Genomic DNA, 66,150 nt, shown 5'->3' with positions numbered 1-66,150 from the left:
ACCTTTGGTAGCCCCATAGTTTAAGTGTCTTTAAAAAGTACATAGTGAGCAGTGGTCGTTACATACAAACGTTCACCTAAATTGTCCCAGTCAATGGATGAATTTAATGTGTCAATCAATGGCCACAGCCACACTGTTTTGAATTTCATTCTAAGTACAGAGCCAGGTCATATGTATCAAAGAAACACCAAAAAGGCATATAGACAAAGCACATTAGCAAAACGGAAAGATATGAATACGATACTTATCATAGAATAATAACACAATGACGGGATATACAAGTACCGAACCACGTCCTATGGAAATCAATAAACACAGACTATATGATAAAAGAAATATTCATAAAGACAATTAAAAGAATAGTTTAACATGTTATTAAGATGATAAACAACGTCAGTAAGCAGAATTTATACTTAAAGACCATCGTGTATTACTTGTGAAGGGATATTTATCAACAAGGTCTTGGTACCTTCCGATGAACATTATTTAGAAAAAATGACGACACGTTCTTTGACATACACCTGGATCATCAACGTTCTGCTCAGACAATGGTGACGGTTTACAAAGTCTGGGTAAGAGCTACAAGCTCTTGAATAGGTTGGAATTCATAATTTACAAAACCTTGCAGCTTTAAATGTATTCATTTCGTCTATACACCATTACTCACTGCATGCGGATTAACAAGAACGCTGTTTTACATTTCCGGAGGTTTCCGTCTTTTTACAAACGTAAAAATAAAATTATTTATAAGGATATGATATTGATGACTTTGTAGCGTTTTACAATGTATCTGCAGTTTTCTATCAAACATTAAAAGAACATCTAAATCTAAACCAAAACGAGGAAAATGAAATAGAAAGTCCATTTAGTCCATTTCATGGATTTTTTCTGTTATTATTTTTTTTAGATAAAGGAATTTATCTCCAACATACATAGATCTAATTCCTTTTCTTGTGTAAGACGTTACTTTTGATCATTTTGTTAGTTGCTTCAGTTTTTCAACGTTTTTATCTAGTTTTGGGATTCTAAAATATTTTTGCTTCGGGTGTCACTAAACATGTAAAGAGACATTTGTTGTCGAAATACGTATCTAGTGCATGCAATAAAACTGGTACCATTTATGGTATTGTTGATTCTTTACTAATGAGACACACAATACCTAGTTTAGTTTAAACATATTTATTTAAACTGGATTGGGAAACAAGTTTGGCAATTAACTTATATTAATCCCTTTCCACTTTGCGGATGCGAGTGCTGCCTTGTAGCGGCATTAGCCTTCTCTTTTTCAAAATCTACATGGTAGTCTTAAATCTGCAACTCTTAACACAGGTCAGCCATGTATCGTCCACTTCCGACGGACTATCATCGTTTCCTCAAGACCATACTCGCAAATGGTGTCAAGACTGATTCGAAATTCAGTCAGAAAAACACAATACCTAGAATTGTATGCTGTCTGAGGCCATAAACGAAAAAAAAAATACCAATGCATATTGCAAGAAAATTAAACAGACAAGTAAAACGTACGTTGAAAAAGGAGCTTAAGGTTGTGCAAGATTTGAAATGTTTCCAACATTGACAATTTAGAATATCATTTTATCTTTTAAAATTTATCATATATCAGTTATTCAAACAAATGAGGATAAAATTGAGTTCAAATGTGTCAGAACAGCTCAAGATATTTTAATTATAAAATATTAAGTAGCCGAATCACCGATATGGATAGAATTATCAGAAACGCCACCAATATGGCGACATAGCAGTGTTATTGTCTGTCTACGAGTAGTGAAACTTTCGATGTGGTCATCATTTGTACGCCTATAAGCAAGCAAATTGCAAAGAAAATAGTACTCTTAGCAAAACAACCGTATCATATTAAATGAAATGTGAATTACTATCAAAACATTCCTGATCATTTTTCAAGAAGTTTGATTCATTGGCCGGTGTTTGTTGAGATGAAGACATAATGTCAAGTTTCCGTCGTCACGTCAAGCTGTTAGTCTTACACACGTCGTTCCTATAATGGCTTTGGCAGGTTTTTTTTTTTTTCTTTCTCTGACATAGGACCAATACATATATCGGTGTAAAAGTCCCAGCTCTGGTATTCAATACGTTAAATTTTTCATTTTAAATTTGCATGTATATTGTTATAAATTTGTTGTATATAATATATTAGTTTTCCAATTTTTGAATTCAATTATAGTCTGTATTTACATTTATTTTATTTTTTTCATTAAACTGTGCTATACTAAGATTTAGGTGTGTTTCTTGGTGTTGTTCTGGGAGTGTAGACATGTTTTTATTTTCAATATAAAATTGTATTATATAAATATAGCCTTTGTATGAGGTCGATACAAGGATATATTGACCTGAAAGAAGTATATTGACTGAGGACGAAGTCCGAGGTCGATATACTTCTTTGGGTCGATATATCCTGTATTGACCTCATACAAAGCCGCTATATTTGTTATATTATTAATTTCCGACCATGTATGTATCAAAATCGTCATTTAGGTTTGTCGGAACTTTATAGATATTACATGGTCTCCTTGACAATAACAACATATTAGTTGTTATTTCATTTACTTTTGTTTTTGGACATCTTACGTATTTGAAGATTTTTTTTTCGTCAAATAATCGATCACAGATATCATTTGTTTCAAAACGTTAACAATATCCTGAAATTCATTACATGACGTCACAAAGTATATCGGTTTTTAGATATTCTAAAAATAACCGTGCAATATGTTTTTTGCCGATCCATATGCTTTTTGCTATCCGCCGTTTTCTCTCTACCTTCGAAAATATAGTTTAACATGTGACTATCCCTAAACGAATCAAATAATTTGTTAAAATATACGAATTAATAATATTAGTAAATAATTACTTGCAAAAAATAGTATGATAAGGCGAAATAAGTATTTTTTCCGATTTTTGTTTGAGCTTAACATATATATCCCAGCTTACCTTTATATATATAGAGACATACCAATCTAATCAAACAGTTTATTCGATTCTGTCACAATTATCGCTTTAGCGAAAATTTCTGTCAAATTAAGCATGAAATGTGTGGAAAATCGTAACAGTGAATCAAAATTGTTCAGAGAACCTAACACACTTAATGTGATATCTTAGTACTTATATGTACATATATAATATATCAAACAGTTTCCAAAATTTACATTTTCGCTTGAAGATAATAGAAACTTTCCCACGATATATATAAACATGTTCAATATGTTATTTGTTAAAATGTATGTTAATTAATTCCTCATAAATTAGAGACAAAAGTACCTTACTGATGTTCAAATTTCATAAATTTACACAAAGCACGGTTAAAAATGGAATCTCGTAAACTCCAAATGGAGCCGAGCATGCGCGTCTACATGGTAACCATCTGCTTCAATGCATGCATTGTTCTATGGTTTGATGTTACACTATTGTTTCTGGTAAGGGTGAATGTTGGTTCCTATTAAAAACGTTTAAACCCGCTGCGTTGTGCACCTGTCCTAAGTCAGAAATCTGATGTACAGTAGTTGTCGTTTTCTGATGTGGTTCATAAGTGTTTCTCGTTTCTCTTTTATTTTATATCTAGATTAGACCGTTGCTTTTGCTGCTTGAATAATTTTACACTCGTCATTTTGGGGGCTTTTTATAGCTTGCAGTTCTGTATGAGCCAAGGCTCCATGTTGAAGACCAGAATTTGACCTATAAATGGTGACTTGAATGGAGAGTTGTCTCATTGGCACTCATACAACATCTTCTTATAGCTATCACCAATAACACTCGGTCAGAATGTTACAAGAGCGAATAAGACAATTAGAAAATTTGCAGTGAAAAAAAAGATAATTTGTTATACGTTTATGTATACGTTTATGTAATTACAAAGAAACACTTTACAATACAGCTTTAAACCGATCATTGAGTCAAAATGATTCATGTACACGCATTTTGGTAGAAGTCCTCAATCAGGAGTTCCCCTAAATGACAACTCCTGTGTATTATCAGGGTTTCCAAACTGGCAAAAAGGATAATATTTGTTTCATATTCTGACATCGGACTTGGACTTCTCTTAAAGTGAGTGTTACTGTGCGTATTGTTGTATGTTTGTTTTTTTCTACATTGGCTAGAGGTATAGGGTAAGGGTTGAGATCTCAAAAAACATGTTTAACCCCGCCGCAATTTTGCGCCTGTCCTAAGTCAGGAGCCTCTGGCCTTTTTTTGTCTTGTATGATTTTTTATTTTCGTTTCTTGTGTATAATTCGGAGTTTAGTATGACGTCCATTATTGCTGAACTAGTATACATATTTGTTAAGGGGCCAGCTGAAGGACGCCTCCGGGTGCGGGAGTTTCTCGCTGCATTAAAGCCCCATTGGTGGCCGTCGGCTGTTGTCTGCTCTATGTTCGGGTTGTTGTCTCTTTGACACATTTTCCATATCCATTCTCAATTTTATAAATAAAAAAAATGAAAATTAATTCAATTTAAAGCCAGCATACTTTTCGTTTTATCTAGCAAACGGATATGAATCTGTGAATACATTTTGCATTAAAAAAGCAAACATAGTCGTGTGAGCCTTATAGTCATATAATTCAAATTTGATTGAAAAGAAACAGATATCTTTGCATATCCCGATCCATGCATGCACGGGCAAAAATCTATCTTTTCATAAATACGACACAATGTTAGGTCAGGATTATTTGTGTCAATAATGTTGTTGTTGAAAACCGGAAGTTTAAGTGAAGTGGTACTATATTACCATGAATTGTCACAGAAATCCAAATGTATATTTTCAATAAACGGAATGGAATTTCATCCTATATTTCCTGAAACTGATAGACTATGAAAGTAATGGGGCAATCATATTACAGTTTAGGAATGATTCATTGATTCATGGTTTACAAAAGCACATGACAATATTGGCGGGAAAATAATAAGAGTTCTAGAAAATGAAAAATAACATTGCTAGGGAAGAAATGAAATAACAGATTAATTAATTGATTTCGAACAGTGTTTTACTTTAAAGTCATGTTGAATGTCAATTTATCAAATCTAAAATGATTCATGAATTCGACCCAATCCTTACAATTGATTTCATAAAAGAGAGTGTTGCAGGTACTTATCAGTCTTATTCTCAGTTATTTGTCATCTCATTCTTGTATAATTTTTAAGTCGACTTCTCCAATAGGTAATACGCAGAATACACGGTGAAAGTGCAATGCAGTGATTCTGTGAGAAGTAAAGTAGTGTCGTTTTTCTCTTTTAAAAAAATTGTTTACTTATTCATAACAGCCAGTTCAAAGAAACTAAGGTTCAACGCAATCTGGTAGTGTAAATTATATGACATATTCTATTCTGTTCTTGACCCGTTTTGTGGCTCTAAGCGGTTCTCCGTATTAAAACATCCCTGACTTTCAAATGCCCTATTTGGGAGGCGTTCCTAATGAAGGCACACCAGGAAAATCTCTTCGAATGGACGATATTTATACAATATTGTTTTTTTTTTTTCATTTTCTAGCACTGCGTTGATTTTGCAGCGGTTTGATTGTTAGACCTTATGGATATTATCAGCTTAACAGTCTGTGCCTCAGTATTGACATGATTTATAAACCTATCGATAAAATAGACGTAAGATACCAACAATAGCGACATTCAAACTCAAAAGGAAACGGGCATTGCCATTGTAAAAAAAATAAAACCGACCAAAAGTCAAGTAACAAAACTAACTATAGTAAACTATAGCCTGAGTAACACGAATTCCACCAATAGCTTGGGATGATCTCAGGTGACCGTGCACCGAAAGGGTAAGCAGATCCTGCTCCACATTGGATATCCGTCGTGCTACTCCTGTAAAATATGTTGATACGTTATATCAAAAGAAATTAGACATCACGTAATGCCTGATTGGTATCTGACCCAGAGACACTACCAAAGTCGTTGGTCATGTACACTTTCTAACCCTGAAACTTCACCGAAAGTAAAAAAAATAAATTGAAACTACTTTTTAATTTGTTATTCTCATTTAATGGTTGCCTCAAAAAATGATTACAAAAATAAGCAAAAATATTTCATTTTTTTCAATGAATTATAGAAAGCGCCACTATAATGACGACATTCTTAGCCACGTGATTTGCAACATCCGCTTTGGTCATCATTTACATGCCCAGGCAAGCTAATCGCAAACAAAATAGTTTTCTTAGCAAAGCAACCGTAGCATTTCAAATTAAATGTAAATTATAATCTAAACATTCCTGATCATTTTCAAGAATTTGGATTCATTAGCCGGTGTTTGTTGAGATGAAGACATAATGTCAAGTTTCCGTCGTCACGTCAAGCTGTTAGTCTTGCACACGACGTTTCTATAATAGTTTTGGCAGGTATATTTTTCGAATGCGACATTCTTTACTATGTAGTTAGTTCGTTCATTAACAGTATTTAAGAGTTGCTTAAATATTCCTTAATAGTCCCCATCATCAAAACTTTGTGCAATTCTTGATATTGTTTTGGAGGAATGTTTTTTTTCTTCTTTAAACTGCCAAATAGACCGTAGCTCCAAAAAGAAGGATGAAATAGAACTAGACTCACTAAATTTTGTTTTTACCATGCAGGCTTATTATTGTGTACACCAGACGCGCGTTTCGTCTACAAAAGACGCGGTGCTCTTTCTTCTCTTTTTATCAAAAGTATATTAGTAAAGTTTTGAATTCTTGTTAGTTTTATAACGTATTCGGAAATTATAAATTTGTGTCTGGAACATAATGCATACTGATTTGTTTACCAACATTGTTAAATCAAAGGTGAACGTTACTCTTCCAGTCCAGAAAATTATGATCAAAAGAAAGAAAATTTTACTAATAACCAAAATAACCAAGATCAATTTATCATGCGTGAAGAAGGCTTTCTTATTATATTAAATTATAGCTTACAAGTATCCGACTTAATCACTAAACTATTTAGTATCGGTTTCCATTGACACCTCTTACAACAAAGGGGGCGTGGTTGGGATACGTTAGGAGCACATGATTGTCATGAGGTTAATGATGATAGCTTATTAGATCAGGCAGTTCTAATAGTACCAGAACACTAATGACTAGTTATCTTCTAGAATCAAAAAGATGGACCACAGTTATTGATATTACTAATTAAACTTTACACATTTATCAAAGGACGGAGAGACGAAATGGCATGGTCAGTGCGATGACCAATGGTCATTAATTGTAACATTTTAATAAATTGTTTTCTTTGTAAATTGGTATGACAAGCCTCTGGAGTCAGAGATTTACAATAACTTCTTTCTGTCGTCAGACAGTAAATATTTGGATTTCTTCCCTTAAGTCGTCCTTTCCATTATATATAAACAAACTGATGAATATTGGTAATTTTCATAGACGTAAGCGATACAGTATTTAAAAGATTTGTCACAATTGTCTTTTCTGAAATAAACAACCTATCTGTCTGTAGAGGATGGACAGATGGTATCATCTTTCGTTTTGACTCGTCTGGTGGTTCACAAGGATATACTCGTTTGTTTCATCTTGATTTTTCTGTCGCCTGGTTCATTAGTTGTACTATTTATTATCCCGCTAGCGAGGCGTTGTTCGTGTCATGACGTCGATACTATATTTCTGTGTACCTGTGTCACAGGAAGTGTTGCAAAGTGCATTAGATTGAGCGTTAGCATCCAAGTAAAAACTGTAATATCTATTCATTTGGTTTCAGTAATGTCGTATATTAAAATCTGGTATCACTTGTAAAAATGGAATAGTCAAAATGTTTTATAAACTTTAAAAATTGTAAAGTATGAATAAAAGAGAGAGTGGTACACTTAATCTCTGGTTATTCATAACGATATACTAGTGCTCTGCTATATAAAATAGTGACTTTTGTTGCTATTGCATACTTTTATGTTGTTGATTTTTTAATTCTGTTGTGATTTTGTGTTTTATTTTAAAAAAATCTTTTGGTCTTATTTCAATGCACTTAGGTAATATTATCTTTGTTATATATGTGTGCTTACAAAGTTGTGTTATTTACCTATTTATTTAGATTGTTTCTTGTTTGCTTTACGTCTATGGGCAAACATGTTATGTGCGTTCGGAGTAAAAACAAATTATCTATAGATTAACTGTAGGTTCTGCATTGCCGGTCGTTCAGAATAGAGGTTGGAGAAAAATGACAAAACCTTTCGGAATTTGTGTCCCTCGGTGCTCTATGACTTGAAATTTGTACGCTATTTGTCCCTTTTTTTAAATTTTATTTCACCGTCACTGTTGAGTTCTATGTAGACGTCTTGCGTACAAAAGTATAATCCTGGTTTCTTAGATGAGTTGTTCTAACAGGAGCAAACCTTGTCCTTAGCAACAGGCCTTCTCGTGGTCTTTAAAGAGTACTTCAACACTCAGAGAGCGTGACACTCTCCTTTGCAAGCTATCTGAATTATCGTCCTCATTTCGACAGAATGTGGCTGCGTATTTGTTCATCCTGCACAGACAGGCACATATATAGCTCTCATGATAGTAGCTTTTTTACTGGAAAAATCCAAGTGTCTGTATTCGAGTCAGTCCTTGAAATATATATATTTTTAAGAAAACGTGACATACAAACTCTAAATTTAAAAACAAAAGAAAACAAATCACATCATATCATTGATATATCAATTCAAGGAGAAACAGACAACTGCTGCACTAGCGTAACTGCTACAAAACAAAATGTTTGCAATAATTTATGATTTTCCCTAAAGATAAAAGTATCGTTATAAGGATGTATTATTCTAGCGTTCTTTAACTTTACATTCAATACTTCGATTTCGAAACTTTTTCTACATAAAAAAATGCCTTTTCAAAGTCAACATTCATTTCCTCCTCAAATTCACATGTAAATTCACATGTAAGCGATATTTCGTTCATGCATAAAATTCAAAATTAAAATAAGAAGATTTGGTATGATTGCCGATTAAACAAGTTCAAACAATTATCCACCAATGTTTTTCGAAAGCAAGCACATCAATAACTATGATTTGTTGCTAAAACTCATTCTTTAAAAAAAAAAACGAATTCAAGAAATTCAATTTCAGTAACAAACTTTATATAGTAATGTCATTTGTCAATTGCAGACGTCATGCGTACAAATCCTCGCAACAGTCGCAGGAATTACAATTTGTTTCTGTTCCATTCTTTAATGGTTGTCAGCTGAATTAGTCGAAGTGTGTATTACCCTATCATATGAAAAAGTGTTAGATTCGACACTTCCTAGAGCTTCTGGGCATGTCATCTTGTACAAATCTATACCATCGGGTTCATTTTCCGATATATTAATATTGTGCAATGATTCACTAATACCAATATGCTAATGTTCTGAATCTTTGAAATACATTTCGACCCGAATATATAAAAATCAACTATTTCTAGGAGAAATTTAGAAGAACTTGGAAGTATTCGAATTAGAAGAAAAAAGTATTTTTTCTGAAACGAATTTTACGTCTTCCAAATAATTTATGTTTGGATACATTTAACAGAATTCGAAGCATATCGCTCATTTTATTCCTATATTTGAGTTTTTTTCTTGTGTTATACTTATACATCCAATGTATCATATGAACGTATTAACTAATACTTACCAAATTAAAAAGACTTTCAGCACGCGACCCGGGTTTTGAAAAGTTAGGCAATTTCTAATATAAATCATTGAATTTTCAACTTTTTCCGTTTTTGCAGCCAATTAAAGAATTGTTGGTTCGGTTTCTGTCTTAGTCTTTATCTGCATTTATAACATTCGCCGAGAGAATATAATTCTAATGACATTTTAATAATTATATATACTCAGAGGTTGATTTTGGAATGCGTACCATCATAGTGTCTGCTGCCTTAAATTTTTTAGCTGTAAATTTATTCTATCTTTAAAGAAAAATGCATTTCTTTACATTAAATTATTTTCGACAGGAAAGCAACATTTTTCTGATTGTTGTTAGCGTTTTGCAGCAATTAGAATGTTTCCCAAAGCAAATGTTTATGTAGTTCCGTAAACTGACTGGTTACGGTTCGTTGCTTCCTCTAATAGCACCGTCACAGTGTGTGGAATTGCTGAAGGTTATTAATTTCGCGTGCCACTTTCCTTTATTTTTTTAGTAATTACATAGAAGAATTTTTGAAGAAAGAGTTCTAATGTTGTACGTTCTATAAAAAAAAATGCAATCTGCTATGAATGATAATGAAATATATGACAAAAGATATACAGATAATTATGTATGCGTCTTAAAATCTGCATTAAGCATCTGCTTTGTATACTTTGATTGTACAAATCACTCATTTTCACTTTTAATTCTGTTGTTGCAAAGAAAGAGCTTGTTTTATGTTTTCCAAAATAATGACAATCATTCTGACAGAGTTTAAAACATATAATATGTGCAACAAAAAATGGGACTGACTAAAATCTATCAATGAAAGAAATAAAGGCCCATAGTCTGCATTATCAAGATAGTAAAAAGCAAACTAACCATGACGGAAAAAACATATAAATTACATTGTCATCATTTGCAGACCCGGAAGGGTTTTCAGGGTTTGGAAAATTTGGTCTGGCCCCTCCTCTTTTTTTTTTTCTTTTTCTTTTTTGATTATTAGAGATCAAACAAACCAAGACCTAAAGACTGTTATCTGCTGCTGCTCTGCTTAGTATGCAGCAAAGGACACATAATTGTCTTTTTTTTATTTGGGGATTATTGAAGTTGTTAATTTAGAGATATGGTCCTAACTTAGAAGAACAAAATAAAAAAAGTGACAATGACTTTAAAACGCGTGATCTCTAACATCATTGAAATTACATAAGTGTTCATGATATTATACTGAAATAACCATTGCAATGCATTCGGATAGTTGTATGTCAAACTTGTACAAAAAATGTTATGACGATCCACTTACTTAATCTTTGGTAACGGCATTTTTTGTTTTGGTGTATTGAAAGCAATCGTTATAACATAAAACGTCCCATCGTGTTACAATGGAAGTATCAAGTTTATGGAAAATAATATTATTGCTAAATTATTTAAGGGTTAAAATTATCATATGTACTTGAAATATAGATGTATGTAATTGTTGGGATTTAAAATAGTCGAAATTGAGGGAATAGAAAGAGTATGTAATTAAAATTGTGTACCTGTATCTAATTAAGAATACATTGTATCTGAAATATTATGGTTAAACTAATCCATAAATTTATTACTTTTGAATTGTATTTTTTATATATGCCTTCAACTCCTAGGGGAATACATGTACATTACATTACTAAATAAATTATTAAAATCAAGATCAACTATTTTTTATATTTAATATTTGACTTCTTGCATTTTAATAACTTCATTTAAAATATTTCAAGCAATCGTTCATTAAAAATGCACATGAAAGTAAAATATTTTGTCTATTTTAGATAAACATTCAATATTGTCACGCCTCTAGCGTCCATAATATGATAACGTCTATTGGACCATCGTTCAAATTGATAGCTACGACAGTGTTTTCAAGCTCCGCCCACAAGATGTAAAAGGAAGGTGATATTATTGAGATAATTTGCTGTCATGTGAAGTGTAAAATGGGATGTTAGTTAATAGCATGCAAATTAGGGAAATTGTTAAAAAATAATTATGTTTTACCGCGAGTTGGAAACTCCAGAAATGAACGGAGTATTGTTTAAACAAAGAGGAAACCGAAGGGATATACATGACTATTCAAATCAAGAAGACCTAAATAAGACAACAAACTTTTCAATTTCTGAAATTTTACGACCTGAATTTGGTCAAAGAAGGGCAGAACAAACAAGTTATCGAGAACCGTGCCAAGTAAAACAAGAAACATTTTCTGGATTAAATCATTATGTTAACACTCCGACACCATATCGCTCTTCGTTTTACAATATTGATGACATATTCCGAAGATACAAAACATTTATGTGCTCAGCATCCAAACATGACATCAATGAAACATCCGGGTCTTTAGAGAAATCGATTGCAAACGATATAAAACCCTTTGAAGAGATCAAAACAAAATCGGATCCGGACGCTCTGGAAACATCGGATTCCGGAAACAGTGATGGTGTGGGCAATTCTGTCTGGCCAGCATGGGTTTATTGTACTAGGTATTCAGACCGACCATCAGCTGGTAAGAAGACGCAATTAATGTTCTATCTCTCTCTGTTTTTTTCTCTATCTATCTCCGAGACTATCTCTCTCTCCGATGCTCTCTCTCTCTCTCTCTCCAATGCCCTCCCTTTCTCTCCGAGGCTTTCCCCGACGCTCTATCTTTGCCTCTTTCTTTCGTTACAAGACATTATGTTATGATTACTGCATGGATATATGTTTCAATATATTCAAATTTCGGGGGGGGGGGGGGGGGGGGGTTACAGTTATTGTCACGCTATTAAATTGCGTTCAACTTAGAAATTCATCTTCAAAAAATAATCAAGCTTATGTTTTTAGGATTTTCAATTTATAATTATCATAGTCAGGAACCAATCAACCATAGCTATCTGTGGCACAATTTTCTATTTAAAACCAGAAAGTCAGTGCCAAGTATAGTAGATTTATCTTTTAACATCTCGCGGCATAACTCGTCATGTTTTCCAAAATACGAATACAAGTATATGACTTTGAATTGTTTGATATTAAGTCTTTTATAGGTAAATAAATCAGGAGAATATATCAAACAAAATACATAAATATCCAAGAAGTGAAGCTTTGTAATGTCAAATAATAACACTTGGCTCTGGGTATCCTTCGGTACTTATTGTATACCTTTAAAAAAATATCATATTGAATCAACGTTTTCAACACTACTATTAACCCCGAATACCACTTTTTGATATTTATTTGTAAAATTATTAAGAATCTCTCAGGTCTCTCTTTGAGATTGAAATTCCACTAAATTTCGTTAACTCTGAATGTGACAATGCAAATGCTTATCTTCTTTCTTGAACAAGACACGTTTGTGTATATGTAAAGTAAAAAGAAAAACTAGTTGTCTTTCATATAGCAATTAATAATTTAATTATTGTTTATTGGAATTGCAAACGGTAGAAGAACAACAAATACAAGAAACTGTATTTTGGAAGTCCATGTTGTCTGAGGTCGTAGTAAAAATCAATGAACCGTAACCATGTTCGTGATTATAGTTGATTGATTATCAAGTTTTGACAGATTAGACCAAATCTTGTCTGTTAGATATTAGTTCCTTACTTAATGGGGTTCTAATTGGAGAAATTTTGTTTGACGAATTGGCTTACTGTGATATCAGAGGCATTTGATAAGCACATTTATCACGTAAGCAATTACAGAAGCCTTCTTGTCCTATAATAAATTGTGCACTTGTTAAGATAAAGTGTTGACTAGTTAATTACTTGAAATTTATTATGTAGATACTAGGAGAAAGTGTTGATTAGTTAATTGTCGTACTGAAATACACTGCAGCAATAAAATTAGACACAGGTGTTTGACTGCGAGAGTAGAGTGACGTTACAGTATATTTTAATTGAAAATGACCGACAAAAAAAAACCGGATCAGTTCATATTGAAGAATATACTTATATTTGTTTTTGGGACGTCACACATATACCAAACTTAATTTTGTCAACATTATGTATCATGCCTTATATTATATTGTGTGATTTCACGCAGGATTTCCATTTTACAGGTCCAAGAACAAAAAAGGTACGACACAGAACCATCAAACCGCCATCAGACGAAAAGAGACCTCGAACGGCGTTTACAAATGAGCAACTACATAGACTGAAAAAAGAGTTCAACGAATGTCGATATTTAACAGAAAAACGCAGGCGAACTTTAGCTGAAGATCTCAGTTTATCAGAATCGCAAATCAAAATATGGTTTCAGAACAAAAGAGCAAAGGTTAAAAAGACATCTGAGGCCAAGAATACTCTCGCTTTGAATCTAATAGCCGAAGGACTTTATGATCATTCAACAATACCCACCACAAAGTCAAATCCTACCGATAGTGATTAAATCTTTGAATTATGTTACAATTTATTTATATTTATTAAAAATGAAAGTCAAGAGTGAGTTTAAATGGCTTTGTGAACTAGTTTAATATACTCTTATAAACGCAAAATCCATACATATGCAAATCTATTTTTCTTGGGTTACAATTGTTTTTCAAATAGTAGCAGAAAGTAAAATCACAAAAATACTAAACTCCAAGGAAAATTCAAAAAGGAAAGTCCCCATTAAATCGCAAAATCAAAAGTTCAAACGGATAACAACTGCCATATTCCTGACTTGGTACAGGCATTTTCTTATGTAGAAAATGGTGGATTGAACCCGAAATTTTCCATAACGAATCTAGCAATTGAATCTCAACTGATAACCTTAAAAGCTAAAAAAAAAAAAAAAAGCTTGATTCATGAAAAAAAGCTTGATTCATGCAACATTTGCCTATATGTATCCAATAGCTGCAACTAAAGAATTTGTATATCATGGGTAAATGTTAGTGGTAAAATTGCTATTTCAAAAAATAAATTAAATGCATGAATGCATGGTTTATGAAGTGATGGTTGGTGTTTAGCTTTTATTTGGATTGTGTTGCTGTCTTATTTTATTCATATATTTTACGAGATATGTTTCTTCTGTTTTCTGGCACCCTCCTCTGGGTCTATGCGTTTGTTCGTTTAGTTTTTAATGTTTGCCTGTGGCAAGTATTTCATGCATATTCTACATTGTATTGGTTTATGACAGATGTATGCTGTTTCGTGCAATGAAATGGTGAATGAATTCATTTTTTTGCGAAATTGCGTAATTTGTCTAAAAATCTACAGAAAACCACATACAGTACCTGATCTGTCGCCACTCCTAAAAGTTCTATAACTCGAAGCGGCGCCTTTTACAATTACCGGTGTGAACATTTTGAAAGGTGGTCGTATCTTTACTTGTATCCCATTAATGATATGGCTTTTACATAATAATTTGCGGCATCATTTTCATTTTCAAACCTTGTAAAAATATTGTCTACGTAAAGATCATTCTTCATCAATGCTGATACACTCATATGCGGCTTAGCTTAGCGAAAGGTAGTGCGACGTAATCAGTCAAACAAACTTTATTAGATTAACTCTCTAAGGAACGATCGTTTCCATTGGTCAATTCAAACCTTCGACCTCACACCTTCGAAAATAGAACACACATAGTATAACGTTGAATGGACTGATTAATATTCACGATATGTTATCTGGTCAAGGTCGTTTAAAGCTTCCATCGACATATTCTCATACATGATTCCAATCACAATTCTAGCTTTTATAAATGTGCATGTGAAATTCATTGGTTTTATAGTTTTCTGCAATTGGTAGTAAAGTTTAAACTTTAAAATCTTAACAGTTTTCACATCTAAATATTCAATTTAAATGTCTCCTCTAGATCAAGGGACGACATCAAAAGTTCAATGTAGGATAAAAAAAAAACTCAATTCACATATTTTTTCATTTATTCCTCCCCCCCTTGCTTATCCTGGATTTTCTTTTACTCAATGGACTCGATGAATTAACGTTGTACTTGAAAAATGAAACCGTACTTTTCTACAAACACTTCATATTCTTTTCCAAGTTTTATGTATTCAGGGGTGTGGAAATGCTATGCCCGACTCGTCCGACTCGTACATTTGAACAACCGGACAAGTAATTATTTTTGTCTTGGTTGCCCGTGGACAAGTAAAAAAATATACAAGACAAAGTTCAAATCCAACAAAAACATAAAATTAATTTCAAAACGTATAAAGATGTTTAATTTATGTAAAAGAAACCAATGTTCAGCAAGTAAAAACATCAATGTTCATGACGATAAATATGATACCGGAAATAGATCGATTACCATAATAAAAAAAAAGTATGCGAACCCGAGTCGCGTAACATTGCATTGGCTTTGTCCATTGACCCGGGATCGTCGATTAGGTTTTATCCATCATTTACCGGAAGTGTCAATTCTTAAAATTTTGTATCGAGATTCAGATTGATAAATACTTAATAAAAAGGTGAGCAAGCAAGACAAAAAGTGTCATGAGTCGAGTAGAAAACCTTAGATGCAAATGGAGGACACAGTATTTAAAAAAAAAACGGAAGCGAGAATTTCAGACATCGTGGATATCAGATTGCCCCTGGCTATCTATGGAAATTCGAAAAATAAATTAAGTTTTTGTCTTATTTATAGATAAAGTCTTATTTATAGATGAAAGGTCAACATTATTTGTTGTCAAAGTGGAAAATAAAAGGGACGCTTTAATTGTCCATCAAGACAATAATAAATAATCAAGAAAAAAACAAGTGTGTCAGTTGAGAGAAACACCACAAAATCAACAGTTTAACTATTATTTAGTTTACATTTCTTCAATCACTGTCCTCAAATTTAGTATATGTACCTACTGGCTACAATTTTTATTCAAAAACTGCTGCAAAATTGTCCTTTACCATGTTTACATGTCATTTCATTGGTTGGTTTGCTGTTAGGTTTCTGTCCCATTGATGTCAACCCATTTCCTACTTTCCTAATTTTTTACACATATAAACAAAAAGATTTCATTTGTTTGTGATGCACAACAGTGCTAAGTAAGAGTCATATATTAGCTAACAAGAAATACTTCAATTTTTATTGGGATCATCAGGGCAAGTAATTTTTTTTCCGGACAAGTAAAATTTTAGGTTTCACTTGCCCGGGGACAAGTGCTCACAACAAATATTTCCACACCCCTGCTGTATTCGACATAGGATAGCGATTTTTTTCTGATTCCGTTTACTTGAAGAAAAAAAAAATCCCGAAATTGTAAGTAAATTCATAACATGTAACCAACCATGCTTTGTTAAGAAAAAACGGAGATGGCCAATCATTGCACAGGGGATGATTAAATGTAGTTTATAAACTCAGACGATATACTTCATTAGGTTTTGCTATTCTCGGTTGAAAAACGAACGTAAATTATATTGTAAATATTTATAGACCGTTGGTTTTCCCGTTTAGATGGTTTTACACTAGTAATTTTGGGGACCTTTATAGCTTGTTGTTCAGTGGCTCCGTGTTGAAGGCCGTACATTGACCTATCATGGTTTACTTTTATAAATTGTTATTTGGATGGGGAGTTGTCTCATTGGCATTCACACCACATCCTCCTATATCTATGTAAATAGACACAAACAGTTTTTAAAAAAGTGTTTATTCATTAAATAATTCAAATGTATCGATAGAAAGGTGAGTTTCTTCTTGTGCATGCATTTAGTCATCCTTAATTTCTTGATATTTTGTTTATCAGTTTATCATACACGTTTCGTTTTGTATTTTATTTTAAATACGAATACATACCACATATACTTTAGCGGAAAGTTCAACAATGTTATGCAGCTCTATTCTTACAGTATAAAATTGAAAGATAAATGTTCATCCATTTAAAATCGAAAACAGTACATTTATATTTAAAAAAAGAAGATGTGGTATGATTGCCAATGAGACAACTATCCACAAGAGACCAAAATGACACAGAAATTAACAACTATAGGTCACCTTACGGCTTTCAATAATGAGCAAAGCCCATACCGCATAGTCAGCTATAAAAGGCCCCGAATTCAAACAAGAGAATTGTTCCTTATAAACTACGATTTCTCACAAGTATTAATTTATTATTTAGTTCCACACATGCATAAGAAATAATCTTCGCCGATGTAACATTTCAATTTATTACAACAACATGCCTTCACTGAATTCATTCAGGTGCACCAATGATACGATTAAAGTTATTTTGTTTCTATCTTTGGGGGACAATTTCCTCCGTTTATGGTACGCTTTTAGCTACATTTTTGTACTGTGTGTATGTTTTATAGCATGAAAATAATAAAAGAGGAATGTCAGTGCAACCACTGATTAATGATTGTAATGGATCAGTATTATGAGATACTTATTATAAGTGACTACGACATTGTTAGGATTATAACCTATCGTCAGTATGAAAGAAATTAAAAGTGGTTCATATATTCATCCGTATAAAAGCGGCACATGTATTTTATTTTATCCTTATATTTCTCATCATGCCGGGTACAAGATAATTGAGTTGCTGCATGCAAAGAACTTAGAATATTACTTAAAACCATAGATGGTATTACATCTATGTTAAAACAAACTATCAGTATAATATTTCGACCCCACTATTTGAAGTTAATAACTATCAGTATAATAGAATGAAATTCAAAACAGTGTGGCTGTGGCTATTGATTGACACATTAAATTCACCCATTGGCTGGGACAATTTAGGTGAACGTTTGTATGTAACGATCACTGCTCACTATGTACTTTTAAAGACACTTAAACTATTGGGTCACCAAAGGTTCTCAACACCTTAATAAAGTAATTCAAAAAATTAATCAGAAATAACACGATGTTTCGATTTATACCAATTATATAAATCAAAACATAAAGGTTATTCCTGATTAATTTTTGGAATTATTTTATAATTAAAGGCGTTAAGAAACCTTTGGTGACCCCACAGTTTAAATGTCTATCGTAGGTACGTCGTGAACAGTGGTCGTTACAGACAAACGTTCGCGTAAATTGTCCCACTCAATGGATGAGTTTAATGTGTCAATCAATGGCCACATCGACACTGTTTTGAATTTCTTTCTATTTCGACCCCACTTTTTGAAGTTAATAAAACATTTATTTATTTCTTTTGACCAAAGGTTTGTAAACTATACAAATCATTGTTTTTACGTTCGTAGTAACATAGTAAATTCCACTGTCGGTCACCTGTGTCAATTCACGTGCACACTTATTACATTGTTGTTGTATTTAAATCTTTCGGCCAATGAAATGAGACGTAACAAGTTGTTTGTTTGTGATACGCCAAAATGTTATCAATGAACTATCAAACGCTAAAGTCGACTGCATTTCAGTATATATTTGCGGGTCATGTATCCAAGTGTCTAAGCAGTGTTGCGTATAGGATGAACGGTGAACTTGTTGCACTAAACGGATTTTAATCGATTTGTTGTTAGAGTACTTCTGGGATTATCTTTGTCGGTCAACAAAAAAAAAGCGTGTAAAATCTCGATCTTTTTCATCTAATCCAATATGTAGGAAAGCCTTTTCAATATCCGTGCTAATTGCGTACTTTTTGGTTCTAAAGCTCGTTGATATTTTAACATGTATGGAATCGCGCTAAATTCCCGACATCATTAGCCTTAAAGTACGATCTTTACAAACTAAGCACAAAATAACAGTAACGACGCATTTAAAATAATACTAGAGGCTTCAAATACAGCATTACATGGGTATTTTAGCTGTCATATTCATGTACATGGAAATAACCCAATTCTTATATGTATAATTTATAAAACTGAGAATGGAAATGGGGAATGTGCCAAAGAGACAACAATCCGACCATAGAGCAGACAACAGCAGAAGGTCACCAACAGGTCTTCAATGCAACGAGAAATTCCCGCACACGGAGGCGTCCTTCAGCTGGCCCCTAAACAAATAAATACTAGTTCAGTGATAATGAACGTCAAACTAAACTCCAAATTGTACACAAGAAACTAAAAGTTAAAATAAAACAAGACTAACAAAGGCCAGAGGCTCCTGACTTGGGACAGGCGCAAAAATGCGGCGGGATTAAACATGTTTGTGAGATGTCAACCCTCCCCCTATACTCTACCAACTGCAGAAAAGTAAACATAACAATACGCACATCAAAATTCAGTTCAAGAGAAATCCGAGTCTGATGTCAGAAGATATAACCAATAACATACTATTATAACTAATATTCTTATTACAAAATTTCCAAAAGAACAATTAACAATGCATGGACTAGCTATATAAAACACCAGGAATCCCGATCAGAAATCCGCGGAAAATTCCAAATCACGAGGAGCAATTCAGTACAAAAGAGTTGGTTTGTAAAATCTGGATCCGGTTCCCACGAAAAATTAAGCTCCATTTTTGAGATCCAAATTTTACTGCTCATATTTTGGGGTCTCGTCTGATTGCTCCTTGTGATCTCTCCGTGGATTCCTGGTCGAGATACCCGGTATGTATAATCAAGGAGGTCATATGACCTCCTTGGTATAATGTATCAGCATTTGTTGCTTATTTTAGACGAGATGACCGACAGTTAGGACCCGATATGAATATAAATAAATAGACAAGCACGTGCAATCATATACTGTTGACTTTTCTATTTGATTTGAAGTTCTATGTTAAAAGTATGTGCAAACCATCGTGATGTTTTGTGGACTGGATCAGTCATCGAAAACAATACGTTGTTGACATATATAGTTACACACATTTTCGTTTTATTTTGATGATGTAGAATGATCATGATTATGGCTATTTTTAAAACTTCGTTTTTTGTTTATCAGTCAATTTGTTACCTATGATAGTATAGTGAAAAACGTCGAAAATTTTAAATGTTTTACGGCTTGCGAACGCGATGACGTAACGATAATTTCGACGTTTTCTTTTCTTATCACATAGACACCACTTTAAATGATGTACTAGTATTCCGTAAAAACGAAGTCGGTAACCCTATCATTATTGTACATCATTAATAAAGAAATTTATGTATCAACAACATGCTGTTTTGTTCTTCTAAGAAATTAGAGTTCTGATGATTTTAAGACAATTTCACTCTTTTCTTTTGTCTATTTTATATGCTTTCTATTAATCTATTTTGAAAGAATTCAATCAGTAATATTTCAGATGTTAAAAGAGATAAATGCATTATTTTTTCGATTTTACAGTTATAGTACAAGGAGCTATAGTTGTATGCCAAATTTTACCCAAAACCTGTGACATAACCCATTTTCTGTTACTCTCAAGCTGTAACATGACCTAATGAATAAACATGCTGATAATATGCAGTTTCAACTTAAGGTCCAATTTAAGTTTTCATGAATACGGCTTCATATAAGTCGAATTGACTTGCAAGGGATGTTTTTTTAACTCATTTTGATGAAATTTGACCAACCGACTGTTATTATAGAGAAAGGTTATTTCTATATGCCGCTTATTCATTGGATAACCTTATATAAAAAAGAAGATGTGGTATGATCGCCAATGAGACAACTATCCACAAAAGACCAAAATGACACAGACATTAACAATTATAGGTCACCGTACGGCCTTCAACAATGAGCATTAACACATTTATACGTGATATAAATTAAATGGTTGATGTCAGCAAAGTAAAATGCACGTGCTGTCATATGTGTCATTTCCGACGATAAAACATTTTATATCCATATTTTAATTTTAGACTCATTTAACTTAATAAAGGCATCAATTAAAGGTTTCTTGTTGAGTTAACTGCCATCAAATATTCAATGGATTCTAGCAAATATTAAAAAGTGCTAAATAGTTATTACCGAACACTTCTGACAAAAAATTCTCATCAATTACTTGATAATAATTTTACAGTGAAAGGAAAAGTACAATTTTCATAGATCTTATTCCATCGTAAAATCCTTTTACTCTTTGTTATATGAATAACAATTATTTGCAATTCATTATTATAAATATCTTTGTTTAGCCATTACATAAAAATACTTTATTAATATCTAACAAATCAATCTACGAATTTCAAATTCCTGTATGATATTTTGATGTTTATTATTGTAATAAAATGGAAAAAAGAAGAAAATAGAAAGTAAAACTTTTGACGTGGGTTGTAAAGTCCTCTATTTGTTTTGGGTTTTTTTGTCTGTCATTTACTGATGTTATTATTGATTCTTCCGTAAATGCGAAGTCATCCCAACTATTAACAATTTTATGGTTTTAAAATGATGCAATGTTTCAGAAAGCACTAACCCATAAAAATAAAAGTGTTTGGGGAACCTAATTTTAATAATTTGTTCATTATTAATCAATTTCCATCTCATTTTTATTTCATTAAAATCATTTACCATAGTTCACACAGATACAACTTTTTTGTTACCCGTTTAACGCTCAATCAATCTTTGCGGTAATTGTTCGTACCATTTTATATCCATTTAAATGGCGGACAATAGATGTCTGCTTCAATGCACGAATTGTGTATACAAGTTTTAAAATACAATATTAAAGATGAAGTGAACAATTTGAACAGACAGGTATATATAAATGTCCCATCCAATGTGTTTGTAACGTCTTTTCAGCTTTATGTGACATTCCGGACACGTTTGTTAAACCTTTTCCGGAGCATCACCGAAGAGTTGATTGCTCTATTACTGCGAAAATTACAACTTAATTAAATACTTGACTTTCCTAGGCTTTTTCATCTACTCCTTTGAAAACGGATCATATTTCCAATATATATTTATTAGAAAATGTTGTGGTGTACATATAAAATTTATCATTTTTAGGACGGAATTTTTCGAATGAAAATAAGATAAATATGAAAATTACACAGTATATGTCTCTGTTTCAATGTTACTTTAAGTACTTGTTTTAAGATTTTTAAAAGATAGTCTACATCTCACAAGTTTGTCTCTGTCATTAGGACATTTATTGCCCTTTATCACCTCCTAAAACTTTCATTGTATCCCATAACCTTACATAGAAATAGATAACATCAACGTTTTTTAGGACATAAAATATTAGAAATTAGAGAGGAAAACTTAACAACAATGTTGGTGTCTTTACCACAGCAACTCTCTGGGAGTATATTTATATTTTATTAGTAGTTCAGAAGTTTCGAATTAATACACCTCATCTTTTCGTCTTCGACGGCACATTTGTTTTATTACTAAAATACATCATTTTGGCCTTCTGATACAAGTGAATACTCAAAAAGAGCAAATATTAATAAAAATCAAAACCCTGACCCCCTTATGCATGTATATACTCAAAAAAATGATAAATTTTACTATCTCTTAAAAGAGCAAAAATTGATAAAAATCGAAACCCTGACCACATGCAGAGGCGGATTCAGGGGGGGGGGGGCAGGGGGCCCGGGCCCCCCTTTTTGGGAAAAAAATTGGTTGCTTATATAGGGAATCACTGAAGCGTGACTGGAGCGGGCCCCCTCTTAGGTCAGTCAGTGGGCCCCCACTTATGAAAATTTCTGGATCCGCCACTGACATGCACACCTTTAATACATGTAAATACAGCTAGCAAAGTGAATTCATGTATATACTGAAAAAAATAGACAAAGTTCAACTATCTCTCAAAAGAGCAAAAATTGATAAAAATCAAAACCACGAGCACACCTTCAATATATTTAAAAAAGCCAGCAAAGTGAAAACTTCCTGGGTTTCAAACTGTAAGAGGAGTTATGCGGAATAACTATATCCATAATGGGACGGACGGACGGATAGGGATAAAACAATACCCCCACCCCCAAACTTTCAATTGCGGGTGCATAAAAACTACACATTGCTAATAGAAAAGATATTAAAACGTGTTAATTCCAAAATAAAATTGAGAATGGAAATAGGGAATACGTCAAAGGGACAACAACCCGACCAAAGAGTAGACAACAGCAGAAGGCCGTAAATGAGTCTTCAACGCAGCGAGAAAATCCCGTACACGGAGATGGTTCACAGCTGGCCCCTAAATAAAATTGTGTGATAGTTTTTCAACGTCTTTTAAAACAATTTCCAACATACATGTTTTGTTGGGTATACAGGTGAAAAAGAAGACTAGTAAACTTAATTGTCGTTTAAAAGTTCATCGGAAGGTACCAAGACCTTGTTGATAAATATGTATAGATTCTGCGTACTGACGTTGTTTATCATCTTAACAAGTGTTATATTGTTCTTTCATTTGTCTTTGTTCTATTATTAATATAATTTTTACTGTTTGGATTGGTTTCTGTGATATCCATTTGACATGGCTCGCTACTTATACATCCCGTCAATGTGTTTGTATTATTTTTCATTTTAGCTGGTGTGTTTTGTATATGCGACTTTTTGTGTTTATTTGGTTCTTATAACGTGACTCTGTACTTTAAAGGATCCCGTCATTATGTTATTCTTCTATTATATATCATTATGTTATTCTTCTATTATATATCATTATGTTATTCTTCTATTATATATCATTATGTTATTCTTCTATTATAAATTAGAAAATAATTTGAACGACAAACGACAAAATCATTTTAATCGAGTAGTGGTATTAACCAATTGTGGTTTCTAAGAAATTCTACAGAACTTCTGCACAATTTTTAATCTCGGTCTATTTCTGAAATTAGTTCTCACATACTTTTGATTTTTAACCCTGTATGCCAACATAAATTGTAAAATTGTTTTGAGTAAACATTGAACTACAAAATTTCTTCCTATGTGACGTATAAATTTTCTGACGTCAGACATGCGAAGCAATGAAAGTGTTTTTTATTTGATAGATGCTTTTGTGTTTTTTTGTATAATTGTTTGTTTTAAGAGTGTAACACAGTGAAGCCTGCTGTACCCATATTTTGACCATTGTATTTATAATGTCTGTTTTGTTCACGCATTGTTGTTAATATAACGGAATTTGATGAGACGGTTGTAAAAGTGAGAGGTTTAGCGCTATAAAACCAGGTTCAATCCACCATTTTCTACATTTGAAAATGTCTGTAACAAGTTAGGAATATGACAGTTGTTGTCCATTAGTTTGATGTGTTTTATCGTTTGATTTTGCCATATAATTAGGGACTTTCCGATTGCATTTTCATCGGAGATCAGTATTTTTGTGATTTTACTTTTTATTGAATTCTGAATCATGCTCTTTTGTCTAGAGCATTAAGTGTTCATCATAATCCTACCAGACAACCAACCAACATATGTAAAATCTCATTCGGATGTGTATACGGTGTTATGGTATTGTCTGGTTTTTGTATTATTCTTGTTTAACTAACAATATGCGGAAAATATTCTTCAATAATTTATCGTCTCAGTCAGTGGTAATAGTTATTATTCCAGAAGACAAAGAATAATCCATCATGACACATGGACCAAAGATTCAACTAAATACACATTGCTTTGAGAGTGTCGCATGGTAAACAGTGGTTACGATTGTAATTCCATTCCGGAGAGCCTGATAACATTGCTTCTTTTTATTGGAGTTTGAATTTACAACGTATTTCGGAATTTGTATGTGTCACCCACCGTGTGTGTTCTCTTTTCGTAAAGGTCTGCATGGTTATTTTTAATTCATTAACCTGTCGTTGCTTTTCATATATCTAATACGGATACTGTCCTATTGGAACCCCCTTTAACCCTTAACTCATATCATTCAAAACATTGATTCGTTTCTCGATCATTTGATTATTTGGCGTATTTTTATTTTATTTTTTCATATAATTTCCATTTTATTTGCATTTCAGTTATCATTTCTTATCATGGATTTATTTCTGTAAATTGAATTAAACACGAAACCGGGAAAAGAAAAACTGCACTCTTGTGTTGATAATTAATTATTCGTGTGACATCGGAATGTTTGATATTCAGCTGAATTTTATTTCATTGTGTTGAATGGTAATACAAATTTTCAATCTGCAGCCCAATCGGAGACGCATCTTGCGTTTTCCGACAGTGCTTCTCTAAGTTATTATACAAACATTGAATAAGACGTCACTGCGGACCTATCATTTTAACTTCGGAGCTGTCATTTTAATATTTAAACTGAAAAAGACATGCAGAGTTTAATAAAGTGTCGTAAAAATCTACCTGTAGTTTCTTAATTGAGTCAATTTTATCCGTCTTCTTGACTAGTTCTCCTGGAGTGAGGTATTTGAACAACATGATAGTCTATAATAGTTTAATGTAACATCATATTAATTTACAACATTCATCGCGCCACCCTATTTGACCAGAACGTGACTAACACTGAGCATAATGGTTCAAGTTTTGTTGTCATTGTGTGTCAATTGTATTGAATCCCAAGTGGATGTTGCGTTTTTCTGATACCACACATGCAATAATACCGATTGGTTGATTTTATGTTTTCTTTTCCATGTTTATACAGCTGAAATATCAGAAACGTTGTATTTTTTTGCCGGGCGCTTACTTTTTCAATTGACGTATACATAAATTTTATGCTTTTCAGCAACAAAGGTAGAATTGCTTCCTTCTTTAAATAAAAAAAATGTATCTTGCAATACGTGTAAATCTGCTATATAAAGCCCAGAAAGTTCTCTGTCAGGAAAATATCTACTAGTGCATGCAGTAGAAGTTGTATCTATTCCATTGCACAGGTTATTCCTTGATTTTATTGTAAGATGTGTTTCATATAACATCCAGTATCAAATATGTCCTGCATGCTAAGGACGAGAACAAAATAGCAGTAGGTCTTGTATACGGATATGTCAGGAAGAAGGGAAGGAAATTTGGACTGCCACTGAATGATAAGGGTGAAGTGGATAGGGATCAAACTTTTGCCTTGCAACATGCCACCTACGACAACCTTTAAAGGGTAGTTGCAAGGATTCTCAACTTTCAAATAGCATGACACTCTCTGTACACGAGGCTTCAAATTATACGTCCCATTCTTACCGGACTTGGCTATACGTACTTATACATCCCGCACAGCAAAATGGACGCCCCAAATTTGCTAGGGTTTTCCTGCAACTCGAAAGAAGACCAAAGTGACCATTTTCTATATCTCAAGTATCCTTTTATGAAAAATGGGAGATACAATAATGATATTAACAGCTCCAGTGTGGACTGTGTATCGACGAACTGGGGGGAAATGGTTGAAGGCTAATTATGATATACTACCTTAGTATCGATGGAAGGTTGCTACTTTTATCCTCAGACCCCATTATCTCTTTTGCTCATGGAATTATGTATATACATACTAGCTGTTTTGTCATTGCATAGAGATTATTTAACTTGGCGTTAGGTTTATACGCCAGTACAGTATTTTGTAGAACGCATTGAAGGCACGATTTGAAAGACACATGTAAAGATGTATAAAAATCATAAAATATTAATAATTTTTAAACAGAATAAGAGTAATAAAGTAAAGAATTAAAAAACAGCGAAGTAAAATATGGTTATGGATATATATAACTTTCTTTTAAAGATTACATCCAATTTACACGTTAATATTAAAATAATATCTTTTGAAGATTTTAATCGTGTATAAAATTTGATATCATGTTAAAAGCAGACCGTTTATGATTAAAATAGATACCATCTATGGGTCTTATTTCATTTCAAAATCGCCATTAAACTGAATATATAGTAATAACTAGATAAATAGGTTTTATTTTGCCATCGGTTGGGGACATTTTCAATCGGCATAAAATTTTACATATCGTCGTATCTCATTTCATGACAATCTCACCATGATTTGCAAACTCTACACAATAATAAAATGTATGGTACAATCAGCACTGTGCACGGAAGAGAGGTACAATGGGTTATTCTAAAGAGTGAAGACAGATTTGTTTAACATAGATTTATAGGCTTATTTAGTTCTATGCAATTTATTTTGTCAATATAATACCTTATGGGGGTTTATAATTTACGTATACTGGTATTTCATAATTCTAAGTTCATTTCTCACTTTTGAAAAAAAAAAAATCAAATAGAAATTCAGATCCAACCTTTTTAGAGATCTTCGCCAAGCACTATTTTCATCACTTCATCGGGTACGAAGTATATATTTAAAAATAGGTAATCAATAGATGAGATGCAGAAGATGCCAAAGATGCAAAAAAATGGCAAAAACACAAAAAACATGTAACACGAGAACCAAAAGTGTATATGCGTATCCTACTCTACATGTGGCATCCGTCTTGATGTTCATGCTAGTACACATTCTGTGATAAGTCCTATGTGATAAAAATAACATACGACGAAAAGAGAATGAGATTAATTATCATCTTATCAAGATCATCCTACTCTAAAGGTGGACATGAAGTGGAATATATGAGCATCTAAAAGTTCTTCCCTTCAACAGCGAGAAACGCGCCAATTAACGGTTTTGTATCGATGCATGATGATGGGAATTTTAACGACCTTGACTGGCTATATACGCCAAGGTCGGCGGTTCCACAATCCAAGTGCATTTAGAATGAGGCTGTTTAATAGCACCAATGTACCGTGTTAAGCGAAAATAGAGTTTTAGTGTTTTTTTAAAGAAACAATTCAATTCTATGTAGGAAAAAATGAAATGGAGAGATTTGGGTATATCACAGCGAAACAAAAGCTACATGACAACAAATTACCCAAGACTTCTAAAATCCTCTTTTCAGCCACTGACCTAAGGGGAGGGTTGGGTTAGCCGCTCCAGTCATACTTCAGTAATTCCTTATCTAATCAACTAAATGCTTCGAACAAAAGGGGGCCATCCCCCTTGGATCCACCTATGGTATAATGTAAAGCCTGTTGTCACCGTCAAAATTAACTTAAGTCAAAGTTTTCTTTGACCATGCAGGTAAACTTGGTCTAAGTCATCTGTTTTCTCTATCAAATTCTTTCATTAGAAAATTCCGTCAAAGTCCATCGATAAGTTTCAAGAAAAATGGGGATACGATTCTATTTAATCCAAGTCCGTCGTCAAAGAATTTTTTAGCAAAGTTGCCACTATAAAAAAATGCATCGAAAACTTCTACCAAGAAGTTTTGCTTAACCTTCAGAAACCTTCTTTTATAGATTATTTTTCAATATATTTTCGTAAAGCCGTAAGTTCTATTAAACTTGTATTGCCCTCCCAAATTCTATCTACTCGATAGAATTTTACGATGTCAATGCTTGTTTTACTAGATTTTAAGCAGGTAGCTTATATTCAATTTACTAAAACTATTAATTTATTCAATAGAAATTGGAATTCCAATTATTGGTTGATACCGATTGTTATTCACAAAGAAGAAAAATCTATCAAAGTTTTATCATACATTGTCAATATACATGAATATACAATTATGGAGTTTCCCCTTTTTGTGTACCTTTTCGAAGTTGTAGGCGATGTAATAAAATATACATGAATATACAATTATGGAATTTCCCCTTTTAGTGTACCTTTTCGAAGTTGTAGGCGATGTAATAAATAAAAATTTGATAAATTGCGCCATTGTCCACGTTACAACTGCTGTAAATGCCATTATTACAAAAGAACGCAAATCCAATTGTAAGAATACTATACCAACGTAAATCATTTAAACAAAGGCACAGTTTCTAATAAAACTTGATACCATGTTCTTTGGAAAAAGCAAGAGCCCATACCCGGGTGTGTATCATTATTTCAAATAATGAAATTTGAATAAATTCAATTTGTCTATGAACTTGAAACACTTTACGTAAAATATGTTGCAATTAAAATTTTAATGCAATGGATATTATAATTGAAGCTGAAGTGTTTAATTTCAATGATGTCTAGCTGTTTTATCTATAAAATTTATAAATGTATTGGTTTTGCATCTGCCAAAGTTAACCAAAAAGTAAAACAAAATGCTTCATAATCTGAAAAATACACCTACTGCCTGGCATTCAACAATATATAACACTTTCCTCATAAAAGAAAACAATATACCTTTTATTCAAACTTATAACTTAAACAGTTATACAAATAACAAAATAATTGAACAAATAAAATTTTCCTTTTTTCATTTTTGTTGAAATATCTTTAAAATTCATTCCTTCAAACGAAAGAGTAAAGGGTACATTTTAGTATAGATGAAAGATGTATGAAGCTTTTAAAAGTCTTTGATATTTATGCAAAAGGTTAAGCAAATTGGACACACAAATTATTAGATATAGTTTGTTTAGCAAGGGATATATGATACTACTTGGTATAGCCTAATCGACAGTTTATAGTAAAAAGTAAAATAACAAAAATACAGACTCAGAGGAAAATCCAAGACGGAAAGTCCCTAAGCAGATGTCAAAATCAAAAGCACAAACATATCAAATGAATAGATAACTATTTGGGGTTGAGATCTCATAAACATGTTTAACCCCGCCGCATTTTTGCGCCTGTCATAAGTCAGGAGCCTCTAGCCTTTGTTAGTCCTGTATTATTTTTAATTTTAGTTTCTTGTGTACAATTTGGAGTTTAGAATGGCGTTCATTATCACTGAACTAGTATATATATTTGTTTAGGGGCCAGTGGTGACCTTCTGCTGTTGTCTGTTCTATGGTCGGGTTGTTGTCTCTTTGACACATTCCCCATTTTATAACAACAGTCTTATTTCTGACTTGGAACAGACATTTTCTTATGTTTAAAATGATGGATTAAACCTAGTTTTAAAGCCAGCTAAACTCAAAAGCGGATGAAGTGGAATATCAAAAGTCGCAAAATTCCTCCCAAGCAGCCAAACAGACGTCCCTCTTTAGTATGGATGTCTTTGTCAGATTAGAGAAATCCGGGGTCCAACACATTTCTTTTATTCATTTAAACTTAAATGGGGTCGCTCGCCATCGATAAGTAGTTAATGTTATATCACATGCATGCGCTTGTAGCATATCCCATTTTCTCAGTTCTTTTTTTATTAAATTGTTCAGTTATTTTATTTTTAGTTCTCGCTCTTGTTCATGTATACATGCAGTCTTCCACTGCAAGATGCGAGAAGAATAACTGCTCGTATATGAACTACAGTTATTGTAAAATAGTACGGGTATGAGAGAGAAGTAAAATAAGCTTAAATAAGTGAAGATATTAAAGTAAATTTGATTAAAATGAAAGAACACTAAAAAGGCTGAGACCATGACACAAGCGTCTGAGGTGCATATTATATTTTAACAATAGTATAGTATATTTTTGTAAATATAAATAGTGAATTAACCGTAAATGGTTATATAAATTGTAAAATAGTTAATGAAGATAGTTCTATACATATATTCCTATGTAAAAAAAACAGTACTAACAAACTAATCTATAGCATGATCCATCTACATATATATAAATACACTCCATACTCAATTTTTTATTTGTACTTAAAAATTTCTTTCTTCATGTTTTATTCTTACTAATAACTTTATTTAATATTGGAAGGTTAGTCCAGTCTTTTGTATACAAGTCTTTTATAACGTAACGATATGTAAGATATACTATTTATATTATACTTTAATAAGTAATTTACTACTTTGGGCGTCCAGTAGACTGTTTTGGTCTACAACTATGTTTATCTAGCTCATATTTTAGTTATAATTTTGAAATAACTTTATACTCGTGACTTGTCATTTTAACATCTCAATTAGAAAAGAATACCGACTATTAGGTTTAAATGTTACACATTCCGTAACGAAACTTTCATTTAAAGATTTAAAAAAAAACTTTGATACATATACGCTAGCAAGCATGATTTTAAAAATTGGACTCATTTTTACCGAATTGTATCATTTTCATTGATGTTGACCTGATTTGCGAGACTATTTCATATTGGTCCTTTTATAGCTTGCTGTTCGATGTGTACCAAGGCTCCGTGTTGAAGACCGTACTTTGACCTATAATGGTATATATTAGGGACGACATCAAAAGTTCAATGTAAGATAAAAAACTTAATTCACATAGTTTTTTCACTGACCCCCCCACCCCCATCTTAACTTAATTTGAGAAAAATTGATTTACCTATATGGATATAAGTAAAATCGATTTTTTATTAACAAAACTTGCAGCAATGTTGACCCCCCCCCCCCCCACCCCCAAACTATTTGATTTAAGTTTTTTATCCTACATCGATCTTTTGATGTCGTCCCTTACTTTTAAAAGTTATGACTTGGATGGAAAGTTGTCTCCTTGGCACTCATACCACATCCTCTTATATCTATATTTATATAGAGAAGAAAATGACTAAAAATATACCAAAGCTCCGATAAAGGAAAAAAGATACGAAGGCTTTTGTACCTCAGGCATAGATTACCTTAGCTGTATTTGGCAACACTTTTAAGAATTTTGGATCTCAATGCTCTTCAACTTCGTACTTTATTTGGCAATTTTTAACTTTTTTGGATTCGAGCGTCACTGATTAGTCTTTTGTAAACGAAACGCGCGTCTGGCGTATATATAAAATTTAGTCCTGGTATTTATGATGAGTTTATTATACATGCTGAACGAAAATATCAACCGAATAAATCTGGAATATAATACAAACACAACTCATACTAAAAGATCAATGAGTTTGCAATTTTCTGCATGGCGGCAGCTTTTACGGTACATATACATTTATGAATTAACGAAATGAATATAACATGATATAAATGACAATAGTGGGTTAACTGGAATAGTAAGCTATTGACTAAGGAATGAAACGTAAAGAAAAAGTTACTTAAAATTGTGGTTTGAAAAAAAGAAGTTTTATATGGCTGTGACTGTGGCACCCTTTCCTTTAAGTCATTTTAGCAAGCAATCTAACCAAAGATCGTACCTTTGCCTACACACTTAACACAATCAACTGTAAAATAACGCAATTAGCTGTAAAACGTCTCTTGTAAATCTTCAATTGCAGTGGCGGATCCAGGGGGGGGGGGTTCCGGGGGTGCGCACCCCCCCTTTATTTTTGCCGATCAATGCATTTGTATCGGGACATATGTTTTGCACCCCCCCCCCCTTTGCCCTGGGTTCGCACCCCCCCCCCCCCCTTTCGAAAATTCCTGCATCCGCCCCTGAATTGTAATACAGTTTACGAATAAAAGCATCTTTTCATTTTCAAATAATAATTCTTACCACATTATATCAGATGTTATATATGTATATATTATATAGTTGTTGTATAAATTCAAAAAGCAAACAATTATCACGGGATTTACTCTGGCATTGATGAATACGTTACAATATAAATAACCATTGTTGAAGAAAAATCATCATTAATAAATTATTCATAATTTTCAAAACTCGTTTAAACAGTAGGAAAATGCTTGTTGCTCTTTGACGCACAACATAAACTCGTTGACATGCATCGACACCATCAGAACATGTGTCGATTAGACATGTCTACATATGGCATTCTTTTTTCAATCCTTGGCAAACGGTCTGTGTGTTGCTTTTAATCGACCATTATACTCTAATTTGTTAAAGTGATTTACTGATTAATAAGATAGTAAGAGTTGGGTCTGTGCAAGGCAAAGGTGTTCCGAAAGTTGAGAGGAACTGATTCATGGTTTGAAATATGGCGTTGCTATTAAGAATATAAACACATGGTAGGGTCGTAAATTGTTTGATATTTCTATAAGATATTCGTAAAAATATTCACACATATAATGTGTAATGTGATAAATTAAGTAATACATTGTTCAAAAGTCTTTGTTTTCACAAACTTCTTTCAAACTTTAATAGTCCGATGAATTTATTATAACATCACCCTTTTTAAAATTATAACTAATAAAGTTATACAAGGGAATTCTATCTGTAAAAGATGAATATTTAATAGGATGTGTTTTTCAATTTTTCATAACATTATTTGCCCATAAACATTATTAAATATGATGATATCGCTAATTCCTGTCAATTTATACTAATATTTATTATTATGTTTAAGATAATATCTACGGGCACCTGTTTATAAAAAGGTTGAAAATTTTAGCTTTTCAATATAAGATTTCAATTTGCATACCTACTATAAACTTTGCCATTAATTTATTATTTTGCATGTACAGATTTAATATAAAAATCAACATTAATGTCATTTTACAAACAATCTTTATTTTGTGAGCTTAAAAAATGAATATGATCTTATGTACTTCTTATGATTAACTGCCATTTATACTCTCTGACTTGGCATTAATTCATGAAACTTCCAAATGTGTTGAGTTAAATGTATGTGTTTTCATCTGCATGCACCGACCCGACCCTAATATTTCCGAGGCCAATGTTTTTTTGCTATTCAATTAAGTATAATTATCACGACCTTCCACGTTAAACGATTGAGAAAAACTAGATTTAAGAGAAAGGTTTCCGATTTCATATTGAGTTTTCAGAAAGGATTCAGATATTCAATGATAAATGTGTTGATAGTATTTAATATTTCTAAAATAATATTTTTAAATTGGTGACGAACCTGAAGATTGTCTTCAATGAGGAAACAAAAAGAGCTGTATGTTTTAGATTTTTTCTGGCTATTGCTTCAAAGTTTGCTGCAAACCATTTCTTGCGCCTATTCGCATTCTGTCAATAAATAAAGAACACCTTTCATTGTTTTTAAACTATTGAATTTAAGACGTATGAATGGACTGATGTTGTAGAATAGTGACATAAAAATTAAATACATGCGTACCTAGTGTCTTTTTGTTATTTGGATGCACAAGTACCCGGACACGTCCACTTGTATTTTTGTTCATCTGATGGGTTAAGCCTTTTTCAACTGATTCGTTCTTATTTTGTACTGTTAAACCAGTGTTCCAGCTAAGGGGAGGGTTGGGATCCCGCTAACATGTTTAACCCCGCCACATTATGTTTGTATGTGCCTGTCCCAAGTCAGGAGCCTGTAATTCGGTGGTTGTCGTTTGTTTATGTGTTACTGTTACATATTTGTTTTTTGTTAATTTTTTTGTACATGAATATGACCTTCAGTTTTCTTGTTTGAATTGTTTTACATTCTCATTTCGGGGCCTTTTATAGCTGACTATGCGGTATGGGCTTTGCTCATTGTTACAGGCCGTACGGTGACCTATAGTTGTTAATTTCTGTGTCATTTTGGTCTCTTGTGGAGAGTATCAAGAAAAGACCATTTTTGTGTAATATTATGTATGTGAACATTGCTCTGCACTAGACCGACTAGCTGAGTACAATTTGTACATCTTAGTTCAAAAGACGGTCAGTCCGCCGGCATGGAATCCCTGCCCCTTACCCGGACAAATTATTCGGACTCCGAGCCGACCAGTATGCTCTTACTCTAAACGGGTCAATTCTTTTCTTTCTAACTCCGGTTGAAAAGGAATTTGATGCGACTGTTGTACACGTAAGAGGTTTAGCTAGCTATAAAACCAGGTTCAATCCACCATTTTCTACATAAGAAAATGCCTGTATCAAGTCAGGAATACGACAGTTGTTAACCATTCGTTTGATGTGTTTGAGCTCTTGATTTTTTCCATTTACTTAGGGACTTTCCGTTTTGAATTTTCACCGAGTTCAGTATTTTCACCGAGTTCAGTATTTCAGAGGAAAATATCAAAACTTTGATTCTTATTATTTTTTAAGAGAATTATATCTTATATAAATACTAAAGTATTTAAATAACAAGGAATCAATCAATCAATATTTTAACAAATCAATCAAGATCAGGGGTCAATAGCTCCTTCTTTGATCTCTTCAATATATTTCATTTTTACTTTCCTGAAATAATCGATTATTATAAGTTTAAAAATTTACACATTTGATAAGTGACTTGATGACTCTAATAAATTACTCACCATTTCATGTAATTATTTGTCAAGCCATGAGGTCAACCAGGCTTGATCATTCTACTTTCGGTTAAACTAGTTTTATAATATCAAAACAAATGACGGACAAAAATCCGTTTTGGGTTTTTTTTTTTAATTTCTTTCTTATATGATTGTTTATATATAGGATATGTATTGCGTGCTCATATGAATACTTTGTAAAATGCAACTAACACAAGATATAAATATAAGAATTATTTTGCAAATCAAATCCCCTGGTTTCATTAGCAATTAACAACACAGGGAGGAACCTTAGCGTCATTGTTGTAGCGATAAGGGACATTGTTCACAACCAGTAGTAAAATAAAATATTTAAAGTTGAAAAAAAAGAGTTCAGTATTTTTGTGATTTTACTTTATCAAGCGGTCTGGGTAGCTCCATTACAGTCATCACTAGACTATCGGCACTTAGGTTATCAGTTCGAATGACCATTGAAGTATTATATAGTATAGTACTTCCATGAAATGACAAACGTGGCAGGGTGCTTTTGACTCCGATCTGAATAAACTATTTTTTTTAATAGTTTCATATTTTGTTTTGTCTATGTTTGATATAGCTGTTAGATAGTTTTCTCGTTGGCAATCATAACGTCTCCGGCTCTTCTTTTTTTTTTTATATAAAATTGCCACTTTTCCTGCCAAAGATCAGTTGCTTTGACCTGACACCAATACAAAAAAGCGACCATGATAGAACGAAATTCATAACAGTGTGGTCGACAGTAAAACGTTTATTAGTAATTGTACTGAAAAGTTTACCTTTAACTTGTTTGTCGTGGGCGATGATTTTATGCTCACTCAGTCTATCGGAGGCCTTCAAGTGGGGATTTAAATAATCATTTGTTACACATTTTGATACATAAAATGAAACTTTCTTTTCACATATCATTTAAGGAATTTATTTTAAATAATTGTTATACCATCACTTACAACAGTTTCACTTTTAAGAATATTAATGTCCAGAGCTGATATCAATAAATAATAATAAAAAAAAAAAGTTTATTCATGGTAAAAAAAAACAAAAAAACTTTTAAGTTATTAGGGACCCGCGTTATTTCAGAAAATATCTTATTGATTAAGAGAACAAAAACTTCTACGTTGTGATCATTTAAGAGTGGCCTTCTATTTATTCAATGCTAACCATGTGGGCTTTGTTTTTTTTTATATACCATAAATCGATTCGTTCATTCAGATATTTGTCAGTTTGCCTTGGCTCTTCAAGTCCAACACACAACTTCTCACGAAATTGGTATTTTTCTTACAAAAATTACATCCATGTGATGTATTCTTTTCATGGAGAATGAATGTTGCACCTTATTTTATTTGTTATCGTTTTTTTTTTGTGTGTATCATTGACGTATAAGACAACCTGAATCTTCTTTATTCAAATTTAAAACATACGAGATGGCAATTATGACACAAAATAACTAAATTAAACTTACAGCAGAAGAAAGATAATGAACATCGCTTTTATAGTCTTCTAAATATCGAAGACGCGTGGTCTTTTTAAAAATGATGTAAATTTATAAAGGAAACAACAAACAAAATAGTTCGAATATTTATATTGGAAAAAGTAACGGTGTGTAAATCATAACAATTATTTTATTTCAATGAAAATCAAACTGTTGAATTTTTTCCGCTGCGAGCAAATTTTTAATTTTGGTCGCATTTTGAAAATCAATAAATCTTGTATTCTTGTTGGAAGCTGCACTGTGTAGTTTATACCCGTTTTTTTCAATGCCACACAAATCCAACACAGACAAAAAAAATGGTAGGTTCAAGAAATAATTGATGCAAACTATACTTTATTGTAGTTTTAACATGGGTAGGCATTATATTCGTGATTATTTTTGCCCGAGCGATATCGAAAAACTATTATAAAAAGTGTCCTATATATATAGTTCAGTGAAAATGTACGTCATACTTATTTCCTAAACAAATAAATAAACAAACATTAATTAACATACAACACTACCAAAGGCCAGATACTCCTTACTTGTATGATTTTGTAAAAAAATGCATCTTTTTAAAACAGTCGAAAACAAAATTGTCTGTCCAATGGAAAAGTCGAAGCCCAAAAAAGATGAACAGTGCATTATAGAAACATAGAAGCTGGTTGCAAAAGTTGACGACAAGATCTATTTTATAACTTGAGTATGGCCTAATACTATTAACCTGAAATAAATATATTTATAGCAATTCCCTTGATACGAAAGATCTACATGTTGCCTTGGGCTTTTTTTTTTTTCTTTTTTTTATGCTCTTTGGTTGGGTTTTTGTCTCAATGACAATTCAATTTTCATTCTTATCATAGATATAACTGCATGTTAAAATAAGAATATGAAGTGTGATAGGCAATCAGACACATTCTTTCCAGGCACCAACAGGCGTTATCAAGCTATATGTCCCCGTATGGCCTTCGACCATTAGCAAAATACACACTTTATAGAATGAAAAAAACAAACATAAAAGATGAGCGAGAAAAAAAATAGGGATACCGCATGGAAATTGGAAAATGGTCCGCAACATTAATTTAGTCAACTCACTTAGTTGAAATTAAAGACCTGGCGAATTTTAGCCTTTTGCAATGGATGTGATGTATGTTTAAAAAAAATCATGGTTTGTTTGGACATTTTTATAAATCAAGTCTTGTTTTTAAATTATTTGCAAGTAAGTTTTAAGTCACGAACAAATAATCACTCACAGAAAGACGTCAAATCCATCAACAAAAGAAAAAAATTAATAGACGACCGACAACGCACAGAATATCATGTATGTGTTCCGGACCATATGAGTATTTGGACCATACGCATATATCATGACCATAAGGGTATACTAATATGGTCCAACCATACACGTATGGTCCAAATACTCATAAGGTCCGGAACATATTTTATTTGCGATCACAAATGCACGAAGACGTCCATTTCTATGTAAATTGGGTCGATTTTTTTATATAGATAAGATGAATGCGTTTCTGTTGCCAAGTGTTTTTCACAAGTATAGTAGCAGTATAGCAGAACGGTTTAAGTTTCCTATATACACCAAGTGATACATTTTGCCAATACAATAACGTAAATGCATGCAAATTTCACAAGGTTTAATCCAAATAGTTTCTTACTATCCAATAACTTTCAAGTACGAAAAAGACAGGGCAGAAGTATATTTTGTCTTTATGTTTCGTATTTGCACAACTTTTGAAAGTGGATTATGCATTCGTTCTAAAATAAAATTAGACCAGATAAAAGTTTAAAGATTACATAACTCGACAATCGCAATTGTTAAATCCGAAAAAGATAATCAATCAATACATGCATTCAGTAAGTCATTCTTTTTTCTGAAAGAACATGGCTTTGCGATATCTTATTATGAAAATTGATTGTCGAAACATAACAAAAACACAAGTAAAGGACGTTTAATTAATCAATATAAATCAAAACACAAATTCCTGATTAGTATTTCGAATTATTTTATATAGGCGTTGAGAACCTTTGGTGACCCCACGGTTTAAATGTTTATATTAAGGACGTCGTGAGCAATGGGCGTTATAGACGAACGTTCACCTAATCTGTCCCAGTCAATGGGATATTAAAGTGCGCCAATCAATGTTCATAGCCACACTGTTATGAATTCGATACTATAGTAAAAATAAATGCAGAAATTATCGTTGAACATAAACTTTCAATCTATAGAAATCTGAAACTAGGAAAAATTTCAAAAGAGTAAACAAATTTTAGAAAGAAGAGTCAACTGGTCATACATTTTCTGAAAAGTATCTGTCTATATATATATATAATATTATTTTTGACTTACATATGAAAATTAGAAGATGTGGTATGACTGCCAAGCAATGAGACAACTTGCCACCAGAGACCAAATAACATATAAGTGAACAGCTATAGGTCACCGTACGGCCCTCAAGAATTTGCAAAACTCGTATACAAAAGGCCCCGAAATTAAAACTATAACCAATTCAAACGTTTAAACTATCTTTTGTTAATATCTAAACCCTCATCCGTTTTTTTAGATATAAATCATGGAAGTTCTTAGTTTCTCAAAGAGGAAAGTATGTGTTAAGTTGCACGACATGGAGAGATTCTATTTGTTTCAAGCAAATATGAAGAAAACTTTCAATTGGTGTTATACATTGTGTGAAAATAAAATATATGGATTTTGACTGTATAACAGTGCACTTTTTACGACTTTTCCTTGAATACCTTTGTTTTGACTTCGCTAAAGAGACGGGATAGTGCTAGCATTAAAGAAATATACCTTTGTAAGCATAATTCTTAGGATATATAGTATTTTTAAATTGCTGATGCTTTTATTTTGTAATACAATAATGAATCGAAATTAAACTATGTGCCGAAATCATTTTGTTTCCCGCTTCTTATAGTTTCTATCATTTAAAAATTTTAGTTGTAGTGTCACACACTCAAAGAAAATCTTAAACAACGCTAGACATGCGGGAATACCAAATTACTTAAAGCCATATATAAAATTACGAAAATTAAATGCATGTTATACAATATCTACTTATGTTAGGCGTATCCGCATGCTAATTGAAAATTAAATAGATCTCTAAAACATGCAGCGCCAATGAATTACACAAGACAAACTATTGTCAAATTTTAATTGAAACTTCACAGTGTATCCTACACATTTAATACATAATAAATCTGAGATGATAGAATTAATTGAGATATTGGTGGTAAGCGGAGTATCATTTTTCGAACAAGATTTTGTTAATAGTAATTTAATAGATATTTTACATTTAAATTCCCAGTTGGATACTCAAAGTTGGTCTTGTTGACAACGGACTATTTTTTTGTGTATCAATGTTTATTGTGATTAGGATGTCAACCTGTCACACTATAAATAAGTCATCTTGCGAGCAGAACAATTGCAGAAATATTTTAAAAACAAGATTTCTATTAAAATGTCTATAGAAATTTTTGTTTTTTCTTCTATCTTCATTGTAGTTTGAATTTAATATTATTTTTCTGCTATTACAGACCGGAAAATGCATGCAGTTTGAAATATTGAATGTCATCTTCAGCAGACCACACTGTATGTAAATTGTGTTACTTTTTAAGCAGTTTATATATCTATACTACAATTGGCGTTTCAATAAACTACGGTGTGGAAAAGTCTTTCTAAAGAATCAATAAAAGGAGTTGTGGGGTATTTGCCAAGGGTGCAGGACATTTTAGCGAAAATTTTTGAACTACTGGGGGACATTTGAGCGCCAATATTAGAGCCCATTTTAGCGCCGGATTAATCCGTTCACCTGTGTTTTCGATAGCCCATTTTAGCGAAAACTCACCTGGTTGAAAAATACTCAAAAAGCTTTGGGCAGAAAGTCAGTGTAATACCAAGGGGACAAATAATGGTCCAGAGTAAATAATGGTCCAGAGTCATTCCATAACCATTATAATTAGCAATGTTATAGTTGTCACCCTTCTATTTACGTTTTTCTTGATACTATTATCAAATTTGCAAACAAAAACATGTTAAAAAAACGAAATATAGACGTTTGCGCATCACAATCTAGACAAAGGAAAGAGAAAGAACAGTTCCTAATGCAAATCAACAGTATTGTGCAGGGGGTATATCCAGAGCCCATTACATACGTTCTCTAGGATCTAAATTCCAGGCTAGAACGAACTTTTAGCTTTTGATTAAATCTTTTAGACATTATGTGCTGTATTTTAATGGACATCATATGTTTTATATTGTGCTGTCTTGAGTCTGTTAAAGTTTTTTCATTTATTATACTAAGTATATTATAATGGGTTAACTATATTTAGCTAAATGGGCTTTGACAATTTTAATTTTCGCTAAAATGGGTTAAAAATTAGGCGCTCAAATGGGTTCTACTTTGGCTCTAAAACGTCCGATTTATTTCGCTCAAATGTCCTATCAATGCGCTAAAATGTCCTCCGCCGATTCACCAATAGGACAGCAAACTAACAATACAAAACCTTAGACAAACTAAATGTTGACCTTCAAACAAAGTATCACCTTAATAGGGCTTGTTTCTGTATTTATGTATCTTACAAAGCAAAACTGAAATTCGCTTTGGTAAAGGTTTTACTGCCAATCTGAAGTTATCGAGATAACCATATTGTCACCAAAAACGAACTTTGTGAAGCTAACCTCTCGGAGAAAACAGAAAGCAATCTGAACAATTGAACAACTTCTTTATTAACGGAGCTATGATGATTACTGCCTTCGTCAGCATATTTTAACAAGATTAACATTATAGGCAGCTTTTTACCAGTGGAGCTAGAATTCAGCGGGATGACCCGTCCGGATCCGTTTTTTTTTTTTTTTTTTTTTGGTTTTGTGTTGTTCAATATTCAATGTTCTGTTTTGTTCTGTGTACAGTTGTTTGCATATTCTTTTATTTTTCTTTTGTGTATGGCCATGGCGTTGTCTGTCTGAATTACAATTTTATTGACCATTTGGTATTTTCTCCCTATTTTTGATTTCTATTGATATTCTAAATGCATTGTATGTGTTTCTCCAGTAACAGCCTAAATTAAACAAATTCCTTGCAGCTATTTCAGTTTCATATATTAAAATTTGTATTTTGATTAATACTTGATGCATGCCGGGATACTTTGAACCTACTTATGTACAATTCCTATCTAATATATTCAAACGCATAACACCTGGTTATATTTTCAAATCAGCATTTGTATGAGATAGCATCAGTCATGTTTGGAACAGCATTAATAAAGTTATTCACCAAACAAAATCACTTCGGAACAACATGGCTTTTTCTGATATTATCACTAAAAATAAAATAATTATAATTTACTATCACCCATGTATCATCTAGTAAGATGAGACGATATGTAAATTATTAATTTTTCAATTGAAAATGGCGAAGTATTGTCACATTACTTGTCTTGTTCTGGGGGTCTTGAAGGGATCTTTACGCGAAGATTGACAAACGTCTGAAAGAAGATTCAACCATTCAAGAACCGGAAATAAGGATTTGGTATAAACGAAAGGGGAATATTATTTTTTAAAAACTTCTGTCAGGCTCCTTTACAAATTCACCGTTTCCGTTCTCAATTCCTTTATGTATATTTTGAAGTATAAACTGGTCCCTTTAAGGACCCCGGTTACGTACTGGTAAAATTAGTTTACAACACAGATCATAGTAATGAATACGTTATTTTTCGTCTATCAGTAAGATGTGTAAACAAAATAATCTCTAAATAAATGTTCATTTCAAATGGCCATAATAGCTTGGAATATGTCTGTAACGTTTAAAATGGATATCAACAAATACGCATGAACGCAACCATAAATGGTTTAATCATGGAAGCAATATTACTTCCATGGTTTAATGAAAACATTTTCATCACATACTATAGATACATCATTAATATAGTCAATTAATAAGCCAAAAAACGATCTCATATGAAAGATACAGATTCTTGATACGATCTGAAAATAAATTATGTTATTATCTCATATGTGTCATCTCAAAAGATGATACGATTAAAATAAATAGCCAATTAATCATCACAAAATGGTTAGTTATTGTCACTTACATGGATATACTCTATGCTACTGTTAAATACTGATAATGAAAACTGTTCTTTTTCTTTCTGGTAATGTACTTAACCTTAGGTTTGATTTTAAAACTTTAATATCATGATGGCCCAAGTCAATTTTTGAACGGAAAAAGTCATTGTAGACGTTTGAAATTGTAAAAGCATCTCTGTATTATTATAATCATGATACAACCTTAAACTGACCATATCGTTCTCTTACTCTCTTTCAGAAGAAAAAAAAACGTAGGCTTTAAATATATTGTACATATATTGTTTGCTCTTTAGTCGGGGTTTTGTCTCTTTGACAGACTCCCTATTTCCATTTTCAATTTTATATATAGCCGTTATAACGAGGTAATAAGTCGTTATAGCGAGTTAATATGTTGTCATAAAGAGTAAACTAATCATTTCTAACGAGTTAGCTAAATCGTTTGACCGAGCAACTCAGTCGTTAAATCTAGTTTCTTTGTCATGCTAACTCACGACCGACACTCGGCTAACCGAGAGATTGGTCGGATAATCTATATTGAGTATGTGGCTATATGGGCGATTGGTCTGTTAATCGGGTTGGTTATACGTCTGTTAAGAGTAAAACGCACAATTTAATGTCAAACTCTATTTAATATACAGATTTTTGACATATTATAAGAACCGAATCAAAAAAAGAAGTGTCTGACAAAATGATATCTATCATAGAACATTTTCCACCTGTAAAAATATTTCGTAGTCTGCGCAGTTTTCAGTAAAACTAAAAGGCGTCGCGCAAGTATGTTTTATCTATGCTTATACGCATAGCAATTTTTTTAATAAAAGGCGAAACAAACAATTTTAGATATCATTTAAAGGACACAAAATAGTACTTTGGTTCTAAAAAATAAATTGACATTAGTAAATATTTCATAATTGTAATATAACGTGAATAATACCACGTTTTAGTGAAAATTATGGGAATAAAGTCTGTTAATGGGTTGGACAATTGAAATTGTGTCAGTTAAGAGTTATTTAGCCACGACAATAGTTTTGCTACCTTTATATTTTTCCATTGAAAATGTTCTTGAGTAAAAAAAAATTGACACTGAATACGGTGCAACAGTATCCTTCTAGTAAGAGCATTTTTATTTTGACTTTCTTTGCATTTTATTGAAGGATGTGTCTATGGATTGGCCGCCGGAATATGCATGCATTTATTATTAACGCTTTCAATCAACCTTTTTCTGTGTGTGTCTGTTCAGAGTAGCACGTTCCTAAATCCGACTGAAAGTGTCTTTCTAATACAGCACAGGGTACATATAACGTGTTGTCGTTCTCATATGCACATGATATTTGTCACTGGACGTTAAATCCTAATTCGTCAGAATCATCCAATTGATTCTTTTCTTCTATTACTGAATCATATGTTGTTTACAAATCATTCTAAAGAAGTAAATGGAAAGGAGCGAATGCAGCTACAAATGGTTATCTTAAGTTTTGACTCATTTCATTCCATTTAGTTCCTTTCTACATAAGTGCAAAGGAGAACTACACATGTAAACTTCTAGCATTTGTCAATAATATGAGTACATCGCAATCTGTTACTGTTTCAACACTCAGGAGTTTCATGTCTGTATTCTTAAACAATTATTATTTGTTTTCTCTTTTTTTAGCAATGCATCAGTCTCTATTGTTCTTATCTGTTATTCTATATTCTGCGTCTCCATCCACATTTTCGTGTATACCACGAGGGTCCGGATCGGGGTGTTGTTTATTTCTGTGATATTTAAATTGTTATGTCACTTTTCTATCCATTTTATTTATCTTACTCATTATTCTTTCTCTATTCTTTATATTTTAGCATCCCAATATATTTTACTTACTGATGTTGAGTTACATTACGACGTTTATCTCTGATTTATATACTGGTTACCAATGTAGATGACAAATTGGTGGCATTCATGACAATTAAACAGAATCCACATGATATATGCGACCATTCTTGGATGAAATTACTATTACTACAATATAACACTTTTTGAAACCATTTTTATCAATTTTCAATTTCCATTGTCTAAATTGTTCATTGTTCATGTGTTGTTTCCGTATATTTTATGTTTCATTGCCCATGTGCTGTTTCCGCATATTTTAGCTGCTCGTCTTGAGCCTACCCATTTGATCCGATCACACCCAATATAGCAATAAAATTATACTTTATTGCCATTCATAACTCTTAACAGACCAATTAACAGACCGGGTTTTATACATCCGACCCATTAACAGACCAGGTTTTAAATAAATATTGATTTATGTTACCAAAATACAGATTTTCGTGTAGATTTTTCACACAATAATATCAATATGGTTAACAAACATAATGCCTGTCTTTTTTCGATGTTCAAATTATTGCATGCAAGTAAATTCGACCAACGTGTTATTTTGTGTACTTTATGTGTGTGTAAAATGTGTATACATTTATTGATGAGTAACCCGCCTTTTCATTTTATAGATCGTACATCGAAGCTAGAAAAATAATAATTACATCACTGCATTCAGTACATTGAATTGTTTTGTTAGACATGAATAATTTTTATGATAACAATATATTTAAAAAGTTATACAATGAAACATGCTGAACTTTCAATGATTTTCTCGATAACACCTGATTAACAGACTTTAGCCAACCCGATTAACAGACCAACCGCCGATATAGCCGCATACTCAATATAGATTAACAGACCAATCTCTCGGTTAGCCGAGTGTCGGCCGTGTAACTGATGCACGAGCTTATTAGTGGTAACGATTTGTTATAACGATATAACGATGTAATGAGTTATAAAGTCGTAATTACGAGTTAGCTCATTTAAGACAACGAGTTGGCTACGTCGTCTTTACAAGTTACTATAAGACACTAAAGTCATGATAACGACTTCAAATTAAAATGTATACTGACACTAGCCGGCTTCGGTTATTTTGACTAAAAGGTCAAAAGCTATCAATAATATACTCTTACTTCTGGTTATATCAAACAGATATATCATGGTTATGAGGGGCTTTTTTTTATCTAAAAACATAAGTTGGGAAAATGAAATTCCCTTGGCGAAAAAAAAACCATCTTCTTCAGATTTGCATGTATCACAATTATCCCGCCTGGACCAAAAGAGCTAGTGATTTTTCAATTCCTAAATTCTTTCGTTATCCAGACTTCTATGAAATGCATACAGGATCAAGAGTTTCCTTGAACTAATATTCGGACAAATACTGCGACAGAAAAGGTAAATTAGATATATCCGCTTAAATATATCAAAGCCGTTTGGTAATATGCTTGCTATTTGTCTTGGTACATTCTTGGTACTTTTATTCTGAAATAATGTTAATCAAGGAGCGCCACCTATAAATGAAATTGTATTCGATTGTTGCGAGCTGGAAATTGCAAAGTTTCGGATCATATGAATTATCAAACAATAATTTCACTTAACCATGGTACAATTCACAAACTTAAAACATATCTTTATTATTAATTATATCATACATTTATAATTGAATACACAGAATTATCTAATTTCAACGGTGTTGTCAAGCCTTTTATTATCTCTTTCGTCTCATCTCGTAAGATGATATGATAAATAAATTGTCAATATATCAACTGAAAATAGGTGTTATGGGAAATCATTATGAAGTATTATGTAGAATTGAAATTCATGTGTCCACCCTATGATTTTATTGGTTAAATTAATTTTCTCCAAGAGTAATCGTGTCAATACCAGAAAACAAAGGAAGCCGGGAAGTTCACAAGAGACCATTTGCCATTTATTTTTTTATGAACATGAAAACTTTATTTAAGTAAAGGTTTAAAATTACAATGTAGAAAAAAATAAATTTGGAATTTGAACTTGGACAATTTCTGCTGCCTCTTTATTTTATTATTGTGGGTGGGGGTGGGGGTGGGGGTCATTGAACAAAAAACCAATGAAAAATGTTAGTTGATAACTCTCTTTTTTCGATCTAAATGTTTTAGTAATGGACTTCTAGTATTTCATGTATCTATTGAAAAAAAAATGATACATCATCACGGAAAAAAATCCTATGATGCAGTCTTCAATAATTCAACGTTTATTTTTAATTCTCAGCTGTTTGTTAGTTTTAAATTCCGTTAATAACAATTGTAATCAGCAGAGCAGTAGTCAGTGTTCGATACTGGACATGAGTTTTGACAAATTTAAAAATTATTATAATAGTAAGGTTTTATATCCCTTATGTAATGTTGACCGTGTGTGTCTTTTGATATTTTTTTATGTCTTCCTTGCCATATAACTTTTCGTGTAATCAGGTATATACCTCGGCTTTAAGTTATTAGGATTTTAGCGTTTCTGATGACGATAACCTCGCTCTGGACGCAACAAATTTATTAATTTATTTAACTTTGGAACATCTAGCTTACGTTGGTTATTTTCGTTTTTTTTTTTTTTTTTTTTTTTTTGGTGGTCCTTCAGACGTATTAAAAAAGAGGACGAAAAAGCCAGTAAACATTGAACAAACAGCGATCAATCACACACAATTTTATTTTTAAAAATGACCTAGATGCATGGTTATTGTATGCAAGCATATCCAATTTACTCATTCAATTTTCTTTTTAAAAAATATCGTCTTGTATGTGTTACGCAACCTAGAGAATTAAATATCTCTCCTTTCCCATAGCTTTTTGTATTACAAAGTGCACATATGCAGTACAGCAATCACCTTGGCCCTCTGTAAAACACAACGTCTCCATAAAGTGTCCTAATGATGTTTATTAAATTATATCGAATGAAATTATACACTTTAATTGCTTTTCTGCTGTTAAATTGTCCCACCTCTTTGAATAGCAGTGTCAGAGGACAGAGACGATCTATTACAAGTTATCAATATCTAAGTGACTGTTTAACCTCCCGGATAGAAAATGATATGTGTAAATTCCAACATCCGGGCAACTTGTCAAGCCTCTTTATGACTGAACAATATGGAGCACATGCAAACAATGTCACCATTTAATTTCAAGATCATTTAAAAGAAATAAAATACTGCTAAATCTGTTTTGATTAAATTGCAACTGTCCACTGAAACGTTTTAGAAATTGAAAAAAGTCGTCGAAGATATCAAACTAGAAACTAACGATAGTGTGTGGTTTTTTTTTAGTAACAGTTTCTGACATGATTTATTTTTTGTTACAACTTATTTTTAGTTATAATATACAAAGCAAGATGTGCTGAATGCAGATATCTTTTGTATAAATGTGATATAAACAGTATAAAAAGTCAATGTCAGCAAGACTGATTCGAGTGCATTGAATTAAAGAGTGCTGATATGTTGTCGTCTGCCCCCATTGTGAATTTGTTTTATAACATGCGGATCGACTTATGACAACAGCCGACTAAATACGCAAATTGGTGTATCTGCAAATGAAAGTAAATGAAAGTAAAGTCTCTTTTGTCTTTCTGCACGTCACGAATCGGGTGTTTTTCGTTGCATTTTAAGGATACTCTTGTAGCCCTGAAGTATGTCGTTCATAAAGAGCTATTTTAAGATATTCGGGAGGATGCATGGTATTCGCCTTTTACATAGTTTAGTCCTCAGTAGTAACTGGTAAATGATGGGGAAATCTATGATATTAATTGTTTTTGTTAACCAACTCATTGTTCATTAATTCTTTATTTTTCTACTTTACTTATAAAATGTTTGAAATATTAGAGCAACTAGTCATGTTCCCACTAAACGACATCTTAACTAAATTATATCTCGTTTCGCATAAGTATATGGCCTGGATGTCAGGTCCGCAGTAAATAACACCATGTGATTGGATAATTGCGCAAATAAATGGGATATAATGGGTATATGGCGAAGACAAATGCTGGTCAAACACGTAACAGTGGTCAGTGTGAAAAGGAACACAACACTTTTGCCCAGAGGAACATTGTAGTAAAATTTATCACAGAACATTAAACAAAGATTATAATTCAAGATGATTTGTTAGGTTAAAATACAGGCAAATTATTGGTTACCATTTATGGACTAATTCTCCACGGAAGAAGTGTCATGAGTCAATCGGTTTCACAAAGCGACAACCAATAATATTGATTATGTGTCAAGTCTGCTTTATGTCGATTTTTAAATATTGAATAACTGTAAATCTTTAATCATATAGATAGAAAGAAAAGTGATCGAATATAAGATATAAACATTCTTTTGCTAGACAATAATTTGTATGTTGTTGAATAAAAATTATTTATTGAATGAAATCAGATGAAATTATAAACTATAATTGCTTAAGCTCTTAAATTTTCCAACTTTTTTATTGGCAGTGGGACAAAGACCGTTTATTATTAATTCAAAGTTTGGCATTTCTAGTATATATTTGATTCGTGGGGCTTTTTTAATATTGTGTCATGATTTTCCAAATAGAAATAATAAGTGCGTCCGAAACACTTTTCTGGAATTGCTTCCAATAGCAGGAGCGCTAAAACCTTCCCAAAAATATAAACCGATGATGTTTAAATACCTGAAGTTACGATATAACGAAAAAGGATCTTAAAAGTTCAACTTTGACTTAGGCAGATTGAATCTTATTTCCTTTTTATAATAATCTTTATTGCAAAATTACACCCATAAGCGTCAATCAATATACAAACAAACAAATATACATTTTAAATACAATGCAATGCTACGAAATACAGTACAATATAATAGAACATATTCTAAAAGTTCAATTATAAATTTATGTCTAGGGAATGATCACTAAGTCTAAATTTTGAGACTAACTGCCTATGTATAAAATTATTAAATTTAAATATTCCTCAGACTGACAATTAGTTTTTAATTTCCCATAGAGACAAAGTTCGGATGAGGAATCCAATTTTGAAAGTTTATTTAAAGTAGTTTTTTTAATATTATAGTGTAAATTTATCAACGCAATATTGATATGCTGCAGTTAACTCCTTTACAGTGTAGATACTATTCTGTACGCTATCCGGAAGTCGCGATTTTCGAAGCGAGAACTTTTTGGATCACGTTTTAAATTTGATGGGTATACTGAATTAAACGGTAAATTGATCATCTGTACATTGCTTAATGATTAATTCAGCCGACATCGATATTCTCAAATGGTTTAGAATTAAATTCCGCACATTCAATATTCGTATCTTTGCCTTAATCAAGAGATTTTCAAGTGCATCACTAAGAAAAATCAGTCGGCGAACCCAAACACAATCTTTTTACCCTCTTAGTGTTCACATTAACGTAAAACCCAGACTTAATTAACTAAATGAAGTATATTTCAAGTGGTGGTAAAAGTTTCAACCAGATCTTTGAAGCCAGAAATAAGAAAATTACACTTGTTTGAATTTTTCACTGTACGATCAGTCTCGCTTGTATATTTTAAAACTGTATGATCAGTCTTTATGTCACTGTATTCTAGTGGTGATTTCAAAGTTATTTATGATACATTAGAAAGTGACATTTTTTTAAATAACACAAATATATTTCAATACATTCACATCCTGAAATCTTATGAAACATGTTTTAGCTTGATAGGGTGTACTCGACTTACTACATTAAGTATGAGGATGTTTAAATGTTACTGAAATAAGAGGAAGGTTTGATGTATACTAGTATATAAGTTTTCAGAAATGTCCTCCGTTATACTCAAAATTGTACAAACACACAGATTTAGTTGTTATATAAACATGCATGTATTTACACACATCCGAGGCCGTTTTGTAGCCTATAATTGATCACAGTTCCTTCACTTTGTTTAAGATTTAGAGCTGTCTATTTGACACTCAATTGTACATCACTTTGTCAAGCGGGGGGGGGGGGGGGTTATAGTGATAAACAAGTCCGTCTTTCCGTTCGTCCGTTGGACCGGTACAATATGTTTCACCAGTTTTGTAAGCGCATCTCCTCATAAACCACTTAATATACATTGGGGGTTCCGGCCATTTTTAAATGGAGAGGAGGTCCAATCCAGGAGAAAAGGGGATTCCAAATATATGTTCCCATACAAATGCATTGATAGTTAAAAAAGGTTTTCAAACTGCCGGATCCCCTATTTTGAATCCGTCACTGATATAACTATTAATTAATCTTATTCGGATTCCTTATCATAAATGATAATGACTGTATTGTGCACCGTCTATTTCGAATTTTAGTAAAAATCTTTTATGGGGTTACCTTATATAAGATACGGACTTGGACATTACATAATATGGGGGCACCCATCAGGTATTTCCAACACCTCCTAAACCAATCATTTAAAAGTCTAAAGTTTTCTGAAATTGCTCCATTTTTACTCGATTAATGCATTATGGACCTTCTATTTCAGTAAACTTACCAAAATTATATCACATGAATTATCCCCCTACGCAAAGCTGTCTTTATCCATTTTTTTTTATTTTAAAAGACAAGCTTGATTTATGTTATCATCAATTGGTCAACGGCGGACTGTGTAAATAATCCTTAAAAATGTAATAGCTAAACAGATAACTATAACGATACACTAGTACAAAGTCCACAAGCGAATCATGTATTACTTTTTAGGCATTTGATTTTAAATAAGACTGATGGAACAAAAATACAATTATTTTGCCGTCTAAAAAAATTCATCAGAAATATATTTGTATTGTCTGATGAAAGTAATTACACGTTATAGTTCCCTGGATAGTTCATAATATCACATATACACGTATATACCTTCAAATTGCTGGGTTTTTTTTCTTCAAAATCACGACTGGTCATACAGTCAAAAAATCTGAAATCGCTTCTAGAATACAGTCAGTTCTAGACTGATCGTACAGTAATTTATTTTGAGATCCTCAAGGAAAACATATTTTTTTATGGGAAATACGAATATTCTACTTAAATACGAAAAGAATATTGAAACAGTATATATTTAACTGTAAACTGATGCAAATATTTGCAATAAAAGATTATTTGCTTTGTACTACGAGAGCAAAATTGTCCATCGATTTCACTTTTTTCTACCAAGTTGATGTGATGCACACGTATATTTTATATTCTAATGCATGTTTTTGTTACAGTTACTCGTATTTATGATGCTATATATACCTTGAAGATGTTCAAAGGACTTTTTAGATATAGGAGTAAACAAATGATGAGAAAAGTTACCGTAGGCAAAACCGTCATGTTATCCAGTTGGAAATCATCGCTTCGAAAATCGCGACTTCCGGATAGCGTACAGAATAGTATCTGCACTGTGTCTTTTGTCATTATACTTTTCTATACTTCATATACAATCGATCGATACTGGTGATGGTGAACTCCGAATGGTACCATTCACCCATTACACATTGACTGTGTACTTACATGATTTAAATGATACATGTTATCTGAAAGTTTCCATTTCAAAACTTATATACAGGCCTGCAACTGTTTCGGTTCTTGTACATCTTTTGGCTTTCAAATATTCTGTTTTTGGCGTTCATCATGATAATGTGCACCCATAAAAGCGCTTTCTTGATGCATGAAATTTAAATAAGTTATAGTTATTGACGAAGCAAGTCGGTATATTGGATTTAATCTTCACGGCTTGGTGACCCTGATTAACCCGAACGACCTAAGAGTTTGGGTTAAAGGGTCAAACAAGCCGTGCAAATTAAATCCAATATACCGATTTGATTGGTCAATAACTGTTTTAACACATGACGCCATAAATTTATGTAAACGGTTTAGAAATATGCAAACGATTTTCCGCAATCCACGGCACCTAGTAAAGTTTCTTGTAGAGTAAAGAAAGGGGGAAATGAGTCTTTATGTAGTTAGAGGTTTGGAAGTTTAAATGATTTTTTTTTATATTTAGGCTTTTTTTTCTATCGTTTCTGTTTAATTCATTCATATTTTTTTCTTTGCAATCAGTGACGATTAATACTTAGTATACATATTATACATTCAAATCGGTGTTATTAAGTAAAGATTAATTGCCTTTCTTTCCTAAATGATATGCTTAGGAAAAGATGAACCGAGAAAGATTTTAGTACATAAATTTAAAATGTTAAATAAACAAAAACAACGATTCTCCTTCCAATCTTTACCCCCCCCCCCCCCACCCCCCGACCCCAAATTTAAATTCGATACCCAAAAAGTCCCTTTATATGATTATAGGAATGAATATGCCAATAATCGTAATGAATTTCATTGAGTCTAAAACGTATTCAAATCAGATTTCATTTATTTGACTATTCTTAAATACATGATTTCTTTTTTGGCAGAAACTACAAAACAATCATTATTATTTGATCTGACTTTAAAACACTAATTTAAGTCTTACACTGTGTACACCAAATAAAATAAAATATTTTATGTCCCAGTTTAGATAATAAAAAAGGAAGGAGAAACCTTTCTTTTTTCATCGAGGGCCTCGTTTGCCAAGAAGTCTAAGTAGTTCTTCTACAGTAATCACTAGGCTAGACAATCAACACTGAGGGTTTGAGGGCGAACTACGCCCGTGCGGGGGGGGGGGGGGGGAGGTTTCGACTCCAATTTTAATAATTGATTACGACTGTTAGTTTTCCTATCAAAGGTGTGTGGTTTCTCCGGGCACTCCGGTCCCTCTACCAATAAAAACAGGACGCAACGAAATAGCCGGGCGAAATATGCCGCTTAAAAGTGACGTTAATATAACGCCAATCAATCAATCCATAATTTTGTTTTCTTATTTTGAAACTACGATGTCTGCACAAAAAATTTAATATGAACACCTTAACTGTGCATTATTCAGATTATAGCACAGTGAGAACAAAGAGATTTTACCCATGTCATGTATTGTTATAGTTTTATTAGCTAAAAGTCATCCAATAAAAGTGTAAATACATCGTGTTTGCTTTCCTTTATTTCAAAGATTTATGACATACAGGCATGATAAACTTAATATTCTTTTATAATTTACTTTGTAGTCAAAAGAATAAATTAGATCTTCGGTTTATAAGTATTGGAAATTTATGAACTTTATTATGACAGTAATAAAAGTAAACTTTTACCATCACCACTTTCATACACAAAAAAACTATTAGCTGGCATTAATAATTGTTTATAATTCAGTAATTTAAAGTGAATTTTGAGGTTTTCCAAGTGACAGCCATCTTTCAACACAAATTTTCAAATGAAATTTATGATAAAGTATTATTAACTGGGATATTTGTTTGTGGCAACTATTTATAGTCAACATTTATTGGAAAGATGCTGCGTTGGTTGAAAGACGAGCCGCTTCTGCAACTTATTTTTTGTAGATTATTTAGTTTTATTGTATGACTATACATTTTCTGTTCTCCACACGATCTTATTTTAAAAGTTGCATGGCTTTCACTTATTTTTCGTTGGTTAATAGCAACACCAAAAGTCATCGATGCGCTTTACATCACGTTATCAGATGGTTAACGAACAAGACTTAAATGAGATTAATTTCACTCCCGGCATGCAAAAAGACTTAAACTACGTCACATAAGTCAGGAAGTTTCAAGAAATAAAATTAATAATTCCCAATTTTCTTCTTTATTAGTTTTCATATCAAAATAAAACTTGGTGAATATGTTTTTTATGGTATTATGAACATAATAAGATAAAAAGTGAAAAATCGCGAATTATCCCTTTAACACGTGTTCAATTTCCATGCTTTTTTGTTGATTTTTTGTCGATTGTTGACAAACAGGTGACAATCGTTAAACTTCGGCTTCAAAACACGAACTTTAATTACCTGCCATATTTTCACAACAACACTGACCAAGTGAAAAAAAAATAACGATTATACGAAATTTACACAAAAAAAATATAAATTCGTGCACAGAAGACTAAGTTTATGATGTTTGTATGCATTGGTTCAAGAATTGGAAGAACATTATTTTTCACCGGTTACTCGTTTCTTATGACTTTTAAATAGTATCCCCCCCCCCCCAGGGTGACTGGGGAATAGAAATATGGTCACTTGGTCTTCTCCCGACCGGCAGTAAAACGCTTGCCGAAGTGGGGCGTCCGTTTGGCTGTGCGGGATGTATTAATGTGCCACACTTTTTGCACGTTAAGAACTCTTGCAACAACTCTTTGAGGGCCCGTAGGTGGCCTGTTGGCAATTGTATTTATTGTGAACTTGTTCTCGTCCTGAACATGCATGCAATATTTGCCACTGGACGTTAAGCAACTAACAATCAATCAATCATTAGATGCGTTTTGTTATTTGATTTTGCCATGTGATTATGGACTTTCCGAATTGATTTTCCTCTGAGTTCAGTATTTTTGTGATTTTACTTTTTTCAGACGATATATGCAGTCAAAAATGCACGAAGACGACGACAACAAGTAATGGGAAAGGCTCAGATAGTCTCGTATGACAAGATGAGCTTAGAAAGAAAAGAAAAAAAAAAGATGTGCTATACTCAGAGATCAAAAGACATGGCTGTAAGTTTATCATTCTCTAATAATCAGAAACAGGATGCTTTTCTATAATAAATAATAATATATAACCTAGGCATTTTTCGGCTGATTTTTTTAAGGGGTTTTTATGTTGTCGTTGGTTGCTGTCTACTAGTATCATATTAGTTTTTTTGTTTTATTGTATTGTACATAAATCAGGTCGTTGTCTTATTTTTCATCTGAAATATGTCATCCACCCAATATGTGCAAGGTGTCTTTTCTATCAATTACATAAATGTTCTGGATCATTGGTCTTGAAATTTTCAACTTAAAAATTAAGGGGAAAGAACCTGGACAAGGTGCACAAAATCAGGGCATTTTAGCTCATCTCCAGCACAGTATCAGGACAATTTCATTTTGCGAATTTCCAATACTTTTGCAATATACATTGTACCTCGGGGGGAGGGGGGGATTTATTTAAAAATAATGAGCAATAGAATGGTTGTTTTGTTTCCGTTTTGATACGATGTAAACAAATCCACCAGCACAAAACCCGGACCCACCAGCACCGAACAGGAATAAATCACTAGCACGGGAAATTCTCATGCAGGACACCCTTACTCACCGTGTTAATAGAAAATGTTTATTACTTTCGTACCAGTTCAGTTTTAACTTCTGGATTTATTTTAGATATCATTCAATTCTTTGATAATTCTCCAAAGAGAAAGAAAATAAAAACAGCATTATACAATTATTTGTTAATTTGTCATTTGGATATATAAATTCCATATTGTTAATATTTCTACCTACATCTACGAATATTTGATTTTGCAATTTAGTATAGACTTAAACACTTTTATAGATTGGAACCTTTCAAAAAAAATCCACCTTTTTGCTAAAGTTTATAATGTGATGTGAAAAGATGACCGTAATTTATGGTGGGCGGTCATAAGGATAAACAAATTAAGCGATGAGGTACAGCCAAGATGATAATATATCTACGTTATCAATTCATCTGTCACCTGAAAATTATCACTTTCCACTTTATTCGCTTTTTTAAAGGGGCTAATAATTTATCTTAATGGGAAGAAGAGGATAATACGAAATCGATACGGATTCTGCCCGTCATGGTTTCAGTGAATACTTTTAGATCTATAATTATTCCGGGTACGATTTCAGTCTTTTAACAATAAGAGGTTTTCATAAATGGTGTCCAGATTTTAATACCACGATGACAGTATGTCGAGATAAGATCGTATTAAAACATATCAATAATATTTAATTAACTGTATCACTCAAACATCTGACATGCTGGTCATATTTATCAAGATAAGCGACCGTAGCCTATAACATTTTAATAGCAAAATGATTTTATGAACTATAAGTTGATTTTATTAAAATTACTTATTTAATGGCTTATTTTATTCTGAGGTTAATGTAAAAATCAAAATTGGTTTTTATTGACCTTTAAAAAAATTAAAAAATTGATAGTGAAAAAAAATTGTGTCACCCCCACCTGATGAATATTATTTATATCTAAAATTGAATTTTTATTTTGTATCTAATTAAAGGCACGGTGATGAACAGATAATAGCTTCAGATAAAATGATATTATTAATTGCTTTAATGTACTTTATGCTAATTGAACATATTGTACTAAAGAAAAATGGAACACATAAAAAAGTTTCAATACTATTTTTATACTAGTCTAATTGTATTAAATCGGGTCACAATCGATTCAAATTATATGAGAAAGAAAACTAATTTAACGATAAGTCCTTGGTACAAGGAACTGCCTGGGTATGGTAACCAAAACGGGCATCGATAGCTTCTACAATGGGATATGTGAGATATAAAGTTTTGCAAGGAGAAATGATAGAATGGTATTTTTGGAAATACCAGGGGTGTTGAGTGAGCAGACTCCTGATTACGACTTCCTATTAGAATATAAAGGGAATTGGCTTCTCAGTTTCAAAATAATTAATTTTCAAATCACTAACATATATTGGCAGAAGCGGATCCAGGGGGGTTCCGGGGGTGCGCACCCCCCCTTTATTTTTGCCGATCAATGCATTTGTATCGGGACATATGTTTTGCACCCCCCCCCCCTTGCACCCCCCTTTGCCCTGGGTTAGCACCCCCCTTTCGAAAATTCCTGCATCCGCCCCTGTATTGGTAGGGAATCAAATAAAGGAATCAAATTTTTTTAAAGAGCAAAAAAGTATATATAGGTCACCGTGCATATCATCGATATATTAGCGATTGAAATTTTGGCGGGAAAATGTCCTCTCGTGAATTTTCATAGCTTTATCATTGACAAGTTAAAGTCCTCAAAAACTATCAAAAAATAGTTTTATAAGACTTTAACAGACAGCTTATCATTATACATGTAAAAGTATTATAAAAAGAAAAATGGGGGTCACCGGACAAAATTTATTAAGGCATTCAAATGGATAAAACCAGAGGATTCCGAAAATCTGACCCAAATTCCAAAACATGACAAGCGAGGTTCCTTTTTCGGGTTCATTTTTCTTCATAACTTGTACACATACATTTTTTTGCTTTGTATATGTTGGCTTAATTCCGATTTCTTATGTTTTATTTGTTTGTTGTTATTCTATAGCATTTTTGTTTTTGTTTGTTTGGGGTTTTTTTTTTATTCTTAATTGCTATTTTTTTTTGGGGAGGAGGATATATTATGTTGTTGTTGTCCTTGTTTTTATGCCCCATTTATGTTTTCGGGTCTGTGCGTCCGTTCGTCTGTTCGTTTCTCCGTCTGTTCGTTCGTCCGTTCGTCCGTCTGTCCCGCTTCAGGTTAAATTTTTTGATCGATGTAGTTTTCGATGAAGTTGAAGGTCAATCAACTTAAAACTTAGTACACATGTTCCTTATTATATAATCTTTCTAATTCTAATACCAAATAAGAGAATTTACCCCAGTTTCACAATCCACTTAACATAGAAAATGATAGTGCGCAGGCGCGGATCCAGAGGGGGGGGGGGGGGGTCCGGGGGTTGGAACCCCCCTTTTTTTTGGACGATCAATGCATTAGAATGGGGACATGTAATTGGAACCCCCCCCCCCCTTTTTAAAATGGCTGGATCCGCCCCTGGTGCGGATGGAGCATCCGTGTACTATGGACACATTCTTGTTTTAATACTAATTTGGTATAGAAGACATAAACATCTGAAATTTTATGATAATGGCATGCTAATGTATTGAATGATAACTATTTTGGAGAGGGTGTTACTTGATATTTTTTCATTTGAAGAATGAAATAAAGCATTATACGTGTACTCCCTGACACAGGGGATATTTTGTAACACTGTGCGTATATAACAGTTTATTATACATGTACATTCTTTGCCGATATTTTGCATTTTAAGTAGCACTGACAGTCTTTTATACACCAAAGAGTTTTAAAAGAACTCGGAATTTGTTAATTTTGCTCTCACTAACTGCTAGAAGTATTATGGAACCACCTTAGTAAAATCTGTCTGCGATTTTGCGACCTAGCGTCTCATTTAAAAGGACACGTGACCTTTAAAGAAAGCGAAACTGAGAATCAGATCAGTTAAACTGTACGGTTTGCTAAAGAGAGAAACTGGTGACATGAGACAATTTTAAAACGTGACCTTGTGACCTAAGGGTGTATGATCCATAGTAAAGCTCCTGTATTGACTTTGGAATCAGACAAGCAAAATTTAATATTTACTTTTTTCACTTCAAGCCAGTTTAAGATTTTAATTATAAGAATAAAATGTATATATTTTACTATATTCATCTTGGTATTGTACTATTATATTAGAAAGTAATTTAATAAAAATACCGGCCAGCTCCCAGGCAATTCATATACCCAGCTCCCAGGAAATTAAAAAAGTCCATAAAAACTGAAAAAAAATCAAAGTGATAAAAAAAAAAATGGAACGAGTGAAAAAAAACATCATATTACTGACTTGGTACAGGGTTCAATCAACAGTTTTTTTCTATGACGTCATTTTTTGAGGGACCATGTATAAGTGACCCTTAGTGGTGGACTGATTAATAAAGATACTTGTATAAAACTAGATATCACTGGAATCAGAATGTTCTCTAGTTTATAATGAAATAAAAAAAGTGTACTTTTAATGGTATAAAAAAGTTTTATCCAGAGAAACTGGGAAAAACATTGCCTAATTTAAGCTTAAAAAACCTGAAATCAGGTCATGTGCACACCCCTGAAGATATGATACCTGCACATTTTTCATAATCAAAATTGTATGAATTTCATAGATTTTTACCTGGTCTTTCAAAACATTCATGCTTGAGGGTACGTTCGCCTGCTCCGAAAAGAGCTACAGTGGCTGCAAATAAGTTTTCAATTTTCACTGCCAAAAAACAGACTGTTTACAGTGTTGTCTCCCCTCAAAACATGTATATTTAATCAAATTTTTTAAATTAGTTTAATCATTCAACCTGTTTTAATTGAAGTTAGTTAACATATCTTTACAACCAAATACAAAAAACATGATACTTTTTCACCAATTGGGTTGATAAAAAGGGACTTCCCTCCATGTCTATTTTTAGTTAGGGAATAACCCCTCGTTTTTATACGAAACTGTTTATAGCAACCACATGCATTTTGACGAAAACTTTGGGTAAAACCTGGTTTTGTAGCTAGCGAAACCTCCCGCTTGTATGACAATTGTTTATTGTTACATCATATTGACACAATTAGGTGAGCAAACCAAACAGGTAAAAGTGGTTAATGTGACAGTAATTAGGATTCAGCAGACAAAGCTGTGTAAACCTACAACACAACTGACTCAAAAATTGACACAGCATACAAATACATGTAAATAAACGAAGACTTCATTTAGAATTGTGAAAATCGCCTTTTGCTATAATTTCAACTGTAAAGGATATCATAAATAAGATAAAATAAAATTTACGACACATGCATATCAAAATCACACTTTGAATTCGTGTTACATAATTTGAGTTCTTCACAGTGCACAATTAAAGGAGTGTGTAGGCTGTGCGCTTGTTGTGTCGTAATTAATAATCTGTGTATATAATATGATACGATATTTTGCAGGAGTATTGGAAAGAAATCATGTCACGTGTTTTTGGCGGAGTGATATATACAAATAACTATTCTATATCAAAGAATTGTCGCTTGTCAACAATAACATAAAAACTCTGTACAAAAATGTTCATTCATTGCTTTAATGGACATCCATGCGACCCCACATATTTTTAACCTTGCAACGTTCTTTTGTGAGCTTGTTAGTCAAAGCCGAGGCTGTGGGTCATTGATTCCTTCTGCGTTTTTCTAGACCCGTCAAAAGTCAATAGCCTGAAACCCAGTGGTTAAGTCTGTAGTAACTGTTTTTCGTTTGATATTATTAGCTTCAATCCGTTTCACTCTTTTGAGTTATGTTTATAGTTGGCTTCCCGACGTCTTTTATCGCTTACTAAAATACGTTTTATACCTATTGTTTTGGACCGGTAGACATGGTAGATAATTAAAAACTAACAACAAAAAAGGAGAGACGCATTTTCTTTTTATCAACAATATTATGAAAAACCTCGTGAAAAAAGTCGTCAGCAGATTAATTAAGCTAAATTTCATCTCTGATAACACGTTACTCATTTGCTTTTTGAAATTTTTGAAATGTTTCTTGCCTTAACGTTCTGTTGGTAAACTTTTTAGTTGCCTAGAATGTTCAACCTTTGGTTTAGGTTTTTAAATTCTAACTTCAATGCAGAGAAGCGAATCTCATACACTATAATAGGTATCTTTAAAAAATGCTTGTACAATCTCATTGGACTGTCAGTTTTCTAAGATTTCACTATTCTAGTATTGATTTTGAGTTGAAATGTGAAAAGTAAGAAATGCAGTACCAAACTTGATAACTTCATATAGAAATTCCCAATGAAATTATAAACTCCTCTGACTTTTTATACAGACTTAATTCCACGTCTTAACCTTTTGAAAAAATGTTTTGTTTTCCCCGCTATTCCCTCTCATTCACCACTGAAAATGTTTCCCCTCTATTCCCTCTCATTCACCACTGAAAAGACGCTTTTTTTTTTTTTCTTTTTTTTTTTTTGTCGAAATTTCAATTCATATCAATTTTATACTGCACTCGTTCTTTTTGTGCAGTCAAATTGCGTTGACCGTATATTTCTATGTCACTGACATGATATCACTTTTCCTCATGGATATTTAAATAGAAATTCCCGAAATTTTAATTAATTATTCATACGACCTATTCAACCTCTTCTTGTTTTCAATGTATACAACGACTCAAACTTATTTCTTTGCAATTTTTATAAAAAAAAAAAACATATTTCACTTGTTAATATTTTTGGTCTGCAAACTATAATTCATTATGTTTTATGCTTTTTGTTGATATTTTAGTTTATTCTTAAACAAATTCGTTCACCATCGATTGCGAATTTCAACTGTTTGAACAGGTAATGTACATTTCATCGTGTTGTATATTTCTCTCCGCCTGCATGATATGAGGTCTTTTTATAAAAGGGGAGGTTTCCCAATATTTAAATCAAATAATAGCATTAAAACCTTAAACAATGATGGAAAATGTTTTTAGGAGATTGCAGTATAAAGAAAATAATAGTGCATTGACTTGATATATCAAGAGCCTCGCATTTCCCCTTTTCTAAACCTCATCCTTATATCGTTGATATGTCAAGTCAATGTATTATTATTGTCTATGTTTACATTGACGGGTGTCTTTCAATATTAATACATGTCCTCATAAAAGTCATTAGAAAAGAAATACTATTATCTGAGTTCAAAATATAATCCTCTATCGCAAGTTAGATATATGAATTGAGAATATAAAACTCTATACCAGTGCACGTATACCATTTGAACGATTTCGTGGAGGTCCTAGTGTGAATGACGTTATTTAAGAATTCATGCCACACACTTTTTGGTTCTATTTTCGGCGACGGCATGTTTTCATGACATAGATTTTCATGGCAGGTTTTGGTTCCTTTCAATATGAATTTAAACATGCATGAGTAACGTCTGTTCTTTTCTTTCCTTGTTCATGTAAGTGGTCATCATGTTAGTAGATGGACTTCACTGGTTTTGTAGTGTAGTGTTTTTCTTTTACGACATATGCATGGTCTTAATACCAAGAACATGGTTTGTGCGCATTTCTATATGAAACTGGCTTAATTCCAACAACAACTAATTTGTGATTGTTCCAAGTCAGGATATTTGTCATGTTTTGCACTTAATTATGCGTACACGCTTGTTGATGGTGTGTGTTGTTGACTTGTCTAATAATTTTTAAACTCTTGGTATTCTTTTTATGCATTGAAACTTTATAATCTGCGTCACATAACTGTTTCCTGTCAACAATGACTGCGCCGATTTGGATCAACTTCAATAATATTTTTGATGTCTTAAGATTTGTTTTTGAAATACTTGACCATTGCAGATATACTGTATTTTGGGTCGCACCATTGTTTGTATTGAATGTGTGTCAATTTGAGGACAGATAAGGTTTGTACAAAACCATGATTTGTTCTATACTAGTTCACTGTCATCTAATCTAACATGTAACCAAGAATACACGTCATCAGGTAATCTGTGTTTTCAAAGATCAACAGAAAAGTGATAATATTAAGTATTTGCAAATTATCATGAAACGAAAATTGATCATTTTAAAGTATTTGTCAATAAAATTTGACAATATTTGATATCAGTATTAGTATAGATTTTCATATAAAATCGGGGTAGTTTTATTCCTTTTAAAACAACGGATTGATAAGTCGAACTATCGGGTAAGTTGACTGTTTTACTAATACATGTTTTAATTATATAAAACAATCGAATCAGATTTTTTTTATTTTATTTACCCTATTTTGTAAAAATTTACTCATTTCTAACTCTTCTTTTTTTTTTTTTTTTTGTACTTCATTGATAAAGTTATAATCCAAACTTTTATTTATTCGAAAAAGTTAGTGGTCATTTTACTTTTGAAAAAGCATCTTATTGAAGGACAAATGATATTAGATATCCAACCATGACACAAAACAGTACGTCATGCACAGCAAAAAACAAACAAAAAGCTGGAAAGTAGTACATATTTAAAACAAAATAATTTCTACGCATATATAGTGGAAATACATTTTAGTTATTAAGGTATCTAATTCGGTTACTGTTTTTCATTTAATGAACATTTGTTAAAGAACATTCTAACCCTACTACATTTTAAGATTTATTTGAATGCGTGCATATGCACTTGTTTAACCCCGAACTACTGAGTACCTTTTCCAATTCAGACTATATGACCAAGTTATGTTTTTTTGTCTTTACGTCTATTTATTAAGGCTTCGGTTGTTCATAGTTGGTGTGGTCTATATTGATATTGTTTAAATATTTTTTCTGTTATCTTTTGCGTGTATTGTCTTCTAATAACGTGTTTCTTATTATGCAGATGTCAATCTAAAAATATACAAGAACATGTAATTTTGAAAAATGTTATTTCTTTTTTAACAATGAAAATATGTCCAAATTGGTAACAAGACTTAGTTTTTTCCAAGATAACTAATAAATTTAAACTTAAACAGAACAACGCCGCACCACATTACATTGAAAGTCCTGTGTATGTTTAAAATTAACGGTACTAATTTTCTTGCACCAGATGCGCATTTCGACAATACATGTCTCTTCAGTGATGCTCGTGGCCTAAATATTTGAAATCCAAAGCTTGTATAAAAGATGAAGAGCTATAATTCAAAAGGTCCAAAAAGTATATCCAAATTCGTGAAAGGAATCAGAGCTTTGCATGAGGGAGATACATTCCTTAATTTAAAATAATCTCTATCATGTTGTAACAGCAAATTTTAATAACACAAAAAATCCGTATTTTCATGACAGTACCGAAGTACTGGCTCCAGTACCGAAGTACTGGCTCCTGGGCTGGTGATACCCTCGGGGACTAATAGTCCACCAGCAGAGGCATCGACCCAGTGGTAGTAATAAAATTAACGGTACTAATTTTCTTGCACCAGTAAAGAGTATACTTAATTGTAAATCAGCATTGTATGTCATCGAGATTGAATATAGAATATGTGGTTTGATTAAGAAATCATAATCAGTTTAAGATCATGCTTTGTTTATATTTAGACATGTTGTCCTTCAAAGTCATGATACTCTATATGTATTCTTCACTATAACTCATTTTCTGTGATCTTTATTTTAAGAAGAAAAAGGGGGAGGGAATTACATAGAAAGTTAGTTTATACGGTTATCTATAAGTTATAGTGGTTTGGTTTATTACGTTATTTATTTATTTTTTAAAAATATTTCTTGCATTTTAGCCCCTTTTAACAATAATCCTTTTGAACCTCCCTTCTTACATATGTCGATGCTGATTCCATTAACGAAAATGGAATCAAATTGAAGGTTTCCATACTTTTAACTAACTTATATCTGGACGGTTTGTTAATTCGACCCCCCCCCCCCTCCTTTTCGAACTACCAGTCATAATCGGTTGAAACATAATTTCTTTAAAGTTTTGGCTTTAAATGCTTTTTGACCTCGTTAAGAATTTGACATTCACACTGTGTTTGACTTTACAACCCCTATTGCACCTGGCGTACTTCATTTTAAACCTGCTGTCTATATTTCTGAGAGCTATATTTTGAATTAATCTGGACTCGTACATAACGGTTGGTACATGCATAACAGACGATGTATAGACTGTTGACACAACGATCTCGCCCCTTTTAGGGGTTATGATATTTTTGTTTACCTTAATTGCGTTGAACAATATAAATGGATTATGCAAATTGGACATCTGCAAATTACTGTTGCGTCTTATTTATAACCTTTCAAAAAGATATATGTTGATAGTTGAACAATCATTCAAAAAATATCGACATACATGCCACACCAACCCATCTTGAGAAATATCTAAGATGTAAAGTTCAGCGCTGTAGATAGAATGAAATTCAAAACAGTGTGGCTGTGGCCATTGATTGACACATTAAATTCATCCATTGACTGGGACAATTTACGTGAACGTTTGTATGTAAAGACCACTGTTCACGACGTACCTACGATAGACATTTAAACTGTAGGGTCACCAAAGGTTTCTTGACGCCTTTAATTATAAAATAATTCGAAAAATTAATCAGGAGTAACCTTTATGTTTTGATTTATATAATTGATATAAATCAAAACATCGTGTTATTTCTGATTAATTTTTCGAATTACTTTATTAAGGTGTTGAGAACCATTGGTGACTCCATAGTTTAAGTGTCTTTAAAAAGTACATAGTGAGCAGTGGTCGTTACATACAAACGTTCACCTAAATTGTCCCAGTCAATGGATGAATTTAATATGTCAATCAATGGCCACAGCCACACTGTTTTGAATTTCATTCTATAAACTCATTCGCTCAAGATTTTGATTGCAGCACTGAAAATGTTAATTAAATCGCTAGAGATCAATGAAAAAGTCCAGCGCTAAATTATTATTATGACTCTACCAACAATATACATATACAGTCAACCGGCACATATATAATATCAATACAGTTGTTTTAGAAAAAAGAAAAAAAAATGAAATTGAAAGTATATATTTGACACTGTTGTCTTATAACTGTTGATGATGAGTATTTTTAAATACGAAAAACGGAAATCTAATCATATGACAGACAACTGATAAATCCACGGATTTTTGATAAATATTTGTTGCAAATTCATATATTAAATGTATATCTTTTATATTTATTTTAGATATAAAGATGTCGTGTTTAATGTGTTTGGTTATATTTGGAGTCTTCACAATAATGCTTGGCAGTCCAGTCAGGCAATCGCCATGTCATGGATGCCGTATGGAGATCAATCCACTATCGGGAAATGTACAGTGTGACTGTCCTGA

At 32.5% G+C, this 66,150-nt stretch overlaps 1 long non-coding RNA gene across 1 annotated transcript; it reads right to left on the bottom strand.

Annotated features, from left to right (window-relative positions):
* Nucleotides 1-5,746: 5,746 nt before the first annotated feature.
* LOC143062243 (uncharacterized) lies at nucleotides 5,747-35,344 on the bottom strand. The gene is made up of 3 exons (XR_012974631.1): nucleotides 35,273-35,344; nucleotides 33,922-34,028; nucleotides 5,747-5,842 (listed from the first exon to the last, which is right to left on the bottom strand). It is a non-coding gene; the product is annotated as an uncharacterized LOC143062243 (long non-coding RNA).
* Nucleotides 35,345-66,150: the final 30,806 nt, after the last annotated feature.

The sequence above is a fragment of the Mytilus galloprovincialis genome, chromosome 2 (genome assembly GCF_965363235.1).
Source record: "Mytilus galloprovincialis chromosome 2, xbMytGall1.hap1.1, whole genome shotgun sequence".
In the NCBI taxonomy this organism is placed as follows: Eukaryota; Metazoa; Mollusca; class Bivalvia; order Mytilida; family Mytilidae; genus Mytilus; species Mytilus galloprovincialis.
This window is presented reverse-complemented; position numbering and strand designations above follow the sequence as displayed.